Source organism: Trifolium pratense, linkage group LG3, assembly GCF_020283565.1.
Source record: "Trifolium pratense cultivar HEN17-A07 linkage group LG3, ARS_RC_1.1, whole genome shotgun sequence".
NCBI lineage: Eukaryota > Viridiplantae > Streptophyta > Magnoliopsida > Fabales > Fabaceae > Trifolium > Trifolium pratense.
The window spans coordinates 30,197,708-30,256,399 of NC_060061.1; the positions used below are offsets into that span (position 1 = coordinate 30,197,708).

General features: G+C 34.6%; 6 protein-coding genes across 7 annotated transcripts; 3 read left to right on the plus strand and 3 right to left on the minus strand.

The window, feature by feature from the left end:
* Positions 1-466: 466 nt before the first annotated feature.
* On the minus strand, positions 467-3,614 carry LOC123913876 (chromatin-remodeling complex subunit ies6-like). The gene is made up of 4 exons (XM_045964772.1): positions 3,492-3,614; positions 3,222-3,406; positions 2,389-2,456; positions 467-835 (listed from the first exon to the last, which is right to left on the minus strand). The coding sequence occupies exons 2-4, from the start codon at positions 3,394-3,396 to the stop codon at positions 704-706; spliced, it is 375 nt and encodes a 124-aa protein (XP_045820728.1). The 5' UTR covers positions 3,397-3,406; positions 3,492-3,614; the 3' UTR covers positions 467-703.
* A 746-nt stretch (positions 3,615-4,360) lies between these two features.
* LOC123913875 (subtilisin-like protease SBT5.3) lies at positions 4,361-13,308 on the minus strand. Its single transcript, XM_045964771.1, has 11 exons — positions 13,062-13,308; positions 12,870-12,982; positions 12,677-12,774; positions 12,414-12,581; positions 9,058-9,166; positions 7,281-7,818; positions 6,384-6,478; positions 6,016-6,261; positions 5,692-5,806; positions 5,381-5,594; positions 4,361-5,071 (listed from the first exon to the last, which is right to left on the minus strand). The coding sequence occupies exons 1-11, from the start codon at positions 13,149-13,151 to the stop codon at positions 4,536-4,538; spliced, it is 2,322 nt and encodes a 773-aa protein (XP_045820727.1). The 5' UTR covers positions 13,152-13,308; the 3' UTR covers positions 4,361-4,535.
* A 7,374-nt stretch (positions 13,309-20,682) lies between these two features.
* LOC123913170 lies at positions 20,683-26,208 on the plus strand. Of its 2 annotated transcripts, none has more exons than XM_045963782.1 (12): positions 20,683-20,797; positions 20,928-21,267; positions 21,393-21,847; positions 22,132-22,365; positions 23,010-23,687; positions 23,774-23,845; positions 24,006-24,086; positions 24,497-24,534; positions 24,647-24,734; positions 24,810-24,959; positions 25,601-25,654; positions 25,908-26,208. In XM_045963782.1, exons 2-12 carry the CDS (start codon positions 20,973-20,975, stop codon positions 25,980-25,982), a joined length of 2,220 nt encoding a protein of 739 aa, XP_045819738.1. In that variant the 5' UTR covers positions 20,683-20,797; positions 20,928-20,972; the 3' UTR covers positions 25,983-26,208. The 2 variants fall into 2 exon arrangements, with proteins under 2 accessions (XP_045819738.1, XP_045819737.1); XM_045963781.1 differs by having other exon boundaries at positions 20,685-20,797; positions 24,494-24,534.
* A 12,029-nt stretch (positions 26,209-38,237) lies between these two features.
* On the minus strand, positions 38,238-40,042 carry LOC123914937 (polygalacturonase-like). The gene is made up of 4 exons (XM_045966101.1): positions 39,923-40,042; positions 39,362-39,685; positions 38,610-39,128; positions 38,238-38,489 (listed from the first exon to the last, which is right to left on the minus strand). The coding sequence occupies exons 1-4, from the start codon at positions 40,040-40,042 to the stop codon at positions 38,238-38,240; spliced, it is 1,215 nt and encodes a 404-aa protein (XP_045822057.1).
* Positions 40,043-42,640: 2,598 nt separating this feature from the next.
* Positions 42,641-43,924, plus strand: LOC123914938. The gene has a single exon (XM_045966102.1). The coding sequence runs from the start codon at positions 42,641-42,643 to the stop codon at positions 43,922-43,924; it is 1,284 nt and encodes a 427-aa protein (XP_045822058.1).
* Positions 43,925-56,710: 12,786 nt separating this feature from the next.
* Positions 56,711-58,391, plus strand: LOC123914939 (polygalacturonase-like). The gene is made up of 4 exons (XM_045966103.1): positions 56,711-56,830; positions 56,954-57,277; positions 57,510-58,028; positions 58,140-58,391. Exons 1-4 carry the CDS (start codon positions 56,711-56,713, stop codon positions 58,389-58,391), a joined length of 1,215 nt encoding a protein of 404 aa, XP_045822059.1.
* Positions 58,392-58,692: the final 301 nt, after the last annotated feature.

Here is a 58,692-nt window from a genome sequence, read left to right on the forward strand (position 1 = left end):
TCAAGACAAAATTAGGGCTTTTGCACTTGTGTGTCTATGTGGTAAAAGACCAAGTTAAAGAACCCTATAGTCCAGGGGATAAAGTGCGAATAAAATATGTATATCTAATAGAGGAAATGTTATCACAAATTAAGAAGCTCCTGTATATTGTTACAGCATACTCATTTACATATTGGTATACTCTTAAATTGATCCCACCAGTTTAGGCTATTTTGCACAATTGCGTTTTTGACTATGTACCTTTGAATTCTTCAGTTCATTCTTTCTATGTACCACTTCAAATACTGGAGATCAATATTCACATGTTATTCATGATTTTGCAACTTGATAGACTGTTATTATGGTTGGATAAATGAAAAATAATAATCATAATTTTAGTGTTATAGTTAAGGTTTAATTTGATTTCCCTGACATTGGAAGTTTATGCAATGCATTCTTAGGCAAGTTATAAACGTTGGCACTATAATACAAGAAAGTAATTGATAACTATTCATGCATATATGGAATAAGATGATTAGGAAACTGTTAATCATTGTTTTATTCCATATAGGAAATTTACAAACATTCTGCTAATCATCTTTAAGCTATTCCAAACACCTCCTAAATCTATTTAACATCTTAAAAGATTTAATACAGCAATTGATAAAAGAAAACATCAAGGAATAAGAATAAGGTGTCTCAGAAGTCAGGGTAAGTGACAGAACTACTTAAGAACAACTGCTGCATTCCTCAGAGATAGGTATCTTTGCACATTATCATTAGGAAGTGCTCTGATCGTCTTGAAAACGTCAGTATTCGCGTACCGGAGATTAGTCTTAGGATCATAGTAAGGTGCCTGCACGGTAAATGATTAGTTAATTCTCTAGTACAAATGCTTATTATCCCATGGTATAATTATATCACCCTTACCATTTTCTTAGTTAGTTAAATAATTAATTAAGCCAATATGGTTCACACCAAGCAATATAATATCCATAAACATGTTTTAGTCGTTGGTTGATTTAGCATGAAGCCAATTTAATTGAAACGGTAAACTTAAGTCAAGCCTGCATAACAACATCCTTAAAAGGACAGCATCACACACACATCTAAAAAACCAGTGTGAAGTTCAACAATTACAAAGAAATCAAGTTCAACCAGTGTAACTAAATAAGATATCATTCAAGTTGTTCGCATAATCCTAAATCAATCTAGTATTTGTTGTACAATTCATCCGCAGCACTCTTTGGAGTAAGGAAAACAAGAATTATAAAGAGAAGATAAACAATGCAGAATACAAATACTTGACAACGGTTCTTAATTTCAGACATTCATCAACTAAGATAATAGACCCAAATTCCTACCAAACTTATACTTTTAAATTAGGAAAAGTTGAAAGCATTTCAGTTCCAATTATCGACAGGATATATACAATGTATCATGTCTTAAATTACCCTACACTTTCACAATTCTAAGAATACCCAAATCAAGCAGTGCAAGAAAGATAAACATCAGATTATAGTAAAACAAACATAACAAACTACCACCTACTCAAACAATTTAACAATGTCAGTAGTAATATGTCAGTGGAAAAAAGTCAGTAACAGATAGTAATCTTCACCCGACTAAAGGAAAACCCTGCTCAGCAGTGAATTAATTATATATCTTCATCCGACTAAAGGAAAACCCTGGTCAGCAGTGATTTAATTATATAATGGCTACTATAGTGAGATGCAACTGCAGAAGATAAAAGTGCCTGGAACATTTAAGTAAATGTCATGGACATTTAAGCACATTATCTGTTGATTATGCTGGTAAAAAGCAATTACTGTTGAACACTGAAGGAATGTAAAATTGAGTACTCTACTGGGCCTTCTAAGATGAAAATCAATAGTTCTTTGTTATGAAGCACGGATACTCCTTGTATTAGGCGTGTCCCGGTATCGGACACGACAATGACACTTATAATTACATAGAATTATGACATTTATTCAAATAATTATTGATGTCAACGTGTCAGTCTCTGTGCCGTGTTTGTGTCCGTGCTTCATAGGTTCTTTGAGAAGACATAGCAACAAGCAAAATCACACAGTCGAATATTTCTTTTATCATCACAAGTAATTAGAAGATATCTTTTATCATCACAAGTAATTAGAATATATCTTTTATCATCACAAGTAATTATTAGAAGATAAAATCAAACAAAAATTTGAATGTTAGCACAAAAGCAATATGTATGTGATTCTTTAAGTTTCAATTTCAAATGCTATCAACAGATTCAATAAGATGTTAAAGTATTACTAGTGACAAGAAAAAGATAGAGATTTTTGAAAACTTCATCAACAAATGAAAAAACTTCCTCTTGAAGGGAAGTAGTACTAAACAAGAGAAATAAAGATCACTAAATACCTCGTAGCCTGTAATATCGCAAATTCTCTTGCAGGGATGCATAGAAGGAGGTGACTCAATATTCACATCTACAACACAATCCAACAAAAAAGAAAAAACAATTAAAATTCTTTTACATGGAAGGCACACATAACAACAAAAATTGGCATATATAAGTCTCCTACATTGATGTTAAACAATTAAAATTCTTTCAATTGACACATTGTTGAGAAGCACCATAGAACCCAACATATAGAAAAATAAACAAACTTTACTTTTAATGAGAAAAAGTTGATTACAATTGGTGTAAGATGCACTTTATATAGTGATTCTAACTAAACTAATGTTCTATTTGGCAATGCCAAATTTTGATCATATAGCTTATGACTTATAACTTATAAGCTCATAAGACAAAAGAGACTCGTTTGATAACTTCTTTTTTTCACGAGCTTATAGCTTATTTTGATAAGCTAACTCAATTAGCTTATAGCTTATCATTTTTCTCTCAATTTTACCCCTATCATCTTACATAAAAAAACTTAAATATTAATTAAACATATATTTCTTTTATCTCATTTCATATCTATATAAGCTAGCTCAACCGCTAATTTTGCCAAACACTACAAATTCAATCAACTAGTTTATTCGTCATAAGCTAGCTTATAATTTATTCACTATAAGTTCATCTTATAAGCTAGCTATCTGCTATTTTTTGCCAAACAGATCCTAACAAACTTTAACTGATTTGTAACTGATAATAACCAACTTGTAACAACATATAACAAACTCCAATAATATCTAACAAATCTCAAATCATATCCAAAAATTATTATAACATAAATTATTTTACTCACAATTGGGTTCATCAGGAGGGTAATTCTGGTAATTCTCAGCTTGAATAATCTGCTTAAGATGTTTCCAGTGTCTACCACGTGATTGACCTTTAGGGTATTTATCATACATTTGAATTCTCTTAAAACTAAGATAGTTAGGTAACACTAACTCTGCTTCAATTACCTCTGTCTCCATTTTCTTATACCTTCACCAAAAACCAATTAATAATAACAACAACAATAAAACCGTACCATTGATTGAAACCAAAAACAGCGTTTGTGCAATGTTACCTTTTCTGATCGGCGTTCGCAGGTTCTGAGGCTTCTCGCTTCAAAGTTCCGTCGAAAATTTTACATTTCGCTAGTTTTCTAAATTTAACTGTTAATTCGGGCTTTCTATTCGGGTTGGGTTTTATGACCCGTATTATTTTATTTATTATATGTTGCTTTACTACCTACACCTTCCAGATTTTCTACCCACACTTTCCCTTGGTTTATTTTAAAACAAGTTCCTGAAAAATTTAAAAAGAAAAAGTAACTACATCTCTGAATTTGTTAGTAATTTTTCATTATATTTTTAGACTAAAAGTTTCACAAATAAAGGTTTGTTTTCCGAAGGCGTTTTGGAAAAAAAAAATAAGAGCCCGTTTGGAATAGCTTATTTTTTGAGTTTATGCAAAACAACTTATGCAAATAAATAAGTTTTTTATGTATTATTATAAATTGTGTAAAAAAAAATATATTATTATAAATTTGTCAAGGTAGTTTATGAAAAAATAACTTATAAAAATACAATTTTCGTTAGTTGGAACTTATAAATTAACATAAAAACTTATCTTTTTAGATAACCTGTTTTGTATAAGCTGATTATTCCAAACAGGCCCTAGGTAGAAGGAATAGAGATTTTTGAGTATTCATTTTTCTTCACAATTCATTTTATAGGATTTTGGAGGATATATTATATGAATTCTTCAAATTCTATCTATTGTTATAACATTCTAAAAATTAAAAATAATCATAAGTACTTATTTATCATTTTCTATAAAACACTCTAAAAAAATGTGAAAAATTTCTGTATTTTTCTCTCTACTTTCTCTCATCCAAACTCACAAACAAAGACTTTAATCAGAGTGGCAAAAAAGTTATTCATAGAAAACCAATTATGATAACATTATTTAATTGTTATTTTTTTTCTTCTCTTACACAATCATTGTAAGAGAAAATTCCCATACACGAAAATTTAATCAGTGGCTATATGATACAATTTGGAATAATAAGCCACAAATCAATTATAAATTTAAATTAGCTACTAAATCACTTCAATTTCTAGCTAAACTAGATAGCTTTCACAACTATTGGACTCTTAACATAATGTTTCCCATCAGACCAAACTAACTTTCCAAACACATAACTCTTTGTTGCTTTTCCTTTCTTCACCTTCAATTTTACCTCAAATCTCTTCTCTTCACCAACATGTTTGAACTCCAATACATTTGGCTTCACAGAAACAGTTATTCCATTTGGATTCTGAACATGAACAATGTATGTCGCTGGAGCACCAACGTTTTTTAATGTCCTTGTAACCGTCACCGACCGATTGAGATTTGGAACAGTAATTGAAGGATAGTTTAGGTTGATGATATTAAATTTTTTATGACATTGGTGAGGGGCTTTTAAAAACACTGACATTTGTGTTTCATTATAGCCTAAAGCACATAAGAAGTTGACGTAATCGTTCGTTGGTGTGTCGTAAACAAGACCAGGATCCATTGCTTTGTTTGGTTGAACATGTCCGGATCTGTAGCTAAATGGTGTTGTATGGATGAAAGTAGCATTCAGAATTGTCTCCGCTTCGTTGTCTAATGTTGTAGCTGAAAGTAATAGAGAACAATTATGACCATGTTGAGATGAATAATATATGGTCGCGAGACAAGAACTTTTATAGCGTTGAATCGTACGAAATTTTGTAACTTTGATATGCTTAATAAAATTTTAATTTGACAATTACATTGGTTAAATTCGCAATATACGGAAAGTTCATGGTTGTAAGTATGCAAAGTTGATATTGTTACTTACATCTGCATATAAATTCATGAGATTTAGATCTTACATTCTAAAGTTGACATTTCTTGGGATGCAAGAAAGGATTTGAAGTATTAGAAACATGAAGAATTTCTTACCGGTGGTCATGATAGCTGATTTAATAGCAGCAGGACTCCAAGAAGGATACAAGGCTTTCAAAAGGCCTACAATGCCCGAAATGTGAGGGCATGACATCGATGTGCCGGATATTGAGTTATACTGAATCCGGCGTTTGTCGAACTCTTGGTCAGTTGGCCCTTCAGCTTCAGTGTAGGCTGCTATAATTGACACTCCTGGTGCAGTAATATCAGGCTGAAAATTAAAACAAAATTTGTTACTTGTTAAATGTCTAAAACATAACAATAGATTACAAGAACAAAGCATTGCTTTTGTGAGTAATGATTAACACCTTTAGAATCTCAGGTACAATAGTGTTTGGTCCTTTGGATGAAAATGCTGCCATGAAAGGTGCTGGTTTAGTATGCAATTTTGTTGTTGGATATGTAATATAAGCCACTGGAGACCTAAAAATTAAGTCCAAACAATCAAGTTTAAGTTCAAGAAGTGCTATGCTGCTTTTGCCTTAATTAAAGACTAAACCAAATTTCGATTGGAAGGGGGCTGGAACTACTTGATGCCAAAACTGACCCCCAAACCAGATTAGGCGGTCCAATGGACCGGATACTGGTGGTAAAAACCAGACTAAACCAAATTAGAAAGCTAGATATCTTACTTGGTTGAGTTGACGTATTTGAAGACATCTACACCATCAGAGAAATTGATGTGAGAAGCAGGAAGAACATGAGGATCAGCTAAAATTTCATTTCCAGTAGTGATATCATTGGCAAGAACCATTCCTACAGCACCAGCTAGAAGAGCTTGTTCTCCTTTGTCTACTCTAGCATTTATTCCTCTCAGGCATAATACTATTTTACCCTTCACCTTGTTAGGGTCTAGTGTTCCATTCTGGCAAAGCACACTGCATTCATTTTTGAATTAGATCATATTACATTGCCTTCATATAAATTATATTCACTACTATTATAGTACTATGTTTATGTCAATTGATTCATCAATGATATTCAGTTGCTTGATACTTACGCGTCTTGAATTGTTGCACTTGCCAATTTAGCATCTGTTGCTTTAATAATTGGGTAGGATTTGTGTTTTAATCTTGTAGCTGATAAGCTTTCTCCCTTCAATTGAAGCAAACAACATTATTGTTAGTCAGTATATTCTTGTAATTGCAATAAACAAAAATTCAGAAAATTTTAATTTCATCTTACTGCTAGAAAATTGCATTAACTTGTGTATTGTTTAATTTCATGATAAGGCACTATTATGTAATCAAAGGGATTCAACCTAGCCTTATATTTTTTTTTATCTTGTGTTGTATGTGGTAAAAAACCTTGTATTGCAAGTAAGATGAATTTACATTATTGTTGTCACAAGTTATTGGCTAAAAGGGTAGATCACTGTTCCTTTCACTTTCAATTTTAGTGCTTATAATGGTAATTTAATGTATAAACAATGAAAAACAAAGGGTGCTCATTATTCCCTCTATCCTTAATTATAAGCAAAAGTCAATTTTTCAGATTCATCGAATAACTAATGTATCTGGTCTATTGTAGACCACATACATCAGTTATTGAATGAATCTGAAAAGTAGACTTTTGCTTATAGTTAAGGATAGATGGAGTATGTAATGTGACTCCCTAAGTCATGCACAAAGAATCTTACGCATTTATGCAGTCAACTCATCATAGGTCAGTTGTAGGGTCAAAATCGGATGATCCAGATTTTAATGTAGGTTTTAACTTTTTTTAAAATATCTAAAATACCGAGTTTTTTCAAATCCAACAACTATGGATGTGATGACTGCTTGAATGTGTGGAATTGCTAACCGCACGCAATCCACATCCAAGATTATTGTCAAATAGGAAAATTGTCACCAAAATTGGACATAATAGTATTACATTGTCTAGAAGAGAGACAAACCTTGAACCTTAAATTGTTACCAAGAACAACATAACTAGGAAACTCTCTATCCATTGTGCTAGCACCAACTGTAATATACCAAGGAGCTAGATTTTCTGCAGTAGCTTCATTTGGTCCACTATTTCCAGCAGAACAAACAACAACAATACCTTTCTTAGCAGCATGAAAAGATCCAATAGCAACACTATCATTGAAAAGGTTAGAAGCAGAACCACCAAGTGACAAAGACAAGACATCAACACCATCATGGATAGCCATATCAAAAGCTGCAAGTATGTCTGCATCAAAACACTCGTCGCCATTAACGGGAGGACAACAAACTTTGTATGATGCAACTCTTGCTCTTGGTGAACCACCCTTTGCTGTTCCATTTCCTTGACCAAAGACATTTACACCTTGTACCATGTTTCCACCTGCTGTTGAAAGAGTGTGTGATCCATGGCCTTCATTGTCGCGAGGTGTCTCAAAGGTTGAGTTTAGTGGGGTGGTTACTCTTGATGCATAGCCTTTGTTAAAATATCTTGCTCCAATTAGTTTCCTGTTTTGTCCATACACATAGTAGAGATACGAGTTTAGATGAATTAGATTTCAGAAGTTCGTTAAGACAAGAAAAACTTCTAAGACTTACAAATCTCCTACGAAGATAATTTAACGAATTTCTTATATTAGTAGGTAGGATTTGAATTTATGTATCTATTAAGTAAATGTTAAATTCTTAGCATCTGTTTTGTTTGGCGTTTGGAGGCTCAAACGCACGTCCAACTTTAGTTTTGTTGTGAATTCTTAGAACATTTAAAACGGAGCTTCTGCGCAGACGCGAAAAACTGCTATGATTTTGGGTGGATGCAAGTCTAATTGATGCAAAACCAAACATGTACTTGCGAATAGACCATTTTTCATTGACAATATTTTTTTTATTTTATAATTAATATTTTTTGGAACACTTTTTACCTTTAGCATTTGTGTTTCTATTATGGCAATATAATTGACAAGGATTTGGATCTTTCTTTGGTTACAACAAGGATTTGGATCTTTCTTTAAGGCATGATTATGTCATAAAAAGAAAAACATGGACTTTATCACACATAAAGTAATATGAAAGGAATATAAAGGTTAAAAACATCCTTTTCGTAATAAGAAAACGTATTGTAATTATTAGTCAACTATATATGTTAAAAGCATTTTTTATTTATTTATTTTCTTATGGAAAAAATACCGTTTTGCAATATGAAAATGCATATTATTTATTTGTATTGGTCCCAAAAAAGCAATATGAACTAAATATAGAGAGGTGAAATAAAATGTGCCAATATAGGCTAGGTCGGCTAAGGATGTGGATCCTCTATTCTAAAGGTAGGGCAATTTTAGGTAAAATTTGAATAAAAATATGAGAGACGATGATATTTAAAATGGGAAAAAAAAAGTGAAAGACGAGAGATATCGAGAAAGATAGACAAATAAAAGTTAAAGGATCTTTATATATCATCTAATTAGAATTAGTTTAGCCTACATTTATTAGATTACATATTTTTTAAAATAGATAATTTTATCACTTTTTAAATCATCTAAAACACATTTTAAGCCTAATAGATGGACTCATTTGACCAAAAAGTGGTATATTTGTAAAAATTAAAAGCAAAAATACTTTTTTTACAGGGATCAAAAATAAAAATGTGGAATATTTAACATGGATTACGCCATATATATTCAAACCTTTTTAGAATAGTTGAGAAAGGAAAAAGAATAAATAAAGGAGTTATTAGAAGATGCATGTTACCTATTGCAATGAAAACCATGATCACTCCCTTTACCACATATTCCTCTCCACTTTGATGGAATTGGTCCAAACCCTTCATCACTAAAGCTCTTAGATTCAGGCCAAACACCTAGAAGGATCAAAAGTAAATAGTGTGGATAAATTAAAGTAAGATAAACCACTAAGAAGAAGCATATGATGTTTTCTCTCCCCACTTCCAGTGAATCTTTTATACCCCCAATATTCTAATTTTGCCCTTGCAGAAAAATTCGGTTCGCAGAAACCGAATTTTTACTAGTGCAAATTCAGAGTAAATTTCGGTTTTTAGAAACCGAAATTTGTTTTCAAGGCAAAAAAAAAAAACTTCGGTTTCTACGAACCGAAGTTTTTTCAAGGGCAAAATTGGAAATTCAGAGGGATAAAAGATTCACGGGGTGGGGAGAGAAAACATGGAAGCATATAGTAGTAAATTGGAAAATTCTACTCTTTGTCCCATTCTCATATTGGCCTATCTAGATGGTCCTATATTAGCCCTCATTGGCCACTTACTTTATTTTGAGGATGGCTACAGTTTAGGAGAATTTTGAATCGCAATTAAGCTGATGTATGAACAATAATTTTCTTATTGGTGAGCGTATCTTGTCTTCATTGGATTGGAATTTTGACAAACCCCACCTTGGCATATTCACAACCCCACCTCTCACTTGATAAACACCCCATTTTTGGTTTTATTCATATTATAATAATAATGAACTGCAAGTCACAATATAATTATATATTACTTCGGTTCCAATCAAGAATGAATGATTAATTTGGATCTTATATAATATCTTGCGTCACGGGGACAGTAACTTATTCACATTGAACTTAAAAACAACTCTTTTACAAATGAATTTGACGCTGTACTTTAATCCAACACCTTAAGATATTAGATTTATGAGTTCTCTCACTTATAAAGTGATAAACCTAAACCTCCATTTTTTTAAACAATGCAAAAGTTAACTCACCTCACACTTACAGCAACAATATCTACTTCAAGTATAAGTCATTCGATTCTTTATGCTCCCCTCAAGCGAAAATTTTCTTCATTCTACTTTTTTAAGTAATGTACGACTTAAGTCACATTACACTTATCACAACACAAAATTATATTATGTTTTAATAGGCTAAGTTTTACATTATGTTGTATTTTTTTTTATTGTGACTAAATTCATACACATTAAAGTTATGTTAAGTGTGGAAAATTTGAACTTATGATTTTAATATGTCTCACTCTAGTAACTACCAACTAAGCTATATTACAAGACATCATGTACTTTTTCTTTTTAGGATAGAACAAATAACAAACCATGCATATGCACAGACGCGCGTTTCGTCGTGTTAGTTTGTATATTATTATGCATTTTTGAGGGCTAAGTTTTAAATTAGTCCTTGAAAATATGTATAATTGGTCATTATAGACTTTTTTTTTTTGGTAAAATGTCATTATAGACTTTTCAATGGTGATTAAATGGAGTGAAGGTTGGCTACACGATTCCAAGCACAAAAAGTATTGCTACTAGCTACTACGATTTTTCTAAAGATGAGATTCAGACGTTAACGCTGACTAAAACAAAAGACATTACCGTAATACAAAAGCATTGTACTTGACACTCTATTATCCAATGACGGCCAGATTCAAACAAATAATATATACTACTAATCTAATCTTATGAAATCAACCTTTTCAGCTAAAAAAATAATATCAAACTCTGATTAGTCGTTATTTCTGTGGGGGACAAAGATATATACAATCATAATTTTGTTCATCCTCTCCATGTCACATGTGTGTGTATCAGGGACGGATCTAGACCTAATATATTGGTGTGGCTAAAAAAATTATGTTCACAAACTTTATAGTTAAAAAAAAAATCCCGCTTGCAGATTAGTTGAAGAAATAGTTTTATCTCTAAAAAACACATTAAAAAAATAACCAAATAACAAACAAAAAAAAATCATATTTGTAGTTGTAGAGTTGAGAGGAAAGTAAAAGAATAAAATTTAATATGTTATTGAGATCAATTAAAATTAACAGTATTATCAATAAAAGTGTATAAACCTTTAATGATAAATTTTAAATTATCCGATAAATTTAAAATCAAAACTTTAATGTTGGTGAGTTTCAATAACATATCAAATTATTTTAAATTTTTGTAAAATTTTACATGAATTATCTAGATGATATAAATTTTAAATTTAACGATAAATTTTGTAAATTTTATACTCGTTAAAATGTTACCGGTATAATTTAATTTCTCTAATATATATATTGATCACTTCTTTATAAAAAAGAATTACCACAACTATTATTCTTGATTGTTTGTAGTTAACTAGCAACAAGGCAGCAATTTCTTTGTAAGAAAAAGAAATTAAAAGCCAAAAAACAACCTATATAGGACTTGAACTCAAGACCCTTGAGTAAATGGGGGGATACATAACCACTAAGCCAAAAGAACAATTGTGTTAACATTAGTAGTTATACATATATATACAATAATTCTGGTGTGGCTATAGCCACACTCAGTCCCTACATGCATCCGTCCCTGGTGTGTATGAGTCAACGATCTAGAATCAATAATAATAATAATAATAATAATATTATGTTTGGTCGCCGTGAATATAACTCAATAAAGACATTATATATTTTTGTAAAGGAGAGACATTACATATTATGTGCAGGGACTAGAGTTTGAATCCCGATACTTCAATTATTCACCTTAAAGGGTAAAATTACAGTCACTAGACTACTTGACAAAAAATAATAATATGTTTGTATGAAGTGTGAGTTAGACATATGAACAAAAAATGAATATTAAAGAACATATAAATGTATATTTTATATTTTATATTTTATATTTTAGATAAAGATCCGGTGTTTAAGTGACTTATTATAATTTGAAGAAAATTATAATTTGAAGAAATACTTAAGCCCAAATTATTATTTTTTAACCACACTCACAAGATGTAGTGTTTTAAATTTATTTTTCTTTTAATTTTTTGATCGGTGTATATACCTAAATTTTATGTGTTTTAAATTTATTTTTCTTTTAATTTTTTGATCAGTGTGTAGTATATACCTAAATTTTATGTTTAAATGCTTGTGTTCATGTAAGACTTTCCTTAATTTGTTCATTGTGAAATGTGACCATTGCTTTAGACCATCATTGTGTGATCCAAAATAATAATAATATTATTATTACATTGCCAACTTGTTTTTCTTTTTTCTTTTTTGTTTTGGTACAAACATTGCAACTTGTTATTGGTGGTATCTTTGAAAATAAAAATTATAAAATTTTATAAAGAAAAAAAAAGAAAAAAAAAACAAATAAGAATGTGACCTGTATCAAGGTTTGCTATAATGACACCATCACCAAATCTGGCTTTGTTCCATATTGAGTTAGATGAAATCACCCCATAATTATCTTCTAACCCCATGAATCCCCATGAACGAGTTGTATGCAATTTCCTTCCATTGTTTTCAAACACTGACAACACTTTTGGATGTTCTACAACAAACAAGTTTACACAAAAAGGTATCAGAATAAAACAACCACAGAACATAGAAAAAAACAGAGTACAATGTTCTGTTCTTAGCACTAACTTGCTATCTCAGCTGCTATTTCTTCTTTCAAATTTGCAGCAAAACCATTTATATGTCTTGTGTAAGAGTAAAAAATTGAATCTTTTGCTGTATCAGAACTACAAATAAATAAAACTCAACCATTTCAATTATCAAAAAATAAATAATTGAGGATTTTTTATTATATAATATATAGTTTTTTGAATTTGAATACCTTCCTAAGAAAGATCCTAGAAACTCATAGTGAGAATTTGTTACACTGTTAAAGTCAACTGAAGACATTTCCGAAGAATCATGTGAATGGCTTCCTAAGTATACCACATATGACTACAACAAAAATGGAAGAATTATTAGTAGAGATTTTAAAGATTAATAATGCAAATAGAAAATTGAAGTTATGTTTCACCTTTTTTTTGTCTGCAAAAGATGGTGTGTGATGCAGAGAGACAAGAAGAATTAGGAGGAGAAAGTAAAGGATAGGAGTTGGTGACCCCATTGGTTTGAGAAATTCAGCTCCTTTGTTTTTGGTTTGTTTTTCAATGCAACAGAAGTACAACCTTTTGTTTTATAAAGGGAACAGTGTGAAGATTACCCTGCTTCTCAAAAGAGCAATGTCTTTTATCGGAAAAATGCTAAACAGTGATCTGAAGTACGACACTTTTTAAGAAATTAAATATAATAATATTGATTTGGTACTTGTGGAATCAACTTCTTAAAAATTTAAAAAGTATTATTTTCAATTTGAAACTTTTTTTTTTTTTAGTTTCCTTAACCAGTGTCCGGGGGTACCGATTAACATGACCATTTTTATTTTATAAAAGATATAGTGTATGTATATTGGATATAATCAGTTAAATTTATTTTATTTGTGATAATTTTTAGGTGAAATGACCCCTGCAATTTGGAGTACAAACGGAATATCGGAGGGAGGACCACGGTTCGAACACTCGCAACTACGATTGGGAGGGGTTGCTGGAACTACTTGATGCCAGAACTGAACCCAACTAGATTAGGCGGTCTAGTAGACCGGATATTGGTGGTGAAAAAAATTTATTTCACTTAAGAATTAAATTTGAGATCTTCTAAACGATTCGTTAATCGGTTAAACTTGTTAAAATCATTTAAAAACATTATTATCTCTTTTTTCAATTCTTTATTATCTTTCTCGTACCATCAATAAAAAATAATTTTGTAAAATAATCCGTAATTCCTTTTTCTATACAAAATTAATTATATTTTTTTATAGTGTGTGAATTTTTTTATAGTGGTGACCCCATCCTATTTCAAACTTTCATATAGTAAAGTAGCATGGCCGTAGATTAAATGAATTTGGATTCTCTCAATTTTTTTTATTTTTTATTTTTTTTATGTTTTCTTTTATTTTCTTAATCTAATGGTTGATAAATGATAAATAACAAAAAATGAATTAAGAAGAAAGACAAGAAAAGTGAATTAATGATTAATATTACTACCACATGACCAACATAAAAGAAAAATTGAAGAGAATTCAACATAAAAGTGGTTCTTGTCGTTGTTGCATTGTCTTGATATCTGATTCTGTTGAGATCTGCAGTGTCCTTGTCTTTGTTGTCGCTTCAAGGTCATGTCGCAACTGTTTGTTCCGTTATGTTTTTGTGTGGACCCGACAGTTTGCAATGGTTTGGGTTTATTAATGGCTTGAATGGTTCGCTTATGACTGTTGTGATTTGTCATATGGGGTTGTGGTACGTGAATTTGTCCTTGTTGACGGTCGATTCATTCGTCGTTTCATACTTCAACAAATGCCCATACATCACTTTTTTTGCTATTTGGTTTTGTGCCCGTACGCAGGTTCGCTGGATAATGTTTTATGTGTTTGTGTTTGCTTTGGTTTTATTACCTCAAAAGGGTTGGTTCTAAATCCACTTGTAGTTGGATTTTATTGTATTATGTTTAATCTATTTGGGATAGGGTAGAGGGTTTTCTCTACTCTCCTTTTGCTTTTTTTTAAAAAAAAAAAAAAAACTCTAGGTCGAACGGATTAGAAATTTAAGAAATTCACCAACAATGAATTGGTCCATGTGGTAAGAGTCTTGGTCCCCTTAAACATGTGGTCATGAGTCTGATTCCTGACTCATGCTACAGAGAAAATCCGGTTGGGAAGGAAGAACCTACCTTATGTGCCCCACATGTTCCCCGACAGAGATTAATCACCGCTAATGACAGTGGAAACTTCGTACAATATCATGTTAACCTAAAATAAAAAATAAAAGGAAATTCCACTTTTGGACTATATTTACATCCTCATGAAAGATACAAAGTGCGTGATTGTTTGAATTTGGAGTGTTAAACAATAGGTATTTTAGCCTTAATCAACTTAGATGTCTAGTTAACATCAATTATAATTGTCATGATTTTGTTTGAACATCAATTCTAACTAACCAACAAAAATGACAGCATATTGCTTAGGATGCTTATACAATACAATAATACAATGATATATGTGTTGCAAATAATATAAAATTGCATAGTCTATTCTTGGCTGGTCTAATCGACATTAAATTTAAAAGAGGTGGCAAAGGATACTGCTGACTAAATTTTTGAGTACAAGTCATATTTTTCTTTAATGGTTAGAATTTCATTGTTTAAGGTAAATGAGTATATTATATGCAATACCAACTGCTGAGATAAGGGGATCCGTTATCTCCCTTTCTTTTCTTGATAGTTGCAGAAGGTCTCACTCGCTTAATGCAGAAGGCTGTTGACAATGGCAATTATCATGGTTTTAAAGTTCATGATGACTTACAATTTCACACTCTTCAATTTGCAGATGACACCATTCTAGTAGGTGAAGGGAAGTGAGAGAATTTGTGGTCGCTTAAAACTGTGTTGAGAAGTTTCGAATTAGTATCGGGACTGAAGGTTAATTTTTACAAAAGTAAACTCTATGGCATTAATCTTGATGATAATTTTTTGTCCGCAGCGTCCTCCTTTTTACACTGTGAAGTAGAATCGATCCCTTTTCATTTTCTAGGAATTCCAGTTGGAGCTAACCCAAGGAGAAAGGTCACTTGGAATCCTATAGTGGAAGCTATGAAGAAAAGACTTAATACTTGGAGTGGTCGAAATTTATCATTTGGCGGAAGAGTTACACTCATTAATTCGGTACTCTCTAGTCTCCCATTATATTTTTTCTCTTTTTTCAAGGTACCGGTGTGTGTGTTACAAGAATTGATTACTATCCAAAGGAGATTTCTTTGGGGAGGATGTTCTGATATTAAGAAGATTTGTTGGGTTAGTTGGGACACAATTTGCCTTCCAAAAGATAAAGGTGGTTTGGGTATAAAGAATCTAAATTATTTCAACCAAGCTTTACTTTGTAAATGGAAGTGGAGAGGTTTGTGTGATCATAATACCTTATGGACCAAACTATTAGAGCATAGATATGGGAGCTTGGCTGATAATTTTTTGCACTCTAATCTTAGCAATGTCAAAGGTCAATCTTTGTGGTGGCGTGATATTATGAAGATTGGGGGTATTTAGAATGATGCGTGGTTCAGGACTAATGTGAGCAATGACGCAGATAACAGACGATGGGGGCTTACTCAATCAGGTCTTTTTTCGGTGAATTCGACTTATGAGTTCCTTCACTCTCGCGAAGTTGTTGTGGCTATTGATGAAAATGTAGTGAAAGCTTTACAACAATTATGGTTAAATGATGTTCCATCCAAAGTAAGCATTTTTGGATGGAGGTTATTATTATCAAGACTTCCAACTCGAATGGCCTTGGCAAGAAAATCTATCCTTGTTAATCCGCATGAGCTATGTTGCATTTTTTGTTTTGAAGAACAAGAGGAATTATCTCATGTGCTCTTTAATTGCTCTTTTTCTCAAAAGTTGTGGAAGCGGATTTTTAAATGGATGAATGTGGATTTCATCTCTTTTGATGACGGGTGGAAACATTTTTCCTCTTTTGGAGCTTTATTGAAAAATAAGAAATATGAAAAAGCTTGTCACGTTATTTGGTTGGCCACCACTTGGTGTATATGGCGTGCGCGTAACAATGTCGTTTTTAGAGGAGAAGCTATTAATTGGAAAGCCTTAGAAGACAAGATTATTTATATTTCATGGTTTTGGTTTATAGGTAAAATAGCTAGTAAGTCTTCTTGTGTTTTTTCAGATTGGTGTAAGGATCCTTTAAATTGCATTATTAGCATGTAATGGTTGCTATAAGAATTGTAAGGGTTGGGTACCCCTTGTACTCCTTATAATTCAATTTTTGCTTATAAAAAAAAAAACTGCTGATAGGGCAAGTCAAATTATTTGTTTACAGTGTTTTTTTTTTTGATAAGCAAAAATTTGTATTAATAAGAAGTACAAGGGGTACTCAAACCCTTATAAAATCAAATATAAATAACTTCTCATATACTATGAAGATAGTAGAAAGGATTAATACACCAGTTATAGTACAAATAATCTGTGTTGCAACCTACTCTACCACTAAACCAAAGCCACGAAATGAATTTAATATAATCTACCAAAGTTGAGTAGTCCGCCTTCTCTCCTCTAAACAAGATATTATTCCGCATGCACCAAATGCACCAAGATGTGGTCAACCAAATCAAATGCCGAACTTTCATTCCCTTCTTCGTTTTCACTAATGATCCAAACCTCAAGAAATGTTTCCATCCGCCCTCTTGTTGGATGTAATCAAAACCCAACCACAAAAAGACTTGCTTCCAGACTTCAAAGATTTTAGAGCAACTAAAGAAAACATGGTTGCAATCTTCCACTTCTTGAAAACAGAAAACGCAAGGTAAATCATGAGGATTGGATAAAATACCTTTAGATGCTAAAGCGGCGCGAGTCGGAAGCTTCTCAAGAAGCAAGCGCCAACCAAATACTCCCACTTTTGACTGAACATCATTCTTCCACAGTTTGTGCAAAGCATAAACTAAATCAGAATCTAAATAACTCGAATCCAACCGGGACTGCAAAAAAAATATAGGTAGATTTGACACTGAAAAGGCCTGAAGCATTTGGCACCCATCTCCATCTATCTTCCCTGTCAACACGCAATACCAGACCAATCAATAACTGCTCTAAAGCAGACTTCTCAGCAACCTCCACCTGGGACAAAGTTTCCAACTATTCCGAATTCCATTGCATCACAAAACTGGCGGCCTGCAAAACATATGAAACCACACAATCTTTGTGTAGTTCCTTGTCAAATAAAAGAGGGAACAAGTCCCTTAACGGAACAACGCCAAACCATTTCTCTTTCCAAAAACAAATAGGGTCTGTTTGGTAAAAATAAGCTATAAGCTAGCTGATAGCTGAAAAGCTAGCTGATAGCTGATAGCTGAAAAACTAGGTTATTGAAATTAGAGTGTTTGGTAAAGTTAGCTTTTAAAGTGATTATTAAATATAAAATTACATAATTGATAGTGGGTAGGTTTTTCTTTAGAGTGGGTAGTTATTAAATTAAAGGGTAAAAATGGAATAAAGTGTAAAAAGTTATAAGCTATAAGCTCAAATGCTACTTGAAATAGCATCTGAAAAAAAGCTATAAGCTAGTACAAAAAGCTTGTTACCAAACACCTCTAATTTTTTGAAACAAGCTTATAAGCTCATATAATAAGCTATAAGCTAGCTTATTTGTGTTACCAAACACACCCATTGAGTTACCATTACCCAAAATGCTGCTGACATTTAAAGGGAATCAAGAGTCACCATCCTTCCCACCCACTCCCAACACTTCTCTCCACCAAAGCGAATCCTGAGTACTTGTTACTACAGCTTCCCAACTTAGAATTTTAGATGACATCAGGCCATATCTATAACAAAGCAAATCAAACCAGAAAGCATCTTTCTCATTTAAACATCGTCATTTCCATTTACTCAACAAAGCCGTATTAAACAATTCTAAATCTTTAATACCTAAACCACCCTTATCCTTTGGTAAACATACCTGTTCCCACTTAATCCAACAAAGTTTTACAGTGTTAATAATTTATATTTCCAAAATTATATAGTAATGGAGAAAATGGAAAGAATCGGAAATGGAGAGGATCATAACTCCTAGTATGTGAGTTCACTACTTTTTTTTATAATGTATGTGTGGTCATTACTTTGATATTATCATTCAAAACAATGTCACATTAACTGTTTTTTAATAACTCGATAATATCTATACTTTATCAATCTTCTTAAATCTTAATACTTATGTCAATAAAGAAATAGGGTAACTATTTAAATTGGATTCTCTCAATCTCTTTTCTCTACATCTCTCTCTTAATTTCACTCTCTCTCTTACTCATGTTTAGTACATATTATATCAATCTTTCTTACAGAAGTTATTATTATTTTTTTAAAAAAGAGATGAATTAAATATGAATTTTTTAGTTTGTTGCACATAAAAATTCATAAATAATTCATCTTATGTTAAAAAATTCTAAATTTTTATTAGAGATGTTCTTATAATATTATAAACATGAATACAAAAATTCATTCAAAAATGTGAAAGTATACAAGAGTTTAATTAAAAGTAGGGACTAAAAACATTGATGGAAAAAACTTCATCAGGGACTAAAAAATGCGAATTTTTTTTTCAAGGACTAAAAATAAAATTCTGGAAAACTATAGGGACCAAAAACATATTTAACCCTAAGATCAATTATATGGAATTTTTTTATAATTTATTGAAAAATGCATCATATTCTTTTTTTTTTTTTGACTTAGCATCATATTCTTATTTTATAAAAAATGTATTTTTTTTCTCTAAATTAATGTTGATGCATCAAGTTAGAAATATGAAAAATAAGAAAAAAAAATGCATCATATTCTCAATTTAAGTGAAAAATAAGCAAAAAATATAATTAAATACAAATTATAGGTTAAATACATCATGGATCCATTAAACTTTAGGTTTATTTTGTATCAAGTTAGTCATAGCCTCTAAATGTTTATATAGATAGCCATATTTTTTTTGACAAAATATAGTTAACCTTTTAAACAGAGTCGTTATGAAAAATAATTTGTTCGTTATGTGGCATGAATTGTGTCTTGTCTACATATTTTAAAATTGTATTGTATCTACGATCAACAAATTAAACACATAAGTTCTTTGAAAATGTGGTAAAAAATTAAGGCTTCAACACATATTTTTTCTTCATATGGATCATATATAGGATTTGATAATTTTCATTTAAGACGACTTAAACACACATTCTCAGTCACGCAATTATGACAGAAAATCCATTTCCTTTATAAACCATTCGGAGTATTTGTAAATGAATTTAATTTATAGGTGAATTCTTCGGTACACATATTATGTAGATGTGTACCGGTACATCGCTGAGGTGGTTAACAAGTGGCAAATATTTAATGCAGATTTTGTTTCTTTATTAAGCTTTCTATATTAAATCCTATTTTTTAATATTTGCAAATGCATCCTTCACATAAATGTAATCACTAATTATGTCCCACAATAAATCAAAGCATGCATCAAATCTTTCGATCTAGATTTTCACTTTTTTTAACAAGATTCAAATATTATTTAAAAAAAAATTGAAAATTTAAGTTGAAAGATTTGATGCATACTTTGATTTATTGTGGGACATGATTAGTGATTACATTTATGTAAAGGATACATTTGCAAATATTAAAAAGTAGGATTTAATATAGAAAACTTAATAAAGAAACAAAATCTGCATTAAATATTTGCCACTTGTTAACCACCTCAGCCGTGTACCGATACACATCCACATAATATGTGTACCGAAGTGTTCACCTAATTTATATGCATAAGTGTAAAGTTATTTTACACATGCATCCAATAATATACTGACACATCATGTATGATATTTAAAAACACACGATATGTCACATTCATTAAATAATGTGGCAACAAATCATTAGATATATGTGTAAAGAATCTTCACATCGACGATACACAACAATTTTATAAATATACCTCACTCTTCTAAATACAACAATTAATGGACATGATTCTTCCGACTTATTTTAATAGGATATTCTTTATCTTCACCTTTGTTGGAAAATCAGTGTAAGCCATACATAATCAGAACCAATAGAAGTATGGAATAATTTTTTGGTCAGAAAGTGTGGTAGACAATCGAACAAAAAAGTTGCAAAACTGCCTATTTAATACTCCCTCCGTCCCAAAATATAAGGGAAAATTGGTCAACTAAAGTTGATGTATCTAGTCCAAATTTTTAACCAAATACATCAACTTTCTTTGACCAATTTTCCCTTATATTTTGGGACAGAGTAGTATCTTCTAAATCCAACAACACTGAAACAGAAGAAGAAACCAATGGGCAATATCTTTTCCTCTTTGTTATCAAAAAAAAAAAAAAAAATAGCACCACCAATGGAACCTTCTAAATCCAACAACACTGAAACAGAAGAAGAAACCATATCCTTCAACAGAAAAAGAGCACGCCGCGTTAGCTTCGCCGACAATGAAATCACCTCCGTCCACATCTTCCGCCGCCGTAACTCTACTGACGGTGAGGGTGAAGCGGTTGATCATAGAAACTCCTTTCTGCAACCAATTGGTTCTCCTTCTCCTGGTGGAAGCAGTATCAACGCTGATGACGACACTGATGGTGAGTTATTATAACCCTAATGACCTAATTTCATGTAGTAGCTAATTGTTCGAATTTCAATTGCTATTGTTTTTTTTTTTTTTTTTTTTTTTTTTTTTTAAATTTTTTACAAATTTGATTTTCAGATGACGAATTTGGTGGTCCTGTGTCGATGGATTTCATCAAACCGGGACGGTTATCGGATTCTGGTGTCTCCGACGACATCACGATGGACTCAACTCCTTTTTCGATGCATTACCGGAGTCTAGCACGTTCAGATTCAGGGGATCTGAAGACGCCGACTAGGTTTGAAGCGACGGTGAGCACACCTGGTCTAAGCAGTGCTACTCCGGGGAGTTTCATGGAACTCACTGATCGTGAAAAGAGAGTGCCTCAGTCACCGGTGGTGGTGAGTGCCAGCGGGGACTCAGATGCCATGAGCATTGAAGGGGAACAGCCAAAAACCTATGATTATGGAAGACTCTCTCCTGGGTTGGTTGCAATTTTGGCACAGGGAAGCAAGGATTTGGATGGTGTTTCCCCAATAGGTTCAAAAGCTACGCATTCACCAATTGCAGTTGCTTTTGGGTCTTCGACCAAGGTTGAAAATCTTTCTAGGCTATTTGTTTACAGCAGTTTTCTCAGTTGACTTGTTTTTTGTATGCTTCAAAGTTCATTTTCTTTTATTTCAGATGTTAGGGTCCCTTTTAGTTAGTTGCGTATAGTTATTGTAATGTATGGAATTGTAGCCGTGTATCGTTTATGATGATATTGTTGTGGTTGTGGCTATCTTTGTAGAGTTATATATGCAATTACATATGGTGGCTTGTGTAAATGCATGGTATTAGTAATTGACAAGTGATATTTGTTATTTTTCATTTTCAGAATACTAAGGAGTTTGTTAATGACGAAACTCTGTTAGCTTGTAAACAATTGAACTCTGCTAAGGCTAATAGAGCAACCCCACCAAATATGGATGAAGGCGATAAGTTAGCCACACATTCACCAATTGCAAATCATATGGAAGTTTTACCCAACATGGAATCCTTAGTTAACTCTCCTGTTCATCAAATCACCCATGATACTACAGTTGCTTCTGCTTTGGAGTCTTCAACCAAGGTTATTAAATGATTTGTTTATATGTTTTCGCTCAACATTCTTTTTTCATGGTATCCTAAAGTTGTTACATTTTTTCAATGACCGTTGTCTAAGTGCAAGGAGCCTTTTTCTACTTAACCTTTGTCTCATGTTCAAGTCTTTCTGAGTGGAAAAATGTAGGCATTGAGACAGCTTTGCATTCTTATGTGTCCATTTATATGACTTGGAAATTGGAATAGTTGGGGAATAATGAAGGTTTAGGATAATATATTTCAGTAAGTATAATATATTTCAGTACAGTCAAGTTTTTTAAGTATAATATATTTCAACAACACTGAAAGTATAATATATTTCAGTACAGTCAAGTTTTTCTTTTCTTTTTTTTTTTTGGTTACAATACAGTCAAGTTTTTCTAATCATTAAAATTTGCAAATCCTATTTCAGTTTTCTTCCCTATTTTGTCTAGACAAGTAAAAAATGTCATGGTTATGATTCTTTACGAAATTAAAATTTCGACTCTTGCTAAAATGTATGGGTAAAGGTGTCTCCACAGAGATCAAAACATTGGCTCCAGTGGAAGACTAATTTTTCTTTCTTTTATGACGCCGAACATGTCAGTTCTATGCATCTGATTTGTTATTCTGTTTGATGCTCGGATGATTTAGAGTGCATTGAAGGGAAAACCGGCTACGAGTCCTCCTAATAGATTTCTAGATCTTAGCAGTCCTATCCAAGAAGCAACAACTGCGTTACCCTCCCTGCAAGAGCCTCCTAGTGACATCCAAGACTTGTCTCCCTGGATTAATTCTGATGGGCATGGTGTTGATCTTGATAACAACCACCATTTGACATTCCAAGTAGCTCAGAGCCCTCTCAAAACTGGTATTGAGGTTTCTTCCGGGGAGAAAAGGAATGATGTTGATCTTGATAACAACTGCCATCCGGCACTCCAAGTATCTCACAGCCCTTTTACCAAAACCGGTATCGAGGTTTCTTCTGGGAAGAAAAGGAAAGGTGTCGAATTATTAAGTGATATTCGAGCCTTGTGTCACAGGATTAATTCTGATGGCCATGGGGTTGATCTTGATAACAACTGCCATCCGACACTCCAAGTAGCTCAGAGCCCTCTTACCAAAACTGGTATCGAGGTTTCTTCTGGGAAGAAAAGGAAAGGTGTCCAGTTATTAAGTAATGGAGATGATATAGAGAAGACAGGGAGGATTGACAGAAATCAAGAGGTTCATAAAAGTGGGGATGGAGATCTACAGTTTGTTTTGGAGCAAACAAGTATGAGAAGTGAAAGAGAAAAGTTTGGTGATCAGAAGTGGAATGATTTCGATCATGTATGGTTCCTGCTTTATATTAATAGTTAGTTAGAACTTTGTTTTTTTGGGTCTCTTAAGTCTTTACTTTTTCAATTATCTTGCAGGTTCTAGAAAGATTCTCAACCAGCACAAAACAATTGCTTTCTCCGTCATTTGACAAGCTAAATTTCAGATTGGTATGTTCTAATATATGGTTGTAGAATTAGAAAATAGTAGCATGCGAATACAATTGTGGATATTTTTGCTTACTTTTTAATCATTCAAAAATATTTTATCATTAGTCAAAAAAAATAATTTATCATAGCTATTTATACTATTTTGGCTCTCAATATTTAGATCGGCACACTGGAAGATATTTTGGTTCGTCTGCAGAAAGTTAAGAAATGGGATATTCTTTCTTCTGAAATTCATTCTCAGGTTTGGATTAGATATTTGAATTTAGTGCACTTTGCTAGTTATATTATAGCATAGCATGAACAAGCTGCTTATATTTGTAATGATTAGTACATATTACTTCCTCTAAAGACAATATCTAAGGGCATGTTTCCTTTGAGACAACATTGTCTGTTTTGACTTTTAAATACAAAAAATATAATCTTGTTTTCACTTTGTTGATTTCAAAGATGTGTATAGGAGGATACCCTGAAAATAATATATAATTATTTGTCGACTATTTCCTATACAGACATTTGAAAATAAAAAACATGCGACAATTTTGTAAATAAAAGTGAAAACAGGAAATGAAAATAAATGCTTTCTCAAATCAAACTTGCTCTCTGTTCGGAATTTCCTGTTTCTTATTGACATGGTTGTTTTTCTTTCAGAAGAAATTAACGGATCCTCTAGATATTCCTAGACACAAAAGGTTTGTATAAGCTGTTTGACTCATTCACTATTTGGGTTGCGTTGTTTCTTACACAAGTTTATGGAATTGCTTTCTAATTAATGGTTGATAATGTTAAGTATTTCTTTTGCAGAGTTGTGGAAATGAAATTGTTGATTTTTAATATAGCATATGAGAAGGCTAAGCTACAATTAATGAATGTTAAGCGTGAGAGATTACTGGTATTCTCTCTTACACATAAATCTTAGTATTTAGCAATACATACTATTGGTGATACAAACATTCATTATTCACAGGAAAAAGTACAACAGCTGAGTTCTGGGCTTCAAGAGACTCAGATGATGAAAAATTCCATGCCATGTTCTGCTAAGACTAGACTGGTTGACATTCAAGCTGATGATAGTCATATCAATACAAAAAAATTTAATTCACAAGGAAAATGTCAGGTACAATTCATTGTATGCGATTTAGTTTAAATGACCCAGTGATAATAGCTTTAAATTATCATGATGCACTTTCATGTTATATCCAATCTTCAAAACCTTTTATTGGTATTGGAAATACACTGATGAGAGAATTACACTGAGTTAAGGTCGCTACTTGACATTATATTTAAAGCAACTTTAATTTAAGGATCTTTGAAAGAATAAAAATCTAAATTCTCTGTCCTCGCACTTCGATTCCCTTGCTACACAACATGTCAATCTTTGAGGGAGCATTCTTATACAGAGAGCTCTCCTAACAAAATGTCTCTGTATTTTTTTGTTGTCAATAGAATCTTGGAGCTCAGAGAGATCTCCTTGCAAAATTTTTACAATCTCTAACTCACACTAATTCAATATTTATAAGTTGTTAGATGAATTGGTGACCCGTTGTCGTATAGCGATGCAATAGCTCTATTACGTAGCGGATTTTGATGAATCTGCCAGGAAAAACCACGGTTTATGCATATTCTGCTATAAGGGCTGTAGCAGCTGCTATAACATCATTTGCGGCCACAATTGAAAAAAGTTAAAATACAGAGACCTTCATTTTATAAATTTAGGCCAGCCAATAAGTAATGTATGGAAACTATTGGATTTTGTAGGACCTTGCAGCTGAATTCCCTAAGCTTGAACCAGATGGTCTTGATCTTCTTTCGGTAAGTTAACTGCCTCATATCTTTATGAATTGAGTTTTTCACAATAAGAATTTATCCGTTATGCACAAACATAGTAAAACATTTTACACAATTGTCTAAAAAAGTATCAATGTACCATATAAAAGTATCATAATGTTATAGTATATGGATGAAAATGTAGTCTTTTCCTAAGCAGATTGAAAATGTAGTTACTTAAAGTCGTTTATTGATCTATTGAATGTTTATTTAATCATGGGTGTTTTGTGTTGGACAGAGAATGCTTTGCCTATGCCCAAATAGCAGGATTTCAGCTGTGGAAGCACTTGAACACCCATATCTTCGACCTTGACCACCCATGATGATTGATGAAGCTGATCTTGTTTCAAGCACCCCAAGATTTTTTTTTTCTGTTTTCCGTAGTACATTTTACAGAACAATCTTGTAGAATATTAGGTATCCTATTGGATATATCATGTGTTAAGGCAATGACAAGAACTGGAGGCAAACAAAATTTAGCAATCTTATAAAACCGTAGTAATAAACTTTTGTCCTATTAATTGCCTAATTGCATGTGAGGGTTCATTGTGTTGTTTTCTATTGCTTCAGACTTGAAAAATTTGTTTACACCTCGGCAAAAACTGAGAAAAAAATTCTGAATCAATTGGCATTATGTAACAGTCTGCATATTAGTATTTTCCTCAACCTATTCCTCTTCTAGGTGCAAAACCAGTAGAAGTTGTTGGTTCACACAAAAATATGTTCAAGAAGTAGATGGTTTGTTATTTGATGTCAAAAAGTTACTTGCTATATGCACCTGATATCGCTGGAGTTAGAATACCGTCTCCAATAATCATGGAAGTTCCAATAAGAACCAACACTAATTATAACAACACGCTTTTCAAAAACGATGTCCTTTCCAAAGTCTCCTTTATTTTTAAGGCCCTTTCAAGTTCTGGAGTAGGAAGTTTGATCTTATAACTAGAGATTTTTTCATCAGATTGTTGGCGATTCGGAAGCAGATTCACATTTGCATACCTACAGTTGAGCAATTAACATATAAAAATCATGAGTGTAAGGGTAGGCCAGAGGGAAACATAATTCTGAGTGTGAAAACATATTTTGAGTGTGAAAACATATTTTGCTAATGGAATAAGCGCTATTGTGTACATTATTAGCGACATCTCCCCCAAGACATTGTCGTCTGAAGATCCAATCGGAACCTTTCTGCTAATGCAAGGGTAGGCCAGAGGGAAAGGTCCTGATCCACAAACAAACGATTTTAAAGACTATATATGCACTGTTAAATACAAGGTGAACTAGAATATAACACTGTTGAGTTTGAGTGATCATTGATATTTGTGAAATTGCAATGCTCTTAGAACTACAAGAACAAACTTGCCTTATTCCACTAGGTGAGGTTGGTTACACAGACCAAACAATGCTGAAATTGGCGAAATCATTGTAAACACGTGGATCATGTCTTTATCCAACCAAACCATTGTTTGCTCTTAACTAATTCAATAATTATAACCAATGCTGTCAAATACTGGTGATAGCGGCTCTATAACGGCAATGCTTCACTATTAGGGGAATAGCTGACACTATTCCAGTTTCTACAAGCTAATGTATCAGCAATAGCGGAAGATGAGAATTTTAACTTACGGTTTTTAAGAATAATAAAACTGAAGAATCTGCGCGTGTATTCCTAATCTACGTGTGTGTGTGTGTGTGTGTGTGTGTGTGTGTGTGCGCACCTAATAAAACTGAAGAATCTCCTTTTCTTTGTCCGCAATGCCATCTTCTATTTCACATAGCAGAATTTTAGCATTCTGTTATTTTCCACAATTGATAACACTGATTATAAGTATCTATTTGATTAAATGTTTAATGTCCTTTATATTATTTTAGAAAATTAGTAATTATACCCTTCATATACATGGGATTATTTTTATCGCATGTCTCCACTTCATGAAACTGAGTGAGGACCATATGCTTGAAATGCATCGAATTTTTCAAGATCAGAAAAACAACATATAAATTTCCCTCGATAAATTTGTAATTTTTTTTTTTTATGGGAAAAGAGAGAAAATAACCAACTATAGAAGAACCAATTGGGAAAATCCACTAGACATAGCATCTTGTAAAAAAAGTAATTAAGGAACACTCACTGTTGATGAATTCTCTATGTTGAGTTTCTCTAATATTTTTCTATTGTACCAATAATCTCTATCATTCAATCATTATAAATTCCTTTTTATTAATATTGTAAACTCTTTGTTCAATTTATATTGAACTCAAGTGTTTAAAAAGCTCTAATTTAGTTATCAAGGTTAATTTGGGTTGATTTATATTGAACTATAGTAAGATTTTTCTTAATGATCCTGTTAATTATGATTAGGTAATCCATCCGTCAACAAATTTTTGACATTTCTTGTAATAGGATAAAAAATAATATATTAGACATTTATTATCATCAAGTTAATTAACCTTGTTTAGTTCATTAGTTATAGTTTGACATGTCTTCTAATCAAATGAACTATGCTTTCATATTTGTACACTTCTCTAGTTTACATATCTTATAATAAAAATTTTATAAGCTAAAAACTATATTTAGATATTTATTCAAATGACCATAATATTAATATTAATGGAGAGAAGTCATTCCCAACTAAACTAGAGGAAACACTATTTTTATTTTTTTTTATAAGCTAGAGGGAACACTATTAACTTTGGTCCAAAAGAAATATGCTGAATGGCCAAGGCTTATGGCCCAGTCTACGGTGAGAGAGTGTCTCATATCTCTCACCTGTGCGCTAGTGTTTTGTACGGTTGGATGAAAAGGACTATATGATATTATCCTAGACTGCCTGTATTATATTATTTGTCTTTTTACAGTATTTTCTTTTTGAAACTTCTAGTCGCAGCCTTCACCGCTACTGCAGCTGGCTGCCGCCATTGTCTGAACCACCGGAAACACTATTTAGAAACCAAATTGACAGCAACAATAACATAATTATCAGATCTTTAAAATATTTTCAACAAAATATATCATGTTACATTCAAAAGGTCAAGAACATCATCTCCTACTAATAAGCCCACTAAAAACGTTTAAACAATGAATAGGAGAGCAACATAGAAGTTCGATCTTTGACATTGGTAGAAATTAAATGTTTAATTTTTATTATTTTTTTGGTATTCAATTAAAGGTTTAATTTTACTAACATAGAAATTCAATTGAATTAATTTTATTATTTCCTGTACCAAAAAAAAATTATTATTTCCTCCCATGAGGCCTCTCTTTGAATAGGATTATTGGTGACAACTAGACAACTACCTCATCACACAGTGGGCATGACATAGATTCAGATTTAAATGATGAAAATAAAAATTCATTACAATTTTTCATATTGAAGTTTTTGTTTAGACCTTTTCTCGTGTTTCATCTTATTTGTTTCAATTCCTTCTCCAGTTCTCTCTGCAATATGAACCAACATATGCTTCTACTTAGGGATGTGAACGGGGCAGAGAGTGTCCGGTGGAAGCTTCCCCGTTCCCCGCCCCAAAGTGCATGCGGGGGAGATTTTGCCTCCATTCCCGTCCTCACGGAAAAATATTTATCTTCATCCCCATCCCCGGTTCTCGTGGAGATCCATGAATATCAAATATTAACAAAATTTTATATTTTTCGGTCAAATTATGACTACTAATAAAAACAAATATTTTGCATATTTTTTTTAAAAAAATAATAAAAGCAACACATAATGCATTCATAACCAAAAAACATTGCAAAAACTTTTGACTACTAATAATCATATAAAACATAATAGCCAAAATATTCTATAACAAAGTATGCATAATCATAGAAAAATTCATAAGCAAAATATCTCAAAACTGATGATAATTGGTAATTATCCAACCAAATTAGATAAATAAAATTACTTCTAGGGTCTAGGAGAAAGTAGCCACTTTTCTAGGGTTGGGAGTTGGAACTTGGAAAACCAAATAACGATTGAAATTAGCGAACAATCAGTGGAGAAAATAATGGATGACTTCTCAAGTTACTTTTTTTTTTATTTAAAAAAAATCAATATTTAATATATATTAATAATAATAATATAGCGTATATATGGACACAGATTCGGGGAATCCGCGGGGACGAATGCTTCGTCCCCGCCCCGAAGTGCCTGCGGAGGAATTTTTGCCTCCATCTCCATGCCCATGGGGGATAAAATTTTTGTTTTCGAAGCTCCGAACGGGGCAATTCCCGCGGGGATCCGCTTCACCGGATGCAAATTGACAACCCTACTTCCACTCAAACTAAAAAAAAATAAAATCAATTATTGTTATCCATTACTAGTATTATCATTAATGTTATTCCGTTTAAATGGAAAAATAAAATAAAATCAAAGAACAAACAATATCATGGTGTGGTTCTCAAATTAGTTGATTTTTTTTACTTTCTTTGTAGCTGACCTAACATTAAATGTGGCTTAAAAGCGGTTTTTTTTTGCCAAATAGTTTAGTGGCTAGAAATTTCACGCTTATGGTAGATAAGTGAGATGACGGGGGTTCGAACTCCGACTCGCTTTATGTATAACACAATGTCCATGTCAACCAAGCTAAGCTCACAGGACGCATAAAGTGGATTTTAAAGTGAATAAAAAAAATTGTTTGGATTTTTTTTTTTGTAGAATTGCAAAGTTTTTGTTTTATTTTTATAATTTGTTTTTTTTAATGTCTTTATGTTTTTCTCCGAGATATTTTTCTACCGTAAAATTCCTGTTTTATTTGTCTTATCTTTGGACCGGTCCGACTTTTTAAAGAAATAAAAATACAAATAGAAACACAACAGTTTCCGTGAGCTTAACTCAGTTGGTAGGGACATCGCACTATATGTGCAAGAGTCCGGGTTCGAATTCGATACACTTCACTTATTCACCTTTAAGATGAATTTTCTAGCTACTAAACTACTTAAAAAAAACAATAGAAACACAGTAAACAACCGAATAAAAAATGTGAGAGAAAAAAAATAAAAATGAAAAAGGAGATGGTTGTGTATCATAAAATTTGGTTATCCTTAACCAAATTACTAACCAATTTATATCCAATTTTAGTTTGCAAAATCCATTTAAAAAAAAAACCACACCACTCCAATAAAAAAACACCAATTATAAACCATAACCACATTTTGTAATTTGGTTTGAAATTGGTTTGAAAATTTAGGCCCAATAGCTAATTCAAGCCCAATCTTCAATTTTTTAAAATTCTTTATTATATAATAAAATAATTAATTAAAAGAGTGGTGGAGGACCGGTGGTCAACCGGTGGTCAACGCCGGACCACCGGCGGCCGGTGCGGCGGCGGTTTCCGGCAACTTTCACGGCGGCCGGTGGTGGTGCTCCGGCGGTCGGCGGTGGTGCTCCGGCGGCCGGCGGTGGTGCTCCGGCGGCCGGCCACCACCAACCACCCATACTATTTTAATATTATTTTATTTTAAAAATCAGATTTTTAATAATTATTTTAAAAATAATTAAAAAAAATCAGTTTTTAATGTTTTTAATTTTTAAAAATAATTAAAAAATTCAGTTTTTTTTAAAATAATTAAAAATCAGTTTTTAATGTTTTTAGTTTTTCAAAAATTTAGTATTTTAATTTTTTTCCTATTTATTAGTTTTTTTTGTATTTAAAAATCAGATTTTTTAATTTTAAAAATTACTCTTTTTTTAAATAATAAAAAATATTTTTAAAACAATATAAAAAATAAGTTTTCGGCTAAGTAAAAAATAATTTGGGTTTAAAAAAAATATTTTGTGGGTTGATTATAAACTAATTCAATCATAAAATTAATGAAAAATTATGTTTTTAAAATAATTAATAAATTTATTTTTTTTAATCAACTAATAAAAAAATTAGTTTAAGTAAAAAACCTATTTAAAATTGGATCATGTGAATAACTTAAATTTTATTACAAACCGGTTATAAATTGGTTCGATCCGGTTAATAACCAAATCCAAATTAATTTTAAAAAATAACCGGTTTGTTATTGAAATGGTTTTGGTTTAGAACCAAAACCATCAATTAGGTGTGGTGTGGTGTGGTTTCCAAACCATGCACACCCCTATGTTTATCCATCCATATCGTCCACATATGCATATAATGAAGCTTACGACAGATTATGATATTGTTGAGCATGTGAGTTACAATGTTGTTTCGGTAATTAGAATCATGAAAGTTGGTTGGTGCCCTCCTAATGAAAAAAAACTCTAGTGGATGTGGAGGTATTTTAAGAGGTAGTAATGCTGAGCGGTGTGTAGGTTTTGCTGAAGGATTGAGAGCTTGTAGTGTTATGATGGCGGAGTTTTGGGGTGCTTAGGATGGGTTACGGTACGCATGGATGTTGAGATTTCGTCATGTAGAGCTTTATTTGGATTTTAAAATGATAGTGGACATGTTGGTTAAGAAAAAAGGAGGATCTTCGGAAGGGGAGCTTTTATGCAAGAAAATTTGGAGACTTTTGCAATCCGATTGGGAAGTTTCTATTCGTCATACGTATCGGGAGGCAAATTTATGTGCGGATACTCTCGCGAGTATTGGGTGTGGTTTAGAGATACTATGATATTTTATGAGTCTTGTCCGACTCAAATTTGTCATGTTTTTGATTTAGATGTAGCCGGATCTACGATCTCCAGGCTAGTTGCTTTGTAATTCTTTTTTGGGACTTAGTCCCTCCATTATATCAAAAAAAAATTATACTTGTCTTCAATTTTAACAGTCACATACAAATATAAGGTTTGCTCCTGTTACTAACCTCTATCTACTAAAATAGACGAGTATTAAAAAAAATTATTGGAGTAATAAAATTGTTTGAATTGCATGTGACTATTACTAAATTACTTTTTATGTTAAAAAGTAGTTGGAGTAATAAATTTGTCTAAATTAATGAGGTAATTTTGAAAGAATAACATTAAATAAACTTGATTTTTGTAACTTTTGCTTATATTTTAGATCAATTTTTTCTTGTTGACTTTTGCTTATAAATAAGGTATTCCCTCCGATCTCATATATATATATATATATATATATATATATATATATATATATATATATATATATATATATATATATATATATATATATATATATATATATATATATATATATATGTGCAAAAATTTACCTTTTAAGTTCAATTAATAACTAATGTATGTTAATATAGACCATATATGTAACACCTCAATATTTTATACATGTATTTTTAGTAATTTTCTTGATTTATTATTTCACAACTTATTTTATGTGTAAAACATTTAGGAAAATTATAGCACCTTTGTTTTATAAAATTAATTTGGACACTTAATTTCTATTTATTTATCTAGTTTATCATCAATTTGGTGTAAAAATAATATGATGGTTGTTATTTTTGTTTGATTAATTACCTTATAAATAAATTCTATAGTATTAGTAATAATTATTTTATATTCTATTTTAATTATTTACCTAACTTAATATTTTATGCCCTTGTCGTACTGTTGCACATTTTCCATATTATTATTATTATTATTATTATTATTATAACTAGACATCTACCCGTTGCACGGATAAAATATTACTGGGAAGCGGTATTAGGTATTGTGATGCAAAGGAGAAGCGGTATTAGGTATAATTTTATATTTGCTTATTATTGTTATGCAAGGAGAAGCGGTATTAAGTATAATTTTATTTTCAAGATATAAATGATATTTTCTTTTCATAGATAATTTAAGAAAGTTGTTGCATTTGGTTGGATATTTTAAAAGCAATAGAATGTAGCAATATGAAATGAGAAATGGTAGAGGGAAACAAAATAGAATAGGATAAAATAATTATTTTTTAGATTGGGTATTTTACAAAGAAATGAAATTATAAAATTTTGTATTTCATCTTATTAGACAGAGATAAGATATATGCATGTTATATCTAGTCATCATGTGTGAGAAAAGAAAATAGCATTGTTAAATAAATGCATAACATAACATTTAAATAAATGTGTGAGAAATAGCAGTGCGGTTTAAAATGATTCTAAATTTTTTAAAAGTCAAATTGAATTCAATAATAAATTAATAAAATGACTTTGATGCAAAAATGTTATACACCACTACAATTTCAATAGAGACATACAAATACAATACTTATCTTTATCACCCTCGTGCTAAAAATATGCATATGATTATACGAAGTGGTAGAATACATCAAGAGACCCCACTTTAATGGTGTCTAATAACTACTCCAATTCGTTTATTAATAATATACTTTCAACTGTTTTTCCTCCATCAACTATTTTGGTGCTGCTCCATAAAAATATAGTATCTATAAGAATTAGAGGTGCTACATAATTAGGATCTGCAAAATGCAAAAGAAAATCACATCAAATTCTAATTAATATAATACGGCATATATTTTGACAGTGTTTACAACGTAGGAAAACAAATTAGTACCATTGATTATGGAAATAGTCAAAATAATTGGAAATAGACAAAAGCAAATTACCAATTTTAAAAAATAGATAGACCGAAACGGAATGCTAATTTGAATTACTCCATACAAAAAACCTGCAGATTCGTAAAAGATAATGAATCATATGAACAAAGAAATGACACAGATTAATGTGAAGTATTTAGTTTTGAAAAAAATCAATGGGTGTAATCATCACAAAAATACCAAAATAACTTAAAGAAAGAGAGATTAAAACAAAAATTATGAAGAAGAAGAATGATGGTCGCTCATATGCAAAAAGGAAATATTACGAAACAATGGTAACAAATAATCACATAAGTTGGACAAATGAAGAGAAGCATAAAAGTTGCTTGAATGAAGATAATATATATAGGGATATGGGTAAGGTATAGGCACATTTAAGGAAAAAAAACTTGAAAAGAGCATATGAAAAGATAATACATATAAATGCTGCAATGTATTATTAGGCATGAGGAAAAAAAAGTCATTATCTTGTACATATGTATATATGAAAAAGCATATAATTTGTTCAATTATGAAAAGAAAAATGAAACTTATACATAAATGTTGACCGGTAGGCATTGGAAGAGGAGCAAGAGTTAAATTAACTACTAAATTGAGTTTTAGAGAGAAATAAGAAGTGATGTGACATGATAGAGTAATTTAATTGGATGTATTGGATAATATGGCTAAATGAAAAAATTTGATTGATTTAAATGGATTAGGGTTTAGATAAGCATTAGGATAACTATTTAGGAATTTTATGCATTTATAGATTAGAAAAGGTTTAATTGCTACCATCATGTTCAAAGCACTACCAAATGCTGAAGCCTAAGTTTAATTAATTGATGAATTTTATGAGATAAAGTTAGACATCAACTGTTTAGATAAATAATAAAGGGTCATGCTAACTAAATTATATTTAATTATTTGTTATTGAATGTATTTAACTATTATATACTCCCTCTGTCCAAAATTACAATGGAAAAAATTCCATTTTTTGTCCCAAATTATAAGGAAAAATCCATTTTTAAGAACGTTTTTTTCCCTTAATCTCATAAAATTAAATGCAAATTGCATTTAATTTTCTTTCTCTCCCGTTTTCTCAATAAACAACAACCAATAAAAATTGTTTTTACATCTTTCGATGCAACTTATTCCAAAGAAAACTCACAAAAACATATTTCAAATTATCATGTTTTACTTTTTCTTAATAAGTGTGATTTTTGTTTTTTCCCTTACAATTTTGGACGGATGGAGTATTTATTTAGGCATGGAAACTATAAACTTGGTTGTTAATTGTATATTCAATGAACGCACGTTCATAGGCTCTATTAGTGAGTTTAATTTTTTTGGTGTCTGAATCTGAACATAGGCCTGACTACTCCAAGTTCGAAAATAAGACAAGTTAGATGTATTTTCTTCTTTCATAAGGAGAAATTTTGTTCTTGGACATATGCACTTTATTTAGCACAAAACAATCCGTTAATAAAATTTCTCCCCATTAATGAGATCCAACACCAAAATTAAGCATGACCGTAACAACTAGCTCGGTAAAGATTTTATATTTTGTTCTTATTAACGGTTCATTTGAAAATATTAAAGTGGAGTTGTTTCATGAATACTTTCATGCTCATTAAATGTGGGAATCATATTTTGTGCTCTATCAAAATTGTTTGATTTTTCTTATTGAATTATTTTTTCAATTTCAATTCTAAATAATTGAAACGTGTCGAGAACATCACTCGTGGGCGGATTTGTGTGTATTACATTGGGAGCTCAAGCCCCCACAAGTGTAACACCCAATATCGATTTATCTAGAACATTGACAGAAGCATGCATAATGGATCCAGATACATTAAAATTTTAATACAATATTCCAAATGACAAAATTTCTTACAAAACTGTCAAGATTGTTTACATGCGTGAGTTAACAAATTGAATAAATTCAAAAAAAATCTTATACATAATAATAAGATGACAACACACTCCAAGTCATGAAAAGGTCCATTCAAGGTCATATACTCCTCGCTCCAATCTCGGCTCGACCTGTCACCTATAATAATAATTGATAGGATGAGACTACTAAGCCTGAGTGGGTTCCTACTATCCAACTAAGGTGGTGACTATTTTTTTCACCGGGGGAATTCCTGAATTTGCAGTTGATCACAACAACATAAGTTTTACATAATTTTCACGAGTAAAGGTGTAACAAACAAATTATTTATCTTATTCATTTTACAAATAGGACACTCTGAGGTAAGCCGGTCTCAGAGGCCTCACAAATCCGGTCTTCGATAATAATGAATCGTCACAGCAACATCTTACATTTATTATCATGATTGGGTTCTAACACGAATCCCAAAATTGCATAAGCCAACAAATACGGTGGTTCAGCTTCAACCACCGTCATAACATGATTCGTGGAATATAAACATCGACTACAACGATCAACTGACTAACCAAAAATACATAAAGTTTTCCTAGTCATCATAACCCAACCCTGGGCATCCTGAACGATCCATAGGATCCATGCATAATCGTTTCTAAGTTTTAACAATTAACCTAGCCAACATAACTCATTCCAGGGAAACTTATATTGCTAGCGTTCTCAAAACCTTGAGACATTAACTTCATATTCGACCGTCGGGAGAGATTAAATACACTATGATGATGGATTATGAGTCAAAGGATTTTATTAAAAAGAGTATTAATTCTAACCCATCATCTTAATGTAAAACCACGATTAAACATGTTCCATAAGGTTATGTGTAGCCAAAATCATGTTTAATAAGTTGTGAGTTGATGTCTTATGAATTGGGATCATATAAGCCATGAAAATAAGGATTTTCAAAGTACAGGGTTCAGCAGCGGACCTAGGGGTGGGCTGAGGTGGGCCGCGGCCCACCCCCACCCCCAAAAAATAATTTTTTTTATATGTAGGGTATTAATTTAAATATATTATTAATGATTTTAAGTCACCCGGTATATATATATGTACAAATATTAATATAAATATTAATTTAGAGTATATTATTGATGACTATAAGTAATTCGGTACACATATTAGTTCAAGTATTAGTGTAAATGTTAGTTCATAATTAATTGAATTTAGAATAATAGATAAAATTAGCAGTTGAACTAGCGTATATATATATGAAATGACATAAAAAATATGTTTAATTAATATTAAATTTTTAAAGTCCCATATTTTTACATTTGTTGCAATTTTAGTCCTATCTAAATATTTTTTTTATTACTTTTTTGCTGTAAAATTAGCGAATTTTAATGGGAAAAAATCGTGAATTTTGGTCTCAAATTTGATATTTCATCTTTAGATTCAATGTTGGAGACAATAAATCACCTTTATAGCCAAAAATCACAATTTTTAGAGTAAAAATATAGTTTGTTGGTATCAAAATAGTAACATGTGAAAATAGAAGAGCAAAAAATTCAATTTGAAAATAGATTGACTATTTTTCGGCCCACCCACGATATTTTTTCTAGTTCCGCCACTGACAGGGTTTGGTAAAACTGCGTTTTTCCTTCACATGGTGTAGCTAAATCGATTTGCCAGGGAGGTAAGTCGATTTACCCTGTCTCAAAACGTGCATTTTCCTCTCCCAGGTTGTTGGTAAATCAATTTACACTGTCTCAAAACGTGCATTTTTCACTCCCAAGAAGAGTAAATCGATTTACCCAGTTAAAAATTGGATTTTTCTTGAATTCAAGTTTCCAAATCATATGTTTAACACGATCCATTCAGTCAAAAATGAAGGTTTTACAAAAAAAAAATTCAAAATTCAAAATTCAAAATTTTATATACCGTCTTGTTATGTTTATATTAAACATATATAAAAAAAATATTTTGGATGACAACCTTGTACTTAAATATCAGTCTCCAGTATTTAAATATGCAAACTAGTCAAAATTTATTTTTATTTATACTAGAAGGGTCACATATACACATACATGACAATGGTTCTAATACACATGTTGAGTTGTTTATTTGATTTCCAAGGGACGACTATACTACTACTGTTTAACATCCTCGCATGGATTATGGGGATGGTTTGTCTACACTCTAAATATAAAAGGCTAACAAAATTGATCAAGCTGCAGGCGCTGCTGCAGGGGCCGCTCCAGGAGCTTGACAAGCTGGAGCTTTTCCTACAACTGTAGGTGTGACATTAGAGCATTTAGCCACCGTTGGTGCTCCATTGAATGTGAGATCAACATTATTTAGCTCCACGCCGTCACATGGTACACCAGCACTGCAAATAAGAACAACTCCTTCTTCAGTTCCTGAAGTGCCCTGAATGTTCTTGAATGAAACCTTGGTTATCTTTATTTTTGATGGATTCTATACCATGGAAAACCATGCAAGATATGAACAAAAGTTAGACACTTTAATTAAAATGTACGAACAATCAATGTAACAAAGTATTTTGATATATAGATAAATTTTTGAATGAATGGATACCTGTTTGTTGCATTGGTTCCATGGACAATACTCTTGGTCTATGATGACAGGGTTCTTGACATTAACCATAGTAATATCTTCAAAATTCAAATCAGAAATAGTAAGTGTTGCAGGTTCATTAGGCCATGTCTTGATCCTCACACCATTGTCAGTTTCTGTCAAAGTACAGTTCTTAACTAAAACCCCTTCTACATTTTCTTCTGTTTCAATCTTTCCAAGGCTTCCAATACTAATGCCATGACCTGGTCCACATTTCACATTTTGGACAGTGAGATTTTTGGTACCATCACCTACTGATATACAATCATCACCGGTCCCAATGTTTGAGTTAAGAATTTTAACATCAGTTGATTTTCCCATGTGGATTCCATCCGTGTTGGGGCTATCTTTAGGGGCAGTAATTGTAAATCCATCAAATGTAATATTGTTGCAACTAAAAACCATAACTTGAAAATTTTTACTGTCCTTGCTAGTAATGTCGCGGATGACGGTATTGTTGAGGAAATTAAAACCAAAATTCTGTTGAAATTGAACCAGAAGAACTCAATTAGAAATGCTTGTTAAATTAAGATACAATTATTTGTTCTCTCATAAACATAAATTTGTAACCTCAATATATAAATTTCAAATTCAACCCACCATGACTTATAATAATAATTCCTTCCCCGTGTTTTTTTTTTGTTGAAAAAAGGAAGAACTATTTAATTTAGTTACTTTGCATGAAAATGATGATCTGGTAAGTTGATATTTACCATGAAAACTTTGCTCATCGGCCCCTTTCCACTCCAAGCAGGTCCACCAGTTTTTGCTTTCCAAACTTCTGTCCCTTGACCATCAAAAACTCCTTTGCCTGATAAGGTTAATTGGTCAACGTACATAAACTTCACCCATTGATCAGCCCCTTTTATCTCATCTTGGTTTACAGGTGCTTGAATTGTGCCATCAACTTGAACTTCAATAGGGGCCTTACAAGGACCTTTAACATCTATTGAATTCAACTTGTATGTACCGTCTGGAATCATAATTTTAACTGCTGTTGTTGATGCACATGCTTCATTCCAAGCAGTTGTGAATGCCTTATGAAATTATGATAAAATACAATCAATTAGAATAATATTGTTAAAATTAATAATCATAATTTTAACTGTTGTTGTTGATGCACATGCTTCATTCCAAGCAGTTGTGAATGCCTTATGAAATTAGGATAAAATACAATCAATTAGAATAATATTGTTAATATTAATAATAGTTGGAAGAAGAATTGTTTACTCAATATATATCAATTCAATAGGAATAATGAATAATTTATATACTTGTGATATATCTGAATTTGGCGCTCCACCAAATTTTGATATGTCAAGGACACCAGGTTGAGCTGCACCAAAGTGAGCTAGAAATAAGAACGAAACAATTATAGCAATATTGATCTTCATATTTACTTTGATTATTGTTACTGTATGTTTATTTGAATGAATGTGGTTTCAAATTAAGGTGGAACATTATTTATACTTGAATGACGAAGATCTATACCATTAATATGTTCTGCACATATATGTCTAAATATGTCTCTTTCCTATTTTCTAATTGTATGGTTGTGTTTTGAGTCTATTAATAGAAATCATTTTCCATCTCTCTTAGATAACAAATTACTATATTTGTTTTCGACTTTAGCAGTCACATCATAATTTTTTCTTCTTATGTAGAAGTACGTTCTCATAACTAAATGTCTAAATCATACAAGATCTATAGATGTGTGTCAGTTCCTCCTACATGTACTTTGTTATTATATATGCTGATAATTTATTTAATAAAATATTTTCATGTTTATATTATTAATAGTTCAATGTCTAGGAAAAATAACTTTGGGCGACATTTACACTATAACAAAAACACTTATTTTTGGTCAAATTTGAAATATTTGTGGCTACCAAAAGATCCTCATAAATTACCGATAAAAGTCCTTAAATACATAGTAAGAACAAATATTTTTGCGGAAAAATTTATTGTTGTAATAAACAAGTTTTGCAGCGGTGTAACATATGACTGCAAAGTCACCGTACCCCTAAATACTTTTGTGCCTAGCTAAATGGCCGTTTTAATCTTCGTTACAGTTGAATGCACGGTAACAACAACGTTATTAAAAATTATATCATTTCTCGCCATCCAAATCGTATGAACCGGGTTGGGGATTCAAGCCAAAGCGACGTCACATATTAACGAACCCACACTATAGAATTTTAGTTTTAAAACAAACTTTGTTTTAGTTGCATATATCATGATATATGCAACTAAAACTCAAGCAAACTTAAGGAGCCGAGTCATTTATAGATAGAAGACTCGAGGCAACGTTTTAAGTACGAGCAATAATTGACGAATCTCTAGATTGAAGCTAGAATTGCGAGTCAAAGATCGTGTGCCCATTATGCAAGGTTATAAAAGAGTTACAAATACTCTGGCTGATTGATCGTGGGAAATTGAGTGGGTTCTCATATTTATGGGGAGTGAACCTCTAAGTAGAAGGTGAACTAGGATTAAGAAAGGCATACATATCGATAGGTTTTGGTGTGCGTTGTAAGACTAAGTATTAATTCGACATAGTGATCTTCCTTTCCTAAATTGGTATCCCCAGTGTAGGTGTAGTTTCACAAAATTGAGTTAAAAATTACTTGCGTCTTTTACTTCCTTTCATTATTTATATCCTGCATCACAATTTTCATACACGTTGTCTTAGACATCATACAAAGTGAACAATTGTCCCAGACAACGTGTAAGAGATTTGTCCCCTAACGAACATAATTTCACCTTCCCTATGTGGACTGGACAATGGGCTTAAAGGCAAAATCAAACTAGCCCAATTAATATGAGAAAGGAAACAGGCCCAAAACAATTAAATTCTAAACGTCCATTTGGCGATATAAGGCCTTGGCGAGGTAGGTGATGACGGATAACGCCCATAAGACGGATTTGCATACGATAATAAAATATCTTCATCCTTCCCTGCCTTAGCGATTAACTTGGGAATGAAGAAACCAACTCCTTGAAACTGTCATGGCTTGGAGACCAAGGTTTTATTCCTACTTTCACGCTGCATCACCGGAAAAGGCGCTGAAGACCGGATTTGTAGGAACCTTAGCTTGGAGAAGAAGGCTTTAATAGTCTATAAATAGTTTCATATTTTCATCTGTAAAGGGATCGAATTCTGACTTATAAAACTCCCAGGGTTGTTGGGATTGAACTGAGGTAATCACACCATTTAATCAATAATACAAACCCCCTTGTTTTTTACCAGAACATTTTGGCGCCCACCGTGGGGCTGCGGTAAAATCATTTGATCCCAGCCTATCACAGCAACTAGACAAAAAATCAAACATCTTCACATGGCTGGAGAGCATGGAAACAACGATAACTCTAGCGTTAACACCCTGCAAGCCGCCGTCGTAGAAATACGGCGCTTACAAACTCAGATTGCGGCCATCGAAGCCGAAAGAACTAATGAGAAAGAGAAAGCGAAATTGATTTCGGAGGAGGAGGAGGGAGAGGGCGTCATGGACGTACAGCCTTTAGCACAACACTTGTGGGATGCCCAAGTGGTGGAAACAATCAAGGTTCCTCACCTTCCTACCTTCGACGGAAAGACGGATCCAAGGGAGCACCTGATGGCAATTGGAACACAAACCGCCATAATCAATGCTCCGGAGCATCTAAAGTGTAAACTACTAGCCGGCACCTTCAAGGATGTCGCCCTACGTTGGTACATGAACCTTCCAAAGAACTCAATTGAGAGTTATGCTGACTTTCATAAAAAATTCATCCACCAGTTCGCTGGGTCGAAACACGTGAAAGTCACATCAACCAGTCTCTTCTCCATCCGCCAAAACCATGGCGAGTCATTGCGTAGTTTCCTAGCCAGATTCAGCGAAGCCACCATCAAGGTCTCAAATCCCAATCAGGAGATGTTTGTGGCAGCCTTCCACAATGGGCTAAGAGCAGGACATTTCAATGAGTCCTTAGCCCAAAAGCCAGCCTCGTCAATGCAAGAGGTAAATAAGAGGGCGGAGTGTTATATAAAGGGCGAGGAAAGTAACGCCGAAAAAAGACAAAGAGACGTTAAGGAGAAGGAATACGTGGGCCGCGCCACCAGAGCGCCTGAACACCCACGACTAAAAGCGGGAGGCCACCAAGGAGACCCATGGCAAAGGCATCACGGTAAGCCCTACCGCCAACCGCCCAGAAGAGAATTCAGGAACCATCCCGCCAATGAAGACCTCACGCCATTAAATGCCTCAAAGGTTTACGTCTTAAACGAAATTCTGGCCACTGGTTTGGCAAGCCTCCCCCCAAGGAGAACCAGTAACATTCCCATGGGGCTTGACGATAATGCCTGGTGCGCATACCACAGGTGTAGAGGTCACTCCACAGAAAAATGCTTCCGCTTAAGAGATTTAATCGAAGAGCTAATAAAAAGCGGACACCTCCGCAAATTCATTGACGATGCCGCCCAAGGGCGGGTTGTCGTGCCAAAAGTCCCCCGACAGGAGCCACGGGACCCCCCTGGGCCAAATAGGGAGCCTCCCAAGGGGAGAATCTCCGTGAATACAATAGCGGGAGGATTCTCAGGCGGGGGTGAATCAAGCTCAGCAAGGAAAAGGTATGTACGCCGAGCCATCTCGGAAATATACCTCGTAAGACAACCCCAACCATTAGACGTACCAGATTTGGCGTTCACTGCAAAGGATGGGCTGGAGGTAGCGCCTCATGACGATGATCCTTTAGTGATACAAGTCCAAATTTTGAACTGCGATGTAAAGAGAGTACTGATAGACCTAGGAAGTTCAGCGGACATTATGTACTGGGAAGCTTTCAAGGCCATGCAATTGGCAGAAGAACAATTGCAACCCTACTCAGGAACCCTGGTTGGGTTCTCTGGCGAACAAGTGGATGTAATGGGCTACGCCTCCCTTCTTACCACGTTTGGAGAAGGCAGCAACGCCAAAACTATCAAGGTGCGATACCTGGTAGTTAAAACTCCTTTTACCTCCTATAATATTATTATAGGTAGGCCCGCCTTTAACACATTGGGGGCGGCCATGTCCACTCTATACCTAGCAATAAAATACCCCCTTGATAATGGGGGAGTAGGAACAGTAAGGGGCGATCAGATTCTCGCCAAGAAATGCTACGAGTCTAGCTTAAAGATACGACACCGAACTTCCAGCGCAAGCGGAAAATTCGAAAGAAGACAAGCCGCAATTCCAGGCGGCATAAACATCATAGAGAGCGCAAATATGGATCCGAGGGAGGAATTTCAAGATTGAAGGGTAAGCCCTATAGAAGACCTGGAGCGGGTTCAAATTGGCGATCACCCACACCAGACAACCAGCTTGGGAGCAGCGTTGCCCAGCGAGGAGAGGAGACGAATCATCAAAATCTTGAAGGATAACGCTGATCTATTCGCATGGAAGCCTTCAGATATGCCAGGGATTGACGAAGGGGTGATAACACATAAACTTTCAATATCACCCAGCACAAAACCAGTCTCCCAAAGGAAAAGGAAGGTGGGAGAAGAAAGACGGGTCGCTATAGCGGATGAAGTAGAGAAGCTAAAGGAAGCCGGATTCATCGAAGAAATAAAATACCCCTCATGGTTGGCAAATGTCGTCATGGTGAAAAAGGCCAACGGAAAGTGAAGAATGTGCGTGGACTTCACAGATTTAAACAAGGCGTGTCCCAAAGATCCATACCCCCTACCCAACATAGACAGGTTAATTGATGGCGCCTCGGGGTGCAAGATGCTGAGTTTCATGGACGCCTACTCCGGATACAATCAAATAAAGATGAACCCCTCAGACGCCTGCCATACAGCCTTTATGTCGAACACCTGCAATTATTTTTACAACGTCATGCCTTTTGGATTGAAGAATGCGGGAGCAACATACCAAAGGTTGATGGACAGGGTTTTTGCCGAGCAAATAGGGAAGAACTTAGAGGTATATATCGACGACATGGTAGTAAAAACTTCCGAGGGAAGTCGCCATGATGATGATCTGTTGGACATCATGGGATCAGTAAGAAAGTACAACATGAGACTAAACCCAGCAAAGTGTTCCTTTGGAGTACAAGCCGGGAAATTCTTAGGGTTTATGCTCACCAGCAGAGGAATAGAGGCTAACCCTGAAAAATGCCAAGCCATCATAGACATGAGGAGCCCTACATCCGTGAAAGAAGTACAAACCTTGACAGGCAGAATAGCGGCACTATCCAGATTTCTATCATGTGCGGGCGAAAAGGGTTTCCACTTCTTCGCATCCCTTAGAAAAAATGAGAGATTCTCCTGGACACCAGAATGTGAAGAAGCCTTCAGACAACTAAAAGAATTCCTAGCATCACCGCCCATCTTGACGCGCCCATTACCAGGTAACATCCTTTACCTATATCTCGCAGTCTCGGATAGAGCCTTAAGTTCAGCTCTAGTTCAGGAAGTAGAGGGCGAAGAAAAACCTATATATTTTGTAAGTAGAACCCTAAGGGGAGCAGAAACAAGGTATCAAAGGATAGAGAGGTTATCTCTCGCGATAGTTGTCACAGCCAGAAAATTAAGGCAGTACTTTCAAAGCCACAAGATAGTTGTCAGAACAGATTATCCTATCAAAAACGTCCTCCGAAAGCCAGACTTAGCAGGAAGAATGGTAGCGTGGTCCGTCGAATTATCAGAATTTGACATCACTTTCTCACCAAGAGGGGCCATTAAGTCACAAAGATTAGCTGATTTTATATTGGAAATGTCTACTCCGCCAACAACAGAGAAAACTGCGTCTTGGACACTCTCAGTTGACGGGGCCTCCAACGTACGAGGAAGTGGAGCCGGAATAGTATTGGAAGGACCAGATGGCGTTATGATAGAACAATCACTACATTTCGCCTTCAAAGCCAGTAACAACCAGGCGGAATACGAAGCTTTGATAGCAGGAATGAAGTTAGCAAAAGATATGGAGGTAAAAGAGTTAAGGGCCATGAGTGATTCCCAACTGGTAACCAACCAAGTATCAGGGAAGTTTCAAACGAAGGAGCCGCAGTTAATCAAATACGTAGAGAAAGTGCAAAACCTAGCTAAGCATTTCGATTCGTTCGAAGTAGTTTACGTTCCCCGTGAACAAAACATGAGAGCAGATCTATTGTCAAAGCTGGCGAGCACCAAAAAACCAGGAAGCCATAGAACCGTTATCCAAGAGACTATAAAAACTCCCAGCATCAGCGGGGAAGAGGTGATGATGGTAATAGAAGAAGAAGACTGGAGATCGCCCATTATCCGATACCTCCAAAAGGATGAGCTCCCGAAAGAAAGGGAAAAGGCTTTCAAATTAAAAAAAATGGCGGCATGGTATTCAATGGTAGGGGATAAGCTATACAAAAGGGGATTTGCGTCCCCCCTCCTTTTATGCGTCAGTACCGAAGAAGCAAAGCGCATCATGTCCGAAGTACACGAGGGATCGTGTGGTAGCCATATCGGTTCAAGAGCATTAGCAGGAAAGATATTAAGAGCAGGATTTTATTGGCCAGATATACATGATGATACCGCCATGTATGTAAGAAACTGTGATAAATGCCAAAGACACGCCAATCTGCATCACGTTCCAGGGGAACCGTTAAAGTCGGTATTATCCCCATGGCCCTTTTTCATGTGGGGTGTAGATATCGTTGGTCCATTTCCGGTTGGCTACAAACAAGCGCGATGGATCATCGTCGCCGTTGACTATTTTACAAAATGGATTGAAGCAGAACCGGTGTCCAGCATCTCAGCAGAACAGGTTAAAATCTTTTATTGGAAAAAAAATCATCTGCAGATTTGGACTGCCCAAGTATATCGTATCCGACAACGGTACACAGTTCACCAGTGAAAAGGTCGTAGAGTTCTGTCGAAGCAAAGGAATCAAAAACACCTTTATATCAGTGGAGCATCCGCAAGCTAACGGACAAGCAGAGTCAGCAAATAAGGTGATACTAAGAGCCTTAAAAAGGAGGCTAGATAGCAAAGGCGAGGCTTGGGTAGCCCACATCTCACCCATCCTGTGGTCGTATCACACCACTCCCCAATCCTCGACAGGAGAGGCGCCATTTACAATGGTTTATGGTTCAGACGCGATGATCCCGGTGGAAATAAATCCTCCTAGTTGGCGCAGAGAAACCACAACGCAGGAAGAGAACGACAGAGCTTTGGAAGAGAACCTAGACATGATCGAGGAAAGAAGAGAAAGAGCGCATTTCAGAGAATTCGCCATAAAGCAAAGGGCCGCTAGGCGTTATAATACAAGAGTCAAACAAAGGAATTTTCAAGAAGGCGATCTAGTGTTGAAAAGACCTATGGGAAAGGATAAAGGAGGAAAGTTCGCGGCAAACTGGGAAGGCCCTTTTCGGGTGCAAGAAGCTTTCGAAGGAGGAGCATATTGTCTAGAGACCATGGAAGGAAGAACCCTCCCCAGGACGTGGAACGTAGCAAATTTAAAGTTCTACTACAGCTAGTCGCGGGGCATCACGTTACTGGTGGAAGAATAAGTAAAATCATTCTCTTCTTTTAGCAATATTTTTAATGATGTATAAGAACCATTTTCATAAATGAATAAAAAGACAATGAGACACTCTTTTCCCTGTCTCAACTGGGGTTTTTATCGAGGCTCATTGAATTTCAAAATTCTAGTAATTTATATCTTCTTGCATATGTCAAAATATTTGCGTCAACCTGATTAAGTTACGGGCTCTGAACCAACAAAAATGGTTATCTCAAACTTGAGCTCTGAATCTTTATTAAAGATCAACTCAGATGTGAGCGCTGAACCATAAAACAAGGTTGCAAGGCCTTGGCGTTACCTGTAAGTCTTACGAGTTGGGTACGTCAGAAAAAGAAAAATTAAACAAGGTTGCAAGGCCTTGGCGTTACCTGTAAGTCTTACGAGTTGGGTACGTCAGAAAAAGAAAAATTAAACAAGGTTGCAAGGCCTTGGCGTTACCTGTAAGTCTTACGAGTTGGGTACGTCAGAAAAAGAAAAATTAAACAAGGTTGCAAGGCCTTGGCGTTACCTGTAAGTCTTACGAGTTGGGTACGTCAGAAAAAGAAAAATTAAACAAGGTTGCAAGGCCTTGGCGTTACCTGTAAGTCTTACGAGTTGGGTACGTCAGAAAAAGAAAAATTAAACAAGGTTGCAAGGCCTTGGCGTTACCTGTAAGTCTTACGAGTTGGGTACGTCAGAAAAAGAAAAATTAAACAAGGTTGCAAGGCCTTGGCGTTACCTGTAAGTCTTACGAGTTGGGTACGTCAGAAAAAGAAAAATTAAACAAGGTTGCAAGGCCTTGGCGTTACCTGTAAGTCTTACGAGTTGGGTACGTCAGAAAAAGAAAAATTAAACAAGGTTGCAAGGCCTTGGCGTTACCTGTAAGTCTTACGAGTTGGGTACGTCAGAAAAAGAAACAGCAGAGAAAGGCGAGATTATCAACACCACCAGAAGAAGCTTATACACAACCAAAGCAGGCGATTCATTATAACGACAAAAGACAACAGGTATAAAGTTATTTGTATCAATTTACAATTATTATAGAAAGTCGAAGATGTCGCAGGTGCAAGGACAAAGTTTCCTAGACGAGAACGCCAGAAGGCGTTACCTCACAACGTAATGCAAAATTCATCCGCAAAATTATGAAGAAAGAAGATCATTGCAAATAAAGAAATTAATAGAAACCCGATAAAGGGTAAATTGTTCAAGCCACGAAGGGGCATACAAATAGTTACAAAAGCCACATAAGGGCATAATTAAAGTCATTACAAACAAGGTCAAATCATTCACTGGGAGGTACATAGGGAACGAGCTTTCCATCAATGATCTGGTTCATCGCATCAGCTTCAGCTAAGCGCTTGGCGTCGAGGTCTGGGAAAAGAAGCTTGACTTGCTCAAGGGCATAGGCGAAGCCTTCCTCGTACTGGTTGGCAGCATACAGTTGAAGCTCCTTCACGTCAGTTTCCAACCTCTCCTTCTCTTCGCCCAAGGTCCCCACGGAGAACACCGCTGCATCTTTCTCTTTAGAAAGCTTAGAAATCATCTCATCTTGAGCAGCAGCATTCTCTTTGAGCTTGGTCTCGGAGGCGGCATAACTTTCCTTAACCTTCGCCAGCTTATCCTCATACTCCTTCTTCAACCTCTCCGCCTCGCCCTCCTGGCTCTCCTTCAGCTTCCTGATATCCTCCTCCAGCTTGGTCTTGGTCTCAGAATATTTCTTCTCAATATCAGCAAGATGGTCATCAACGACCTTCACCTTCCGTTTTGCCTCTTGGACCTCCTGCTCCTGCCGATTCGTCAGCAAATAGTTGAGAAGAGTACCTTTTACCTCATACTCCAGGGCTTTTCTCCTCAAGTCTTCAGTGGGAGTGTTAGTAAAGCGAGTCATATCGCCAACCATAGTCACCCTTCTCTCAATAAACTCCAGAGGATCGAAGGAGCTCCAGGAAAGGGGCACAGCGGCTTCAGCGTCTTGAGAAGGAGGCTGAGAAGAACTGGAAGCCGCACCTTTGCCTTTGTCAGCGTCCCCAGCTGGTTGGCTAGTCTTCTCAGTTTTTTGTTTTTTAGGAGGAGGAGCGACACCCTCGGATCCCGTCACTTTAGCAGCAGCCTTTCCTGGGATCTCAACAGGGATGCGCCCATCATGCTTTTTCTTGCTCCGTCCCTCTTTAGCTCCAGCCTCTTCCACTTGTAGCTGCTTCAGAGGGTCGGTAACGCCAGCAGCAGGATTGGCTTTTTGTTGACGAGCTTTTGCCAAGAACGCCAGTCTTTCTTCATTCGAAATGGTCCTCATTCTTTCTGAAAAGATAAAGGAATCAGAAAAACACAAGTTAGTAATAAGGCGAGATCAACATTAAACAAAAAATAAAAACACACAAAGGGAAAACAAAAGAAATATGCATATATGCCAAGTTCATCACTTACGTAAATACTCTGTCAAAGCTTCACTATTACCCTCACATCTAAGGATATCAGCAGTGTCCATAAGAGCAAAAGAATCAAGAAAGTGGACAATATCCTGCTCAAAGTCACTCAAAGTCTCAAAGATGGTTCCCTTGATAAGCCTAGGTTTGTCAGTCCAGTAGAAAGGGAATAAGGGATCTCCTATCTCATCATACATTAGATCTGGAAGTTGGTCGCTACTGCGAACCCTAAAGAAGGAGTCCTTAAAGCCTTTGAAGTTGGAGGCATACAGACTCAGGAGGCGATGATTGGGTTGACTACTAAGAGAAACCATAGTCTGGGGTTTTAGGTTCTTAATATGGTAAAAACAGAAGAAAACACCAATCGAGGGTGCCAGTTCAAAACCTAGGCACATCACCTCGAAGGCTTTTACGAAGGCCCAGCTATTAGGATGAAGTTGAGTGGGGGCGACATTGAGAACCCTCAACATCTCCGCCTCGAAAGAAGTAAAAGGAAGCCAGAGGTTTAGAGGTTGGATCACGCCAGTGTAGAGGTAAAAGTAATCCGGCGGGGTGTCGTTCTTGAAAAAGACAAACTCATCTTCTCGGACAGGCTCAGTGATGATAGACTCCTCATGTTTGGACTCTGTAAGTCTGACGGCTTTCCTAAAGCTCATCACCATCTCCGCACTAGTGTATTTTGAAGGAACTTCCATGGTGACAGGAGTATAGCCAGCAACCACCAAATCTCGGCAAGGGTTTTTCCGCTTTCCTGTGAAAGAGGAAGGGGAAATTATGACACAATCGCTATCACTACCGCTACTACTATCGCTATCACTATCACTATCGCTACTGCTTCCAACATCAAAACCCCATAACTCCGAATAAAATCCCCAGCTATTGAGAACGCCGTTTGCCCTAGTATAATGGGCGCGAACTTGTCGCGCCCACTCAAGGTAACCAGGAGAAGAGGCCGAGATTCTCCCCTCATTCTCATCTAACTCCCTCAGGATAACCATTCTCTAAAACCTATGAATTAGGGTTTTTCTCCTTTGAGCGAAACTAAATCAAGGAAAAGAGAAAAGGTACGAAATAAAATACCTTACGAGGAACGGACGTCTTTAAATGAAGACGATTGAGAAGCTCTACCGAAGGTTGGAGAGGAAGAAAAGAAGCTCTACCGAAGTTATGAAAAGGAAGACAAGTGGATAGAACTAGGTTAGAAGTTGCAAAAGAAGTAGAAGAAAAGAAAAGAACAAAACTCCCTATTTATAAACTTCAGTCCTAACGTCGATTCGAAGTTATAAGGTTCGAACGAGTAGTGTCATGCGAGTCGTCGGATCACGTACGTGTCAAAGCGCGCATCTCAAGAGTAAATCATGGAAGATTTATCGTCAGATATTTAAATACCACGCCCACGGGCGAGGTAACTATCTATAACGCCCTTGAAGGAAAGGCCACGCCAGGACACATTATCTCGCCAAAAAAAAAAAAGCAAAAGCTTGATTCGCCTTTGGGGCGCAACAAAGATATCCAAAACAACGCCCAACGAGAAAAAGCCAAAAATCAAGGAAAAGCAAGACATAAAATAAAGCAAAGACAAGACATAAAGTAAGGCATTCCACTCAAGGCAAGAAAAGAAATCTTTATTAATAGCAGGGGGTACAGAGTACAACGAGAAGAAATAGAGGCTACAAACAAAGGACCAGTCCCTAAATCCTATCAATCAGACTCTAACTCCTTCTGCTCTGGCTCAGCGAAGGTCAACTTGGATTCGGCAGAAGCGCGAGAGCCTTCTTCCTCACTTGACGAAGAAGCACGAAGCTCAGGAGGGATATAGGTTTCCAAGAACGAAGCATAATCATCATCCGTGCTACCAGAATCAGAAGTGTCAGAGGAAAGGACAATAACCTCCACCTCCTTGACCTCTTTCGACCGGCGGGAGCGAGTGGAGTTAGAGTAATTAACGCTGGGACGGTCGCAACCACCATGCTTTGACTGCCTTGAAAAGGAGTCACGTTCATATTCCCTAGGAGTCAAAAATTTGACCCACCAAAGCCAAGGAAGGCAACAAGGGAAGGCGATGCTAAGGGAAAGGAAGGAATAACATGTAAGAAAGAAAAAATTGCTTGAAATTATAAATTTTATCAAGAGATACAACGGAATTCAAAGGTTCGTTAAAGGAAAGCAACGGAAACAAAATACATGAAAGAAAATACTGAAAAATGCCAAAGTACATAAGCAACTACGAACATCAAAAACAAGATATAAATGGAACAAGCAGAAACTTCATGGTATAGCAGAACTTCCTAATCCGTCAGCATCAACAATGGCGATACGATGCATCTCCTCCAATGCACGTTTTACCCTCTTCGCCTTCACCAGGTTCTCCTCAATAGGCTTCAAATCCTCTTTCAGCTCGCTTTGTTTGTCCAGAAGGTCCACCAAAGAATGGCGCCGGGTAATTAACTTAGCAACGTCATCCCTAATCTCGCCTTGAAGAGCCCTCTTCCTCTTCACCAGCGGCTTCATCTCCTTATTCAGCATCGCCAGACGATCATCCACTCTGCGCTCCTCACTGAAGCATATCCCCAAGATTTCCTCCTGCACACCCATAGTCTCTTTCGTAATTTCTATCTGGCTGTCAACAGCTTCAGTGACTTCGGCATGGCACTCCTTCACATTTTCCACAGCAATCACAAAGGATGCACTATCCTTCAGTTCCTTCTCCAAACGTAACACACTATCAAGAAAGCGTTTCTCCTCCTTGGTTAGCCTCCAGCAATAATCGTTCAGCTCTTTGACGAACTCTGAGAACTCACCAAAATCATCCATCAAGTCCTCCGTGCTTAGGGTCAACATACGCCGGAGCCGCTTAATGACGGGGGAAGTCGGGGATTGACCACATTCGAAAGAAGGATTTTTGGGAGACATAACTCTGAAAGGAAAGCTTAGAATTTTGCAGGAAAGAAGGGATGAACTGATTATTTCATCAAAGTCCCACTTTTATAGACGAAGAATCTCATCGTGGCAGCAGCAGGTGGGGAAACGGTTAATGAGAGTTGCTCATGAACGTAAGAACGTGCGCCAGAGAGGGGGAGAGAAACGCGGTATATCACGCGCCAAGAATTATGGAGGGAAATTCGAATTGTACTTAAGCATTTCATTCCAACGGATCTCATGCTTGGGGGGCTGTGGACTGGACAATGGGCTTAAAGGCAAAATCAAACTAGCCCAATTAATATGAGAAAGGAAACAGGCCCAAAACAATTAAATTCTAAACGTCCATTTGGCGATATAAGGCCTTGGCGAGGTAGGTGATGACGGATAACGCCCATAAGACGGATTTGCATACGATAATAAAATATCTTCATCCTTCCCTGCCTTAGCGATTAACTTGGGAATGAAGAAACCAACTCCTTGAAACTGCCATGGCTTGGAGACCAAGGTTTTATTCCTACTTTCACGCTGCATCACCGGAAAAGGCGCTGAAGATCGGATTTGTAGGAACCTTAGCTTGGAGAAGAAGGCTTTAATAGTCTATAAATAGTTTCATATTTTCATCTGTAAAGGGATCGAATTCTGACTTATAAAACTCCCAGGGTTGTTGGGATTGAACTGAGGTAATCACACCATTTAATCAATAATACAAACCCCCTTGTTTTTTACCAGAACACTATGTATAATCGAAGGACGAACTTGAAATCTGGTTTCAAAGACTTTTTTTTTTGTTTTAAAAGGGTTTTTCCAATGTTTTCCCTATTTTAATAAACTTTGGTGTTGACTTCATTGTCTTCGAACAACCCTCGAATTTTAGCCTACGACAGCTCCCATGAAAGACTAGTTTATTTGGAAGCATGCAAAAGATGGTGTCTTGTCGCCTAAAGATGCTTTTTTGTAATTATTTCTTCCCGTCAGTCTGCAGGATTGGGATGTTACCATTTGGCTAAATTTTACTCTTTTGTCTTGTTCTTTTCTCATGTGGCATGTGATTCGTAACAAAATGCCAACAGATGAAAATTTATGGAAGTGCTGGTGCATAACTTTCTCGGTGTGCTCTCTTTGAAGTAGTGCTTCTGAGACATCAAAACATCTTTTTTTCAGGTGTTCGTTTGCATGGGCACTTTTGAGTTGGGTCACTGATACGTTGTGCTTTACTATTGATACTTCTTCCATTTCAGCGATCGTCACTACCATTAACAGCACTAGTGCGGGTTTGTTAATCTGTGACGTCACTTTGGCTTGTATCTGTAACGACCCAATTTTCAAATTATTAGTTTTCGTGTGTTAAAATATTTTATTAACGTGACATTTTAATTAAGTTAATAACTTGAGTTATTTATCGAGTACTTTAGTTATTAAGCGAGTAGTGAGAGTTCGCGTGTTATTGGGCCAAGCCAATTGGGCTTGAGGCCCAATAGGCCTTGTGTGTGTGTGAGGGGCGCCCATTAGGGGCTTAGAATAGAGAGAGAATTCATTTCTCATTGTTCTTGTGAAGTTAGAGAGAAGGGAGAGCTCAAGTGAAGCTAGGGCAAGAGGAAAGCTAGAGATTCGAGATCTTTCGTCGCGTTTTCTTCGAATCCAGGTATGAGAGTAGGTTTCATAATCATGGGTGACTCGAGGAAGGGGAGAATGTCGATTTCTCCTCACCCGAACTTCCTCCACCCCATTTTCGTTTTAGCTTGGAATGGATTTTCTTGATGGAAATCGGTTCTAAGGTTCTTAACATGCTTAACATGCTTTTAACATGATGAATGAACGAATCTAATGGTTAAAAACGAGTTTTATGAAAGATTAAACTCAAGAACTTTGTGTTCTTGAGAGTTTTGATGAAAAAGTGTTCAATCTTTACTTTTTCGATGTTTATGATGTAGATCTATGAAATGAACTGTCTTTTTGTGTTTATTCATGTTTGTTATGCTTGAATACAAACTCATTTGGGATTTATAACATGAAAAATGGGATTTTTGGGTGATTGGAGTGGAAAAACGCAGGTTTTGAGTTTTCTTATCAGGAGGCGTTCGCTAGGCCTTCGCTCATCGAACGCGTGGCGAACAGCTCGCTGCAGCTCGCCATGAGCAGGTGATCCACTGGTGTGGTTCGCTTTGGCTCGCTGAGCCTTCTCTCAGCGAACAGCTCGCTAATGCTCGCTACTGCTCGCCATGAGTCAGTAATTCTCTGGTAGTGTTCGCTGAGGCTCGCTACAGTTTGCTTAGCGAACAGTACTGGAACTGCAACTTTTTGTTGATGTATGTAAGTGTAATTAGACACTTGTAACATGGTTTAATGGTATTCTTATATGATTGTTGATGCTTGTTGATGCTTATAATGCTCATTGCTAATCGTTAAATGATTGATAATCGTGTATGAAGTATAAATGAAGAATATTAAGGTTTTGTTAATCTTAATGATGAAGTATGTTGGATAGTGTTCCACATAGTAAATGAAGAGCTTTATGCTAAATAATTGTGAGTGAATTCATGAAAAACATATACATGCATTCATGAATTAAATAGGATATTGGATATTCCAATAAAGAAGTATATCGGATTATATTTATCCGATAAAGAAGGATATTAGAGGTGAGATACTCTAATAAAGAAGATGGTACCACATGCATTAGAAATGTCTAGGGTTACATTCATGAAGTTGAAGCATTAGAGTCGCATTAGGTTATGTGTGCGTTTTGTGATAAGTGATATGTGACACATGTTTGGCTAATTGTGATAATTGATAATTAATTGTTTGAGTATTCGATTATGTGTTTAAGAACTTATAATTGGATTATAGATGTGGATATATATATATATATATATGTATAATTGTAATGTATGCATATGTTATGAAGGAGTGTTAAGTACCGTTTTACTTACACTTATATTTTGATTATGTAATCTAACTCTCATGCTTTGTGTTATGTGCTGGACCGTTGGGGGTTCAGATTCTCAGGTTGAGGATCCCGATCAGAGTTAGAGGGCTTGCTCGTGCTTGAGGTAGTGCGCTTTTTGGTGAGGAGTTTAGCTTAGACTACTCCTTTAGATATATTTGTATATCTTTTTGACGGGTTGTATAGAATTGCTCTGATTAGGTGTTTATCGTGTCGGGTTATTCGCTTGAATTGTATTAAGCCCGTGATGGCACATTTGAATTTGCTAATCCTTACTCTTTTGTTGTAAACATAATATTCTTGTTGTTGATATGGCCTAGAGCCTAGGGATATTATGTGAACAATTTGGATATTGTATGACATGCACTATGATCTATATTTGCTTTTAATCTCCGCTGTGCTAGCATGAATTAATTATGCCGTGATTTTGTATTATAACATGTGACACCAAAATTACTTAGTGTTTTATTTATTTATATTCAATAAATTCGCGTTAAGGGGTTTGGGTTACAGTATCCACCCAGTCCATACGATTTGGATGTCGAGAAATGATATCACTTTTTAATAACGTTGTTGTTACCATGCATTCAGCTGTAACGAAGACTAAAACAGCCGTTTATCTAGGTGTAAAAGTATCTAAGGGTACGGTGGCTTTGCAGTCAGATGTTACACTACTGCAAAACTTGTTTATTACAACAATAAATTTTGCCACAAAAATATTTGTTCTTACTATGTATTTAAGGACTTTTTATCGGTAATTTATGAGGATCTTTTGGTAGCCACAAATATTTAAAATTTGACCAAAAATAAGTGTTTTTGTTTTTGTTATAGTGTAAATGCCGCCCAAAGTTATTTTTCCTAGACATTGAACTATTAATAATATAAACATGAAAATATTTTATTAAACAAATTATCAGCATATATAATAACAAAGTACATGTAGGAGGAACTGACACACATCTATAGATCTTGCATGATTTAGTTATGAGAACGTACCTCTACAAAAGAAGAAAAATTTATGATGTGACTGCTTAAGTCGAAAACAAATATAGTAATTTGTTATCCAAGAGAGATGGAAAATGATTTCTATTAATAGACCCAAAACACAACCATACAATTAGAAAAAAAGGAAAGAGACATATTTAGACATATATGTGCAGAACATATTAATGGTCTAGATCTTCGTCATTCAAGTATAAATAATGTTCCACCTTAATTTGAAACCACATTCATTCAAATAAATAGATAGTAACAATAATCAAAGTAAATATGAAGATCAATATTGTTATAATTGTTTCGTTCTTATTTCTAGCTCACTTTGGTGCAGCTCAACCTGGTGTCCTTGACATATCAAAATTTGGTGGAGCACCAAATTCAGATATATCACAAGTATATAAATTATTCATTATTCCTATTGAATTTATATATATTGAGTAAACAATTCTTCTTCCAACTATTATTAATATTAACAATATTATTCTAATTGATTGTGTTTTATCCTAATTTCATAAGGCATTCACAACTGCTTGGAATGAAGCATGTGCATCAACAACAGCAGTTAAAATTATGATTCCAGATGGTACATACAAGTTGAATTCAATAGATGTTAAAGGTCCTTGTAAGGCCCCTATTGAAGTTCAAGTTGATGGCACAATTCAAGCACCTGTAAACCAAGATGAGATAAAAGGGGCTGATCAATGGGTGAAGTTTATGTACGTTGACCAATTAACCTTATCAGGCAAAGGAGTTTTTGATGGTCAAGGGACAGAAGTTTGGAAAGCAAAAACAGGTGGACCTGCTTGGAGTGGAAAGGGGCCGATGAGCAAAGTTTTCATGGTAAATATCAACTTACCAGATCATGATTTTCATGCAAAGTAACTAAATTAAATAGTTCTTCCTTTTTTCAACAAAAAAAAACACGGGGAAGGAGTTATTATTATAAGTCATGGTGGGTTGAATTTGAAATTTATATATTGAGGTTACAAATTTATGTTTATGAGAGAACAAATAATTGTATCTTAATTTAACAAGCATTTCTAATTGAGTTCTTCTGGTTCAATTTCAACAGAATTTCGGTTTTAATTTCCTCAACAATACCGTCATCCGCGACATTACTAGCAAGGACAGTAAAAATTTTCAAGTTATGGTTTTTAGTTGCAACAATATTACATTTGATGGATTTACAATTACTGCCCCTAAAGATAGTCCCAACACGGATGGAATCCACATGGGAAAATCAACTGATGTTAAAATTCTTAACTCAAACATTGGGACCGGTGATGATTGTATATCAGTAGGTGATGGTACCAAAAATCTCACCGTCCAAAATGTGAAATGTGGACCAGGTCATGGCATTAGTATTGGAAGCCTGGGAAAGATTGAAACAGAAGAAAATGTAGAAGGGGTTTTAGTTAAGAACTGTACTTTGACAGAAACTGACAATGGTGTGAGGGTCAAGACATGGCCTAATGAACCAGCAACACTTACTATTTCTGATTTGAATTTTGAAGATATTACTATGGTTAATGTCAAGAACCCTGTCATCATAGACCAAGAGTATTGTCCATGGAACCAATGCAACAAACAGGTATTTATTCATTCAAAAAATTTCAAAATACTTTGTTACATTGATTGTACCTACATTTTAATTTAAGTATCTAACTTTTGTTCATCTCTTGCATGGTTTTCCATGGTATAGAATCCATCAAAAATAAAGATAACCAAGGTTTCATTCAAGAACATTCAGGGCACTTCAGGAACTGAAGAAGGAGTTGTTCTTATTTGCAGCGCTGGTGTACCATGTGATGGCGTGGAGCTAAATAATGTTGATCTCACATTCAATGGAGCACCAACGGTGGCTAAATGCTCTAATGTCACACCTACAGTTGTAGGAAAAGCTCCAGCTTGTCAAGCTCCTGGAGCGGCCCCTGCAGCAGCGCCTGCAGCTTGATCAATTTTGTTAGCCTTTTATATTTATAGTGTAGACAAGCCATCCCCATAATCCATGCGAGGATGTTAAACAGTAGTAGTATAGTCATCCCTTGGAAATCAAATAAACAACTCAACTTGTATATTAGAACCATTGTCATGTATGTGTATATGTGACCCTTCTAGTATAAATAAAAATAAATTTTGATCAGTTTGCATTTTCAAATACCGGAGACTCATATTTAAGTACAAGGTTGTCATCCAAAATATTTTTTTATATATGTTTAATCTATAATAACAAGAGGGTAGATAAAATTTTGAAT

Bases quoted from the DNA above. Each gene is read 5' to 3' on its own strand.
- LOC123914938 (XM_045966102.1), top strand. From the start codon at position 42,641: ATGCAAGAGGTAAATAAGAGGGCGGAGTGTTATATAAAGGGCGAGGAA.
- LOC123913876 (XM_045964772.1), bottom strand. From the start codon at position 3,396: ATGGAGACAGAGGTAATTGAAGCAGAGTTAGTGTTACCTAACTATCTT. The intron at 2,457-3,221 runs GTGAGTAAAATA...ATTGTGTTGTAG, and splicing joins CCCTCCTGATGAACCCAATT to ATGTGAATATTGAGTCACCT. The intron at 836-2,388 runs GTATTTAGTGAT...TTTACCGTGCAG, and splicing joins GCGATATTACAGGCTACGAG to GCACCTTACTATGATCCTAA.
- LOC123913170 (XM_045963781.1), top strand. From the start codon at position 20,973: ATGGGCAATATCTTTTCCTCTTTGTTATCAAAAAAAAAAAAAAAAATA. The intron at 23,688-23,773 runs GTATGGTTCCTG...ATTATCTTGCAG, and splicing joins AGTGGAATGATTTCGATCAT to GTTCTAGAAAGATTCTCAAC. The intron at 23,846-24,005 runs GTATGTTCTAAT...CTCAATATTTAG, and splicing joins ACAAGCTAAATTTCAGATTG to ATCGGCACACTGGAAGATAT.
- LOC123914939 (XM_045966103.1), top strand. From the start codon at position 56,711: ATGAAGATCAATATTGTTATAATTGTTTCGTTCTTATTTCTAGCTCAC. The intron at 56,831-56,953 runs GTATATAAATTA...TAATTTCATAAG, and splicing joins CAAATTCAGATATATCACAA to GCATTCACAACTGCTTGGAA. The intron at 58,029-58,139 runs GTATTTATTCAT...TCCATGGTATAG, and splicing joins GGAACCAATGCAACAAACAG to AATCCATCAAAAATAAAGAT.
- LOC123914937 (XM_045966101.1), bottom strand. From the start codon at position 40,042: ATGAAGATCAATATTGCTATAATTGTTTCGTTCTTATTTCTAGCTCAC. The intron at 39,686-39,922 runs GTATATAAATTA...TAATTTCATAAG, and splicing joins CAAATTCAGATATATCACAA to GCATTCACAACTGCTTGGAA. The intron at 38,490-38,609 runs GTATCCATTCAT...TCCATGGTATAG, and splicing joins GGAACCAATGCAACAAACAG to AATCCATCAAAAATAAAGAT.
- LOC123913875 (XM_045964771.1), bottom strand. From the start codon at position 13,151: ATGGGGTCACCAACTCCTATCCTTTACTTTCTCCTCCTAATTCTTCTT. The intron at 7,819-9,057 runs GTAACATGCATC...TGGACAAAACAG, and splicing joins CATGGTTTTCATTGCAATAG to GAAACTAATTGGAGCAAGAT. The intron at 6,262-6,383 runs GTAAGTATCAAG...AAATGAATGCAG, and splicing joins AGTGCAACAATTCAAGACGC to TGTGCTTTGCCAGAATGGAA.